The 72,089-nt window shown below is 38.4% G+C and overlaps 2 protein-coding genes across 2 annotated transcripts; both read right to left on the reverse strand.

Moving 5' to 3' along the window:
* Positions 1-22,001: 22,001 nt before the first annotated feature.
* On the reverse strand, positions 22,002-29,579 carry LOC139937349 (uncharacterized). The gene is made up of 3 exons (XM_071932453.1): positions 29,156-29,579; positions 27,342-27,490; positions 22,002-22,681 (listed from the first exon to the last, which is right to left on the reverse strand). The coding sequence occupies exons 1-3, from the start codon at positions 29,577-29,579 to the stop codon at positions 22,031-22,033; spliced, it is 1,224 nt and encodes a 407-aa protein (XP_071788554.1). The 3' UTR covers positions 22,002-22,030.
* Positions 29,580-44,420: 14,841 nt separating this feature from the next.
* On the reverse strand, positions 44,421-52,044 carry LOC139937509 (uncharacterized). The gene is made up of 2 exons (XM_071932671.1): positions 51,579-52,044; positions 44,421-46,155 (listed from the first exon to the last, which is right to left on the reverse strand). Exons 1-2 carry the CDS (start codon positions 52,033-52,035, stop codon positions 45,674-45,676), a joined length of 939 nt encoding a protein of 312 aa, XP_071788772.1. The 5' UTR covers positions 52,036-52,044; the 3' UTR covers positions 44,421-45,673.
* Between the last annotated feature and the right edge of the window lie 20,045 nt (positions 52,045-72,089).

Raw genomic sequence — 72,089 nt, forward strand, 5'->3', positions numbered from 1 at the left:
TGTTCTTTTATTCCTGCCTTGCCCACCGTGTGTATACATGTACTGTTGTCTAAGTATCTGATTTTCCAGGCAGATGGCGGGGTAAATGCCCCAGGGCACATTTGGGATGAGAGAGAAGTTACCGAAATCGTTCTGGTTTTGCCACGCCGTGTTCAACGGCTCTCAACCCGCGGGTGTTTGGCACCAGAGCGGCATCTGTATGTAGTCGGTAGTCACAGGAAACCGAGGAAGACCATCTTGCCGACTGCTTTTTCCGGGAGAGTCTTCTGAGATAGAGGGAGAGGGAGAGGGGAAGAGGAGGATAATAGAACCCTTTCCGTTCATTTCCTCCAAAAGACAATCGTCTGCAATAAGACTCATTAAACATTTACAGGTGTTTTGAGTTGTGAAATCAAATGAAGCTTTTGTTATGAAACAGGTTCATACTACTGTAATATAGAAATGTGTATAGATATTATTTCGCAAGAGAGTGCTGTTGACATGGATGCAGACTGTGCGTACGTCTATTGAAAAGTAAAGGACGGTTTGGGCTGGACAGAAAAATTGCGGCTGACTCTATCATAATCAATTAATGTCATAAAATGTGGGTAATATAATGTCTGGTAATATATTGGTATTGTTATAATTACAACAACAATTAATGTTTAAAATCATTAAATAATATCATGTTTTGTTCAGCTAAATATAAAGTGTACTGTCAGAAACGTTTTTCAGAATGTGTATCCCAATTACGAATTATTCTTCCTGCGTGGACTAAACCGCTATGGATTCTCGGCACTGGTTATTTTGGTTTTGTATCTACATTTGTAGGCATATAGGTTAGAAACAACCGAACGGTTAAAACAAAACAAAGGTAGGCATATACGTTACATTTCAAAGAAGCTACAAGAACAGCTCTATCTCAATGCATTGGTTTCCTTCAAATATTGGCGTTAGTCTTTGCACGGCCGGCGGCAAAAATGTTTAGACCCTTAGAAAAAAACAACCCCATTAACATTCGCTTTCATGCTTTATGCTACTTCTACTGCAATTGTAGCTGGTTGTGAGTCTATAACAACGTTATACCATGGAGGAAGGAAGAGAACCAACGAGAAATTCAACACTGTTCAATGCCATAGATGGTATCATCACAAAGCAATGGAGACCTGGATTCTTCATGGGGGAATTGTTGCAACCGCACGGTATGCAAAGTGCAACCAACCCTGGCCCCTAGACAATACCCCCACCACAGAATCAACTGACGGTGTGCCATGGATTTTCTTTCTTCCAGTGTTCACTGGATATTGCATAAATTGAAACTGTTTTGCCCGGGGCGAGTACCTCTAATACTTTAACATTTGGCTCAGCTGAATTACTCTTCATGTTACACTTTTTCTTAGGAGTTCAGTTTCATACCGCAGTCGACCAGGTCTGTCTTTGTCTCTGGGATTTGAATGCCTCGTGTGACCTGTTGGGGAGGGGGGGGGGGGGCATGGGGGAGACTATGGGGGCGGTCCCTGTGTGGTTATGGGGGGGGGGGCTATCCAGGCTGGCAATTTTTGTTCTGCACTTCGAAATTACTACTGTCGTAGTGCTACTCTTTTTTGTTTTCTAAATCGATTACAAAAGGAATCCTTAACCAAAAGATCAGGAACAATTTTCTGGGTGGCATTTCTAAAGCGCAGTACAAAACAATACATTTAGGCTCACAACGACTCGGGGTGTGTTGGTGCACCTTATTGGCACATACACAGACTGGTGATGGGTGTAGGTATGGGGACGTCAGGGACTTCGAACACACCATAGCTGATTGTGCTACGATTGTTTTCAAATTGAACTTTATGTTGGTTCAGGCTTTAAAAACGACCACACGGTCTTGCGTTATTGTAATCGAATAATTATTATAATAAAACGTTCTTACAAAGTGCATTTTAGGACCGAATAAGCTCTCAATGCGCTTAACGAATCAGTACAAAAACATAACCAAAAACAGTGTACAAACCATTCTGTTGTAAAATTTACTTAACAAATATTATTGTTATTCATACTATATTCTTTAGATATAATAATGGCCATTTTAAGATAGGCCAGTATAGGGGTTGGAGGCTATTCTTGGGTCTTTACGGTTTTTTTTTCACACCCAGAATATATTTTTGTCCACTTGCACTGTCCTCTGCAGCATGCCCATGTATCAGTCAAAATATAACCACACGGCATTTTTTTTTCGTTCAGCAGGAAATGCTTCAGGGTGTGGCTGATATAATATGAAACTATCAATTTAATTTTTAGAAAAACGAAACAATAAATACATCATGCAAAATAAAAATCACCATCAGGATTTATACCCGAAGCAGAGGTACAGCATTTGATTAAACTGTTAAAATAATACACCTCAGTTAAAGTAAACTAAACTATGCAAACTGCATTTATAAAGAATAAAAGTCATCGAAAGGCTTGATGGATGGACAAGATAGCGTGGAAGCCGCTTCCCGAGTCTCTACCCAAACCCTGGTCGTCCCCGATCCCAAAGGAATAACTGTAGACAAAGGGTGCATCAACGAGAAGGACAATTTCACCAGCCCGCCCCCGAGCACCATGTACCGGACGATATAGTGTTTTCACCCGTGGCGACTACCGGCTGATCGCTCGCTTCATGCCGCGGTAGGGTCAGCTGCATCTGCTGGTACAGCATCTGCTGCCGTAAAAGCTGGAGATTGTTTGGTGGGAAAAGGGTTGATTTTGTGACTCTTTACTGTTACGGTGAATTTAACCAGAAACAAAAGGAAAGAACAGACTAGGAATAAGAATATTGACATTATCCTACATACAAACAGAATAAAATTATTCTCAACGAAGGCAAAATTTGTAAAATCTAACTACGTTACTTAATAATAATAATTGAAGTCTTTTATAGCGCCGGTATCCACCAATGCAGGCGCTCATGGCGCTTGCTCAAAAAATCCACACCCTAGTCAGCTTAGCTCCAGGTGCACTGCTCGCGATATCTTATAAAAAGTTATAGTCATTACTTACTAATGAAACGTTAAAGGAACACGTTGCCTTGGATCGGTCGAGTTGGTCTTTGAAAAGCGTTCTGTAACCGTTTCTTATAAAATCGGTATGGTTAGAAAGATGTTGTAAAAGTAGAATACAATGATCTACACAAATATGCCTTGAAATTGCGTGGTTTTCGTTTTACCTCGTCGACAAACACGGTCGGCCATTTATGGGAGTCAAAAATTTGACTCCCATAAATGGCCGACCGTGTTACTTCGCGACGTAAAATAAAAGCTGTGCAATTTTGAGTGATAATTGTGTGGATCATTATATTCTACTTTTAAATCATCTTTCTAACCATATGCATTTTATAACAAACGGTTTCAAACGCTTTTCATAGACCAACTCGTCCGATCCAGGGCAACGTGTTCCTTTAAATGTATCTACAATAAAATCCTGATAAAATTGTTCGTGCACAATAAGTAAAAAAAAAAAAAAAAAAAAAAAAAACCAAACCACCCTGAACAATTTGAGTATTCTACTATGCGTAGTTCATGGTATGGACGGAAGCGTCCGTAACTATACCCTTTCTCGTCAATTCAACGAAGCAAAACGCAACACAAAAAAATCTCCCGCTGCTGGCCTCGGTCCATTCATTTGAGATAGCGCCCTCATTGTTGAGAGCTAGCCACAGGGTGAAATTAACGAGGTTGTATCAATTTCACAGTTACACTGTGTGGTTTTTGATGTCAAGGTAGAAATAATTGACACTGGTGGAGTGGATCATCAGATCTAGGGATGGGGAATGTATCCGTGACTTTCAACAGAGATAAAGTGGAAGAAAATGACACTCAGCGTGGCTCTTTGTTTTCTTGCTGAGCCTAATTTTCTCAGAAGGCCTTGGGGCCATGAAACCGATCCACGGAGTACCAGCTCTGGTGCAGGTTCTTACCCCCGTAGTAATCTGCATCACTTTGGGGGAGAGTGTTGTCCCTTGTCCGGGCGTCATACCGCCATCTGCGGACGCTTGAGGGCTCCCAGGGCGGGTGACTATAACGCCATTTAGAGAGGTATAAGCTTCGACTTATCCAAACTTAATGTGTAAACACGCGCCTGGGGGTGTGGGATCGAAGTGGTGAGGGGTTTCAAAATGGAGCAGTGAGAGGAGAGGGGGGGGGGGTGGATGGGGAAAAATCTTGATGGGTTGACAAACTTTTTGGTGCGTGGCTGTAGCTGATGCAATGATCATAAGACTGGTGATGGGTTTCACGGTGTAGTTTCCAATATGACCAGTGCAGTATCTTGCCTGCCAGAATACCCAGAGAATGCACAAGGTCACACTTATTGTAAACAAAGTTCACATGGCCTATAAGTCGACATCCAACCTAGGCTTCCGGTACAGAAGCTACAACATTATTTAGGCAATTGCTGATAAGATAAAATCACAATTCATTTAAGATTGTCACGAGTTTTACAAATATTGGGTTTTTGTTTTAAGCAGACCTTAATTCCGCTTCATTTCTGAACCGCTATAAAGCCCATGCAATAAAAGGTGATTGTCGTGATCCATGACGAACACGCTTGCTAACTCGAGCAAGCTGCTTCAATTATACAGTAGTCAACGGTACCAAAGCAGCGTTGTTTTTTCGAAATCAAGAGGTGCGACTGTTTGAAGCCTCATTCTGTATTAGCACACATTATTCGGTACTACTTACGGAGCCGTAAGCCATAGCCCACTGCTATGGCCCTGATTTCTTTAAACACAAGTGTCCAGTGTCTTCAAAGGCAGTGGACACTATAATTAATTACTCAAAATAATTATTATCATAAAACCTTTCTTGGTTATGATTAACGGGGAGAAGTTGATAGTATAAAACATTGTGAGAAACGGCTTCCTCTGAAGTAACTTTTTTTCGAGAAAGAAGTAATTTTCCACGAATTTAATTTTGGGACCTCAAGTTAACAATTTGAGGTATTGAAATCAAACATCTGAAAGCACACAACTTCCTGTGACAAGTTCTTTTTTTATTTCATTCATATCTCGCAACTTCGAAGACCAATTCGACGACGAGCTAAATTTATTACAGGTTTGTTTTTTATGCATATGCTTATAGATACACCAAGTGAGAAGACTCTGGTCTTTGAAAATTACCCAAAGTGTACACTGTCTTTATTGAAGACATTCAAATAAGACACAGATTATACATCTAATGTCAATGTTTACTCTGCAAAAGACGATACTTTTTCAAGGATTATTGGTCCTTGACATCCGCTTCATCAAAACACTTTTGTTTTTCATAAATCTTAAGAACATTTCAAGATGTCTGCTCAGGATAATACTAGTTCACACTGGCCTAGGATTGGTTTCAAGTGTTGAACAACCCGAAGACGATTGGCGCGTGTAGCGACTGAAGTGCCGCCTGGCCTGCATCACAATTCACCCATCAGAGTCTGCCGGCGCATCACGCTCAGATTAGTTCTAATGAGCTCTCCATACACGATATATGATACACTTCTTTGCCACTTTGTCATGTCTCTAGCGTACGGGGAAGAGCCAACCAACTGTGATTGTCTAAGATCAAAATAAATAAACGCTAGAGATTTGAAGAAGATGGGTTTTGTTTTAGCTTGGTGTCTACTCAACGCAATGCGTGGAATCTTCAAGGCTGATTGCAATGGCGTCACTTGCAGCGGCCATACTATTGAAACTGTTGCATCAATGGATAGTGTTGACGTAAATGTTTGTTTTACGATCATCCAACAAAATGTTTGCCTCAGCTCTTTTTCTTTTGCAACCTATTATTTGTATATCCTGGAACGTTTTTTGTGCTAATGCGTTCGAGTTTTCCTTCACTTGTTTCAAACGACTGAGTGTACTGGTATTTTCAATGTACCGAGTAAGTGGGAATGTCAGTTTCATATCAATTATATGAAATAATGTGAAACTTTTTGATACTTTTAGTGTGAACATTTTTAAATGTTCTCACTAAAAGTATAAAACGATAACTTTTAGGTTTGTGGTGATTGCGACTCAGTAAACCAGTGCCAACATCCAGAAGCATTTCTGTCAGAAACGGTTCTCAGACTTTGCATCCAATATTGCGGTTGATTCTTCATGCGTTGACAAAACCGCTCCGGGTTTTCGGTGATATCTCAACAGCGCTAAAGCATCATTTGAAATGGAATTTAACAGATTTTTGCTCTTTTCTATACAAAGAATATTCGTTTACTTATGACTAAAACAATCAAAAGATGAAAACAAACCAACGGTATACTCTCCCCATTAAATACCGTGGGTGATTGTTGATTGACTCGTGAGCCGCGCCCGACTTCGGCCGTGGCATTTGAATGTACCGGCATCGTTGATGACTATTCAACATGATCGTTATTTATGTTAGATAGCAAACAACGTATGGTCCACAAGTGACCTCAATGTTTTGCCAATTCAAAAGGTTTGACCATTGTCTTGGCACACGAGTTATTTTCAACGCACAGTGATACGAAGTATTATTGAAAGTGTAGTGAAAGGTACAGTTATGCAATAATAAAATGGGGAAGAATGTATTGACCATTTATAAGTAGGATTTGAAACTTTGCATGGTGGAGATAAGATATAGAAGAGTTTGCGGTAACACCATGTAATAACAATCTCTAAATGAGTTGGGGTGGTTCTGAAAAGAACAAGTACTTTTGAAAGCAGGTTCACTGAACACTGTTTCGTGTTTCGTAGTTTTGAACCCAACGGTTCTTTTCAGAACCACCCCAACTCATTTAGAGATTGTTATTACATGGTGTTACCGCAAACTCTTCTATATGACCATTTATACGCAATAAACCACCAGGGCGTGACCGCTGGCGGGACAGGCTCGTGTGTAGCCCTGATGGGGGTAGTCCGAATCCAGTCAGCAACGAGTAAGCATCTAACGTGCCACTTTGTACTGTTTGGTCTTTGACGGACTCCAGTCAACAACTAAGTAAACACCAATAGGCCATAAAATACAACAAACGTAGTATTATTTGCAGCAGATAATATTTAATTTTTGTTTTGTTCAGAACACAATTAAATAGCCTCTCGGCATTATTACGTTCAACATAATTAACAGCATATACTAAAACCACTGTGTCCATTGTTGATGTGAAAGTAACTAATTAATGTACTTTCCATAATTTGAAATTAAAAACGTCGTGTTTACAAAATCAGCCTACAAGTGTTAATGTAATTACCATCGTTCTAATTATTATTTTGTTGTGATTAAATAGTGGTTTAATTCCGGGGAGTTCGTAGTTTTGAATCCGTTGCGCTTGAGGGGGGGGGGGGGGGGGGGGGTGGTAATATTCAGAGCGGATAGTTCGTCTGAGCACAATCTCAGTAACAAGTCAGTACTACCACATGGAAAAGGTGTTAGCTGTAATCCCACTTGTTTTTCCCCATCATTGAGTGTAATGATAGACTAGAACTATACATAATAGCATAACATTGGACAGCCGACGGCTGATGCATGTCTGCACTCACTCGCACTTGATCTTGCGCTACTCTAGATTGGCTATAATGTCGTGGGTTTGATTCATACAAGAGTAATAATGCCGTTGCCTTTGGTTTTACAGAACTCAAGAAAGTACGCAGTATGCAGTGTTTACAAATTTGGGGTATTAAAGGGTACAAATATTATTTGATATTGCAGTTTCAGCAGTGTTGCTTCTGTGTTGTTGTGACGCAGCAAACAGCCGTTGAGCCTCTCCAGAGAGACTAGTCTGGGGTCGTTGGAGCGGTGTGTCTCCCGTATTGGGTTATATGGCCACGAAGGCGTAGAACCGTCAAATTACAGTCACGCGATCGTTTCCTTCGATAACCACAAACTGCCTTCTCATTCTAGCAGTTGTACTTTTTTTTTGAATTTGTGAGTTTTGACAACAACCCCAAAATAACCAAAAACAACAAACAAGAGAAAACGTTTGCACGCGTTAAAACATGTTTATTCCAGTCCAACTAGTCGTTTTTAATAAAAATGCTCTAGTAAACAAACACACATACACTAAAAACCCCCATAAAAAAAACACAATGATATAAACATGCAGCAAAAAAAAAAAAAAAAAAAAAAAAAAAATCCCTTGATTGACAGACGGGTCTGTGAACTCGTATCCAGGGACCGTTTTCAAGACGTAAATGGACGGGACCTAGGTGGAGACACAAAGCAGAGGAACGTATTAATTTTCGGCTGGGCGTTGATACCTTGATCAACAATCCATAATGGGATCTCTGCTCATCCACACGTAGCAGCGGTCCTCCAGAGGTTGCCTGTGACATTGCGCCGATGATCAGAGGGTGAACCCGGCGTGACCGCTTCTGATCGTCCCCCCCCCCCCCGGCTCACTCCTCCAGTCACCGCGAATCTGTCTCCCTTGTTCGCTTTGCGGCCCTCGCTTTGGGGTAGACTTTAATGCACTAGACAATGTTACTCAAAATAATTGTTATCATAACAACTTACCTGGTAACAAGCAATGAAGAGCTGTTGAGTGTATTAAAATACTAAATACCAAGCTTGAAGCCCTTTAAGTAGCAATCTGAAAGCACACACGTTGTGCAACGAGGGTGTTTTTCTTCATTATTTTCTTGCAACTTCGATGACCAATCGAGTCAAAATGTTCACAGAAAAGATGTTGGGATAAACCAAGTGAGAATACTGGTATTTGACAAAAAAAAAATCATAAATGCGTTCAGGCTCAATTGATTTCACTTTCTGGTGAAATTGAGCGCATACTTGCTGAACTAGGTTGTCAAATCGTTCTACGTACGGCCCATTACACCACCATGATACGGTTATTGACAGCCTTTGTATTCGACAAAAGCGTACCATAAGGTCTGTTTAAAAATATCTTTCAATTTTGACCCCCACCCCCTCCCCCAGTAGGAGATCTTATGTAAAATGTTAAAGTCATCTTGGTCAATTATTTCAATTTCAGGAAAGGTTATATCTCAGTGAAGTAGAACGAATATTTATAATAAAATAGTATTTTCTTTATTTGCAACCTCAATACACAAATAATGTAATAAAATGCACTCAAAAACAACAATAACAAAACTGAACATTTTTATCCGTTTACATATACCAGCAAAAAATGCTTTCTGACATAAAAAAAGAAAAAGAAAAAAAAAATACAGGTCGGTCAATGACATTTTGTTTTTAGGGCAAAAACGCATTCATTTTCGAAAATTTAATTTTAATGTCAGTTATCGTAATGATAAATTTGACATGTGGATACATCACTTTTAAAAGTTAAAAAGGGTCCTTGAAAAGCGCTTTGTATTCGTTACATTCGTGTTTTCTGATGGATTTCATTCACACGACAATTTCCATTGATTCTTTGGGAACCACAACCAAACAAACTATTTAATTTGCAGGAGGAGAGAGGGTTTTGATGGAGAAAAGTGGGGACTATTACTCTTAGATTTGAAATTGAAATGAGCGGTTTTCCCTGGGGACAACGTTTTTTTTTTTTCTTCTTTTGAAATCGGTTCGAGTCAAATATGTCCGTGATTCGGTAGAGAGTCGGCTCTTGAGTGGCTGTCAACCCTGCCGTCTGACGGACGCCAGACACAGGGCAATAAGCTCAATGGTTACGCTACGCATCGCTGCTCGCCCGTGACAATTTCATTATCCCCGATCCCCGATTTATGCATTGAAATTGTTATTTTCAAACCTGCTGTTCAGTCGGTTATTCATATTTGTGTCCCTCCCCACACTTAAATAAATCTCAAAATTCGATTTTGTGGTCAAGGAACTTGAAGTGGTGTTTTTATAATGAGGTTGTTTAAAACAAATGTTTAATGTATGGTCAATGCAGGTGACAGAGTTACACATACCCCGGTGCAAACGTTGATTGCTTGTGTGTGCAGATTTTGAAATGAAAACCCTCAGTATTGGTATTTTCATTTGTTTCTGAGGAAACTACCCATAATGACTAGAATTTTACTATATTATTTTTTTTGTAATTTTTTTTTTTGATTTTGTTCATCTCACTTAAAGGCAGTGGACACAATTGGTAATTGTCAAATACCCGTCGTCTCACCTGGTTTATCTCAACATATGCATAAAATAACAAACCTGTGAAAATGTGAGCTCAATTGATCGTCGAAGTTGCGAGATATGAATGAAACAAAAAACACCCTTGTCACACGAAGTTGTGCGCTTTCAGACGCTTGATTTCGAGACCTCAAATTCTAAATCTGAGGTCTCGAAATCAAATTCGTGGAAAATTACTTCTTTCTCGAAAACTATGTCACTTCAGAGGGAGCCGTTTCCCACAATGTTTTATACTATCAACCTCTCCCCATTACTCGTTGACAAGTAAGGTTTTATGCTAATAGTTATTGTGAGTAATTACCAATAGTGTCCACTGCCTTTAAAGTGAAACTTATTTTGTTTTCCAGCTCACACTGAGACTTTTTTAGTTTAGATTTAAACGTCAAATGATTTATGATAATAAATACCTATAATAAATGCCAAGAAAATTATAATGAGAGAATAATGAGAGACGACGACGGCGACAGCGCGGTGACAGCGACAACGATAACAACGTCGACAGCGACAATGACAAAGACAACGCAATACCAATTACCATGACAGTTGCAGCGACTATGGCAACCATACAACGACATTGATAACGACAACGAAAACGACGACGACAACGTTAATGACAGCGACAATGACAACATCAATGACTGTGACAGTTGCAGCGACAACGGCAACGAGAAAATGACAACGACAACGACAACGACAACGACAACGACAACGACAACGACAGCGACAGCGACAACGACAACGACAACGACAACGACAACGACAACGACAACGACAACGACAACGACAACGACAACGACAACGACAACGACAACGACAACGACAACGACATCGACAACGCCAACGCCAACGCCAACGCCAACGCCAACGCCAACGCCAACGCCAACGACAACGACAACGACAACGACAACGACAACGACAACGACAACGACAACGACAACGACAGCGACAAAACGACAGCGACAACGACATTGACAACGACAGCGACAACGACAACGACAACGACAGCGACAGCGACATTGCAGAGACAATGACAGCTACAATGACAATGACAACCATGGCAACATACTGGTCAAACTAAATCAATAATCATATCATGCAATGAATTATATATTCAGTATAGCATAGGACCTATTCCAACCACGCTTATTATCGTTTTTAATTTACTGTTCACCTCCTAACATAACGTCAAAATTTACATTATTTAGTTATTTACCCCCACTTTCAGAAAACGTAGCCCGCCCCTTAAATGGGCAATACCCAAGATGGGTCCATGTCTAATAATATAAGGGTATACATAACAACTTTAGTAAAATTGCACAATTTCCCCACACTTATGGGTTTTCAACAGCTGGACTTCGCAGCATATCGAGATTACTCAACATAATAAATTCTTATTATGCAACCAACCAGCCAAATTCAACACTGAAATCTGACATGTCCTCCCGTGAATAACAACTGTACTTTAATATCTAACGCCACTTGTTCAGTTCTGATGAACTTTTGAAAACCACGAAGAAGAAGATAAAGAAGACAAGGAATGATGAAAGACAGAGCTAGAAAAACGCAGTGTTGCGTGACCGCTTGGTGGCGCCAGACAACATCTGCTTTGTTCATCATCGCGCTCTCTCCAAGCACACGTCAACGAAGCAGACAATTTTGGTGTGTTGAGAAATATTTGCCCAAGGGATGCTTTGAATTCCTTCGTTATACCGAGTTACACACACGTTGAGTACAACGGTCAAATCTGCAGTGTGAATGGGTAACAAAGATATAGACGGATAGAGTATGTGTTGGGGGGGGGGGGGGGGCTGGGGAAACTGACTGGGATTGCATACTTAAAAATCCAATATATTATGAGTAATTTTATCACGAGAATAATTTATCATACCATCTGAAACTTTGCTGATGAATTTTAAACATAACTAATAATGTTACGTCTTTGTGAACAATTAATCCATGCAATGTAAAATAATTACATCTTAGGGAAATGACCCATGAGCGAATAATTATGTTAAACGTGGATACCAGTTCCGTATCTCAGTCTCAACAACGCATAGCAAAACCAGTGTTGGAAACAAGTCGTGTCTGCCCAAGTCTAGTCACAAGTCAAATTTTCGCAAGTCCAGTCAAGTCACAAGTTACATAATATCCCTAAATACGCCCACTCACATAATGCTGTGACAGACACAAATACAATCAGGTGACAAGAGCATGCACTCGAAAACATCGGGCGGCATCGTTGCCGAAGGCTCAATTTTGCCACATTTTATTTTAAACAAAATTGCATTGTCGTATTAAAATCAAACGTATAAGTCAATTGTAAATTATCAAGTCATTTTTGCGCAAGTCAAAGTCAAGTCACGAGTCGTTACCGACTCGAGTCAACAACACTGAGCACAACCAACCTATATATTTCAAGAGAAAAGCGAATAACAACTTATACTTTTGTGTCGTTAAAGGCAGTGGACACTATTGGTAATTACTCAAAATAATTATCAGCAGTAAACCTCAATTGGTAACGAGTAATGGGGATAGGTTAATGGTATAAAACATTGTGAGAAACGGCTCCCTCTGAAGTGACGTAGTTTTCGAGAAAGAAGTAATTTCCACGAATATGATTTCGAGACCTCAAGTTTATAATTTGAGGTCTCGAAACCAACCATCTAAAAGCACACAACTTCTAGTGACAATGGTGTTTTTTTATCTCGCAACTCTGACGAGCAATCGAGCTCAAATTTTCACAGGTTTGTTATGTTATGCATATGTTGATATACACCAAGTGAGAAGACTTGTTTTTGACAATTACCAATAGTGTCCACTGTCTTTAACCACCTCATTTTTCTTGTTCATGAGCTTACTTCTGCTTACCAAATTGACACACCGAATGGAGATTGAATATGAGGAGCTGTCCCGGTTGGTGGCATTATTTTGTTAGAGGAACCATTACTACATAGATTATTCTACAATACTATGATATAAATGTAATTTCAGAAAATACCCATGGTCCGCTTGACGTACATGGCCGATGCAAAACAGTGAAGACGCGTAGTTGAAGCTATTTGAACCGGGTTAAAAGGTGCATCATGCCTCCACTATACTCTTTGTGATCTCATCTGACTGTGGGGGGGGGGGGGGGGACACGATTTATGGCTGCCCATTCCACTTACGATCTGAACTTAACATCAATTTGCAGTCACTTTATAACTATTTATTATTAAACAATCGTTTAACAAAGTTTCGATACCCCTACCCTGTTTTATGTGGGCTGAAGTAATTGTTTTGTCATTTACCAAAGAAGCTTTTAGTCTTTACCACCAGATCCATCGCGTCTGTTACATTCTGATATCATCTGATATCTTCGATATTTTTTAATAATCTTATTCTGTTTCTGATACGCACAATGCACTTTTGTGTTTAATATGACAGATTTTTAATTAAATATAATAGCCAGACAAGCCAGGGAGGGTACCAAAAGTGCACTGCTCACCGGCTAGCGATCTAGCACAAGGCTCCGGTGTCCTTTGCGTGTATTTGGACGTATGAAACCTGACACAAATCCTAGAAAATACCCCTGGTCTAAACTAAACTAGTGTTCTCCTCAGCCCCTTCCTAGGCCGCATCAGCTCATAGGGAAACCTCAACCACCTGCGTCTGTTAAACTGAAGAGATAGTTCAGTAATCGCTCTGCGACATGCAGCAAGTCAGTCCGTATAGAAGCAAATCAATTAAACTAAAAAGTGCACAATGATAACAGGGATAGGTGCTGCCGGATTCAGGTTTAAATTTAAAGGGACTACAGAATTGGTTTTCGCTAACAAAACAGTTGCTGGCAGTGTAGGCACTTTATGTAATCCACCATATACATTAACTGACAAACCTGTAGAAGTTTGAGATCGATCGGCCATCTGGGTCACGAGAGAATAGTGAAAAACCGATTAAAATTTTGTAAAATAACGCTCACTGAGCGATAAACTCCAAAACGCGAAGTTATATTATTTATTCTCATCAAATATGACGTTTCAGACAGAAATATGTCAAGGGATGTTTTCAACTATCATCATCATTAGACCGTGTAAGTTTTATGTAAATCCGTGGTCTTCACGATTTTTGTTTCTTACCAATTCTGTAACGTTCCTTTAAACTTAATTTTTAGGAACATATTTTTTAGGAACATATTTTTAGGAACATAAGTCCAGCCCCATTGTCTCTCTTCCTCCCTCTTGCCCACTCGCCCCATCGTGCCCCCTTTGTCCCCTCTTGTCCCCTCTTTGTTTCCGTGTGAAATTTTTATATGCTCGTCTTAATGTTCCCTCTCCAACGTAAAATATATCATTGCCCCCTCTTGCCCCCTTTCCTCCCCTACCCCTCCTGTTCATTTTGCTCACCTTTCCCCATTGTCACCTCTATTGCCCGCGTTATTCCCTCTTGCCCCTTTTGCCGAACATGCCCAACTTGCTTCTCGTCCCCCTTGCCCTTCTTCCTCCCTCTTTCCCCAATTGCCCCTCATGCCCCTCTCCCTCCATCTTGTCCCCTCTTGCCTATTGTCGTTCTTCCACCTCTTGTTAATTTTGCCCCTCTCGCCCCTCTTGCCCCATAATTTTGTTCCCGTGTGTAATAATTTACCTGTTTGTCTGAGCGTTCCCCGTCCAACCTTAAAATCATTGCCCCATCGTGCCCCTCTTCCTCCCATTCCCCTCTGGTCCATTTTGCCGTCTTTCCTCATTATAACCTCTTCCTCCTTATTGCCCCGCTTCTTCCCTCTTGCCCCTCTTTCCCCACTTGCCCCACTTGTTCCTCTTCCTCCCTCTTGCCAAACTCAAGCTTGCCACACTTGCCTCCTCTTGCCCCATCTTGCCAAACTTGCCTGCGTACCCCTCTCCCTCCATCTAGCCTCTCTTGACACACTTGTCTCCTATTGTCGCATATTGTCAAACTTGCACTTCGTGCCCCTTCTTTATCCATCTTGCCCCCTCTTGCTCACTCATGCCCCTATTGTCAACATTGCCCCTCCCCCCCCCCCCCACACACACAAAAATAAAAACATTGGTATGATTGGTATGATTGGTATGACACATTAACAAGAACAGAACATACACCAAAACAAACAAACTAACACCTAAATAAACAAACCCCCAAACAAAGTGTCAATTTACAACACTGCCCAAAGGTGCAGTCTTGTTGCTTTAAGGTGCAGCCATTTTGGTATATCTTTTTCTTCAACCCACCTAAATGTATCAACTCATGTATCCTGATCCTTGACCCCGTCTTGATTAAGATAACCTACTTAAGAAGTGACAGACAGGCGACATTATATAAAGGTGTTTTACCAAATGTAAATATAACAATAGTGGAAAATTAAATGAAATCATCATGAACATGACTCGACTCGACCACGGACCTCTACGGTTCACTTGATATTATTTATAATCTCAATGCATATGCATGTCATTAGGGACCATTGCCTACAAGCTTTGCTTCTTAAATGGATCCCTCCGCAGTGTCAACATTGTTATGCATCTATTTCTTCAAACCTATGTTGTCTTTTGATACTGTGGAAATAAAATGAACCTTGAACCTTGAACCTTGAACATAAGTCGGAATATACATCATGATTACTTAACAAGTGAGAAAGAGCGAGATAATTGGCGGGGGTGGGGGTGGCATGCGATTTTGATTATTGTTGGTTGATGCAACCCAAATATTCTATACGCATAATATAAACCTTTTCAAAGTTTCTATCCGATGACAAACCTCTGTACATAGACATAGGGGTCCTTACTGTGTGTGCAGTTGAAAGCAACGTTTTTATGTTAAGGCACTCACCATTGTATTGAATTACATTTTAACTGCGTCACGATGAAGATGGCTTGTTTTATTTTGCTATTTTATCCCCTTCATGGTAGCCGAAGATGAAACAACAACGAGAACGATATTTGAGGTCGTATTTGACAAACCCCGCAACACGTCCGGTCCCGAGGGTGTATGGAGACACGAAAGCAAACTCAGCTTTACCTTTTGGGTTTAGATTCGACTATACCGGGAGTTAATCGGCCGTTGTATCCGTCCGAGGAGACGGGACTCCCCCATTGAACTAGAGAGAAGTTGACACACTTCAAGGTAGGGTACATTCAATGGTCATCCATCAATCTCTCTCGATCAACCGCGATTTTTGGGCCGAGGGACGGCCGGGTTTCTCCTCCAATGGTCCGTACTTGCGGAGTATCCCGGCTTTCTGGACATTCCCATGTTTTCTCCTCTTGTTTGACGAGCCCAACCTTACAAACACCGTTGACCGTTCTGTAAATCAAGTGCTATTCCTGATTTTGGATACGACCACCGGTTGAATTCTCGCGGACTTGCGTCGGAAGGAAGTGTTTCCCACTTAAAGTTGTCTGATGAACACCGACCCGTTTACAAGAGCGGGTCTGGAACCCGCGACCTCAGGATTATCTTGCCGGTGCTTTTGTAAAATGTTTCTTTCTTCAACCAAACATTTTCACAAACTTTACCAAGTAAGTTTTCATGCGATTTGTTTAAAATTACAACAAAATAAATAAAACAATGATCAGCAGGGTTGATTCACGAAATGAGATGATACTCCCCAGAAAATACCAACTCGCAGACACCCTTTTTAGACCATTTGACCTCTATTTTTAAAATGTGAAATAACAATTACGAATGTTTATTCTATGAATCTTTGGGGTTTCCTTGTTGGAATTTAAATACTTTCTGAACTTAAAAGCAAAGTATACCTTTGGTTATCGTAACCGTTCGATTGTCTTAATCCTATATAAATGTAAATGTACACTGACAGTAAATCATCTGAAAATTCAATTTCAAAAGGTTGTCTCTTTTTAAAGAGATATTACTGGAAAGCGGAGAGAATATTATGTTCACGTAGGAAGAATAATCCCTAAAAGGACAACACAATCTGTTCAGCGTCAAAAACAAATTGTGAGGCATAAAAACGGTTATCTTTTTTATAAACACATATTTAGCAGTGAAGTGTTTCTCAAAAATGCGTTATACTATCAGACGCTGATGTGGGCTTCTTAACAAAGGTTTTTATTGTCATTAACTGTTACAGTGATTACAACTTAAAACTTGTTTACAACTTAAAACTTGTTTACAACTTCAAACTTGATTACAACTTAAAACTTGGCTGAAGAAAAGAGCACGATTCTTTAGAATTATACATAATTTTGTATGTTATGGACAAGGTGGTTTGTTTTTGCGAAATACGAATCCATCACAAATTGGAAATTGAATCTAATTCACGACGAATTGAAAAACAAATAGTCTTGAAGGACATCTATATTGTTGATAAAATGTTCAACATTGCAAACAATTGACATGTTAAATAGTTATTAATTATTGTGCTTTTTCTGTAAAAGTCAAATGGTAACTACAGTTTCTTTCTTTCAAATATTATAACTACATTTTGAGCGATTGTTTTTATGAAACTTGCCACAATATTCATTTCAAAAAGTTCTACACGACTACCAAAAGACAAATTAAGAAAATTTGGCAATTAAATAGTTCTCCCTCCGCATTTTGTTTGGTCGACGTTTTATACTTCACCACATTGTCCGTATTTTTGTCCGATCGCATTCAAGAATTGCAAACTTGTTTCTTTACACATAGTCAATAAAAGTATTCAAATGCTGGATAAACGGTTGGGCGCTATACCTATTAAATTGTTCCGTTTTAGTGGAACATATATATATAGGTAAATATATTTAGCTTATGCCCTTTGTATTTTTTCCACTCCTTTTGTGGAGGACTTGTCTGAAATAGTACTAATAATTATTTCTAATCTAAGGAACGAATCAGACAGACGCATGACCCAGATTGGTGCTTCTGAGAGAGAAACAAACCCCAAAACCAGAAAAAAACTAACATACCTCGTTGTATCATGCCTCACCCTTATCTATATTAAAGAACAATTTTCTCCGCACGAATATCTTGTAGAACCATATTTTGTTGTATACAGCCCCACAAAAGACAAATAAAATGAAAACATACAGTTTTGTACAAAGTATGTGACCATAAAAAAGTCAAGATGCAAATAAACAATCAAACAATCATACAAACAACACCACAACAATTTTTTTAAACGACTTCTGTGGATTTATTACTGACTGTTAGTGAGTTTTATTAGAAAAAAAGGACTATTTAAACGTTTACTGTGATAAATACATGGAATTAATAAACAGTGAAGTGGTTATAATTTAAGTATAAAATAACATGGCTGCTGTTTACGTGAACTTTACGACCAACTGTGTAAATCGTTTATCATATGCATACAATCAAACTAGGAAACTGTAGTCAGAATTTTCTTTTTCCTGGGAAAGGGGCGGGGGCAGGGGGCAGACAAATACAACAATTCGTGTTAACAATTATTATGTAGTCTTTGAACCAAATGTATATTTGTTGTTCTTAGTCTTGTGGCGGTCTGACCATTGTCTTAAGTTTCTTGCAGATGCAGAAGTTGTCCGTTGCCTGTTCATGTCTCAGCTTGTCCTTATTGCTTATTTACAAGTCTTTCAAATGAGTTTTGGGAGTTTTATCTGACACCGTGAACACAGAAATGTCATTGTCTGTGTTTTTCGAATGTTGTTTGCCATTAAATACAGTATATGGAAGCCCGTAATATTGGTTTCAAAATATTCTTTTAAAAGTCTACCGTCAATGTTTAGTTAGTTTTTCTTGTTTCTCCTTATTGTTTTCGTTTTCATAACATAATTATGTGATTTTTTCTTTTTAGGTTTACATATTATATATATCATCACTGATAAAGGGTTGGTTTATTCAAGGGCCAGATCCGGTACAGGGATTCTCTTAAATAATGATTTGTACGTGCGGCTTTTTCGTTAACTGTTAGGAGGAATTTTTATCAGAGAACTGTCAGATAAAGCAACTCAAACAAAATATAATCAACTTTATACTTTTTTCAATTGTTTGTATTTTACATATTACATATAGTAATGTTGTAAGTGCATTTGCTTAAAATAGTAAACATCCATGGCAAAAAAGATAACAAAAAGAAGGGGTGCTGGCATTGAATGTTGGCAGAGGAGTCCATATTTCCTAAATTAAAGTTGCATGGCACATTTTTGCTGAAAGGTGTTGTCTGGGTTGTTTCTCACTTAAAGGGTTTTGGTACTCTTTGTACGACACAGAACACAATGTTCGCAGATTTACATTAAACTTACACGGTTTGAAGATAATGATGGTAGAAATCCTTCCGGATTATGTTTATATGCTGAGGTTCTGAAGTTTTTGAGGACTGAGTACAGCGATGTCACGAACTTAATTTTCTAAGGAGACGACAATTATTTTAGCACGTACTACGGATTAACGCCACTCTCCTGAAAACACTGCTCTATGATTTTCACTTGTTTCTCAAAAACTTGACGACTGATGTAAGTGCAACTTCTAAACGCAAGTACATACATTTGTAGTCACAGTGAGTATAGGCAGTCATGTCAATGGCAACACTTGTCATTGGCCAGTTATCAAAACCCTTCAAATCGAGCATTTTTTCCCCGATTCTGTTTTTCAAATTTGACAAAATGGTGCCGGAAAAAGAGAAACTTTCCAAACACTTTTACTTATGCCACGGACATTTCACACAATACATTTGTGCAGATGGGCCCAATGTGAGACAATATAGGACCCTGACAATAATTAATAAGTAGGTTTTAATGAAATATCATTTTAACAAAGGTGCATTTTTGTTTGTGCAATACATTGTGTGAAAGCTACAACGTCATCGAATTTACACAGTCACATACCTGTTTAAACTTCAACTCAAAATTGTCTGGTTTAAATCGACCACAGATATATCGTCTTTAATGCAAATCAGATGAACATCATAAAATAAATTGTATTAGTTGTTCACACTTATTTATCAACAATCACATGCATACGACAAATATTTGTGCGTAAACATTAACCAAGTGTTTATATGGTTATAAGTTATCGTATTCTATTTACATGAACTAAAACTTTGTATTATTTTGAGTTTGATTCACCAATTAAGTTTTGGAGTATTCTGGTGTGTCTTTATTTATTAAGTATTATTACCTCATTTTCATGCGTTTTGCTGATGTTGTTTGAACATCTTTATTTTTATGAATGCAGTGATCGTTATTCCCTTTGAAAAGTCTCTTCAGTAGGATTTGAAACTGCGTATGGTGGAAGTATTTCGATAGGAGGTTTGCGGTAACACCATGTTAATATATCTTTCGAGTAGTGTTGCTTCTAATAAGAACCGGTGTTTAAAAACACGTTTCGATTAGTATTGTCTTCACGGTTTGATAGTGCTATAGCAACCCTCTCTTTGACAAGTCATATACAATATTAAGAGACAGCATAGAGTTAGTTGTTGGAAACTACTGACCAACAAAATTGACCGTTTGTATAAATGCAGGACATAGTTAAGTGCCTGACGTTTCGACACAAGCAGAGTCTTTCTCAAAGAATCAGAGAAAGAATCTGCTAGGGTCCAAACTTCAGGCCCTTAACCTGTTTGTTTTGAATAACGCCATCAATTTAGGGCTTTCCTTCAAATTAGTTTAAGTATCACAAGGCACAATTAACTTTGGATGGTTTATTTACAATAACTTGACCAGAAGGTTGTTACTTGTAAACGTGTTTCAGCGTTGATGTACATATGCAGTTTATTTAAAGCAAATGTTAGATTACAATATAAAACTCATTAAGAAGCACTATTTTTTAATAGACATTATGCGGTTATTTGTAGGAATGCATTTTACAAATATTAGCCTTTATGCAAATAAAACTACAACACTTTGCAATTATTGTCCTAATAAAGTAACAAACAGTGCCAATATGGGTATTGTGGTTAGTATATTCGAACCTTATTGTTTCGGATGAACAATTTGGAGGGATTAAATATTGGTTAGAACAATAAACGAAACAAATGAAATATGAATAACAAATACTGCAAACTTTTTTACATTCATAATAATCTTTGGTTACATCAGCATTGGTGTTTATAAATGTTTGTGTAAGCTATTGAACTTAAGTTACTTTAAACATACTTTTTTAATTCATACATACAATACAATAAAAAAAAGGAATGAACAATAATTATTGTCAGAAGTAATTGAAGTTCTACTCTTGCGCGTGCTCAAAGTCAGACAGTTTATACTACTTAAACAAATCAATCAATCAATCGTAATTTTAAATTCAATAGGTATGGCCATTATTGATTTATGCAGGACTAAGCATTATATTTAATATATGGAGTACAAGCTTGGCTAAATATTGAGTTAAATCATTAAGCGTATCTTTAAGTAAAACACCCATCTATTTTTCCTCCGTTTAAAGTGACGATGAAGGGGAAGTAGCGAGGTCTCTTTATTAAAATGCAGATCGGAACTACCTCTGGGTACATACACAAATTACTAATAAGAAAATCATGTGTTGCTTTGCTTTCTTTTGATTAATTTTTAGTTAGGAACGTTCTTGGCAATAATAGTCGTCGTCGTCGTCATGAATGACCCTTTGTGACCATTTGATGGAGTTCCACTTCTGCCTATCCAATGCGGATCGATTAATGCATCATTTATTTGTTAGCCTGTGAGTTATTTAACGCCGTCTGTCCAGCTTAGTTGTTAACGGCCATAAAAATTATGGCATTGAGGCAATAGTTTATTAAAGGGGCACGTTGACTTTGGATTTGGAGCTTCGGACTATGACAAGGTTTGTTATGAAGTTAATGGTTTGAAAGTTGATTCAAAAGTTATAATATTATATTAAAATGATTTTTACAAATTGTCCTTGGTATTATTTGGGTTTTCCTTTACTTTGTCGATTAACACAGTCCGCCATTGGGTAAAACTGAAATATCATGGAACCATTATTTTGTTTTATATCAAGCGCTTTCATATCACAGAACGCCAAATCCAAAGGAATTGTGACCCTTTAACACAACAAGAAAATTAGAAGTGAGGTGGATAGACAACATTAATGTTGGTGTTAATATTTGAGTGGGATTGTTGACCTGTTCCACTGTCCTTCACATGACAAATCGTGTAGGGAGCATGCGTGGTGACCTCTCCAACCTCGGTCCCATATGCCAGTCGATAACCCTCAGTGCCACTGGAACAACCTTGGTTGCCCGTTGGTAAGGGGCCCCAAGTCGCGTTTAAGTTACCCCTGACGCACCCCTCGATAACATCTCCCGACGGGCCCGCGTAGGTCCCAAAGCTCGCGTATGACCCACTGCCAAGCATTGGACGTAAGGCACTCCTATCATAGGTCAGATTGCCTGACCTCGGATTTTGCTTTTGGGCGACGGATGTTTGCTGTATGTCATCAGTGATGGACTTGGATGCAAGCTGGTTGGAGTTGACGGCTGTTGTGTACGCGGACGATTTTGGTGATGCCATATTTCGATAGGACGATTCAAACTGCATGGTCTTTTGACAGTGATTGGAGGACGGGGGGCTACGCTCGATAAACTGAGACACGTCATTGGTCATTGAGTCTTGAGAGCGAGTGCTGCATGACGGGTAACCCTTGGCTTTTGTGACATTCTTCAGGGCAATACGTTTTTGTTTCATTCGTCGGTTCTGAAACCAAACCTTCACCTGTTCAAATAAAAATAAAGTTGAATGTTTTCATTTGTGAACGAATCATCAGCTTAGTTTTCACTTCTAGTATTTATGATAGCTTTGAAACAACATGATTCTTCCATCGCTACTGGACAGTCTTGGTGAAATGGAGGTGAGGCAAGTTGGGTTCGCCTTAGTTCGAATCCAGCCCAATAAATATGTTGGACTTTGGGGTTTGAGGATGACTCGGAAAATTTCATACAGTGTAACACACATCGGTGTACGGCTAAAATCAAATAATAATCTTTATCCCCGATGCCAGTTTATACAGCTATATTTTCTTGCTTGCATGTTTAGGGTACAACCAATTCACTAATAATTTACCCGATGCAAGTTTACTGTACATCTTTCTTTCTTGTACGTTATGATAAAACCAAATAATACTCGTTATCCCCGATGCAGGATTAGTATTTTTAAATACTAATCCTGCATCGGGGATAACGAGTAAAATACTTCTAACTTTTTTGTTACGGTAAAACCATATAATATAGTTTATCCTCGCACGTTTACTATAATTACATATTTTCTTTGTTTCTTGTATATTAAGGTGAAACCAAACTACATTATGTTTTCATCGATCCAAGTTTAATATATCTTCTTAACTTTATTGTATGTTGGGATAAACCAACTAATATTCTATATTCCCGCGATGGACGTTTACTATCTATCTTTTCATTGCTTGTCTTTTAGGGTATAACCAAATACTATTCTGTATTCCCGATGCAAGTTTAGTACATATTTCTGTTTCTTGAGAAAATAAAATTAGCTGTTGCAATCAACTTACAATCAAATGGACCGATTGTATAATGCAAAAAATAAATAATGGCCTGACGTTTCGAACCAAGCAGAGTATTTCTCTGAGCCTTCTGAAAAGTCTCTGCTAGGGTCGTTTGCCTCTCTGTTTCTTATAATGTTTGTATCCCAGAAGCAAAATTATTATATACCTTTTCTTTCTTCTATATTAGGGTGAAACCAATAAATATTATTTATCCCCGATGCAAGCTTATAATACAAATCTTTTTCTTTATTATATGTTAGGGTACAACCAAATGATATTCTTTATGATGAAGCAGGTTGTCTACATAGGGGGGCCTACGTTTTTTCGTGAATGTTTGTTTAAAACCAAATAATATTCGTTATCCCTGATGCAAATTTAACTCATTTCTTTTCTTTCTTATACACGATGCAAGTTATTTACCTTTCCGTTATTTATTGTATGTTAGGGAAAAAAAAAAACAAATAATAATTATTCTTTATCCCCGATGCAAGTTTAATACATATCTTTTCTTTATAGATGTTAGGGTAAATTCAAATAATATAAGTTATCCCCGAAGCAAGTTAGATACATATCCTTTATTTATTGTATGTTAGAGCAAACCAAATGATATTCTTTATCCCCGATGCAAGTTCAATATCTGGCTTTTCTTTCTTCAAATCTTATTTTGGTTTAGTTGCTCATACAGATGCTCTCTGTTGGTCATCGGCACTCAACAAGTTTCATCCATGTATTTTTCCTTTATGAGAGAAAGTTTTGAATTTGACTAGTCTTCTTCTTCTATTTGAATTGAATTGAATTGATCCTATGTTGAATATGGTTAACGAACTTTGTCAAAATGTTTGAAAGTATCCCCGATGCAAGTTCAATATCTGGCTTTTCTTTCTTCAAATCTTATTTTGGTTTAGTTGCTCATACAGATGCTCTCTGTTGGTCATCGGCACTCAACAAGTTTCATCCATGTATTTTTCCTTTATGAGAGAAAGTTTTGAATTTGACTAGTCTTCTTCTTCTATTTGAATTGAATTGAATTTTCTTTCTTCAAATCTTATTTTGGTTTAGTTGCTCATACAGATGCTCTCTGTTGGTCATCGGCACTCAACAAGTTTCATCCATGTATTTTTCCTTTATGAGAGAAAGTTTTGAATTTGACTAGTCTTCTTCTTCTATTTGAATTGAATTGAATTGATCCTATGTTGAATATGGTTAACGAACTTTGTCAAAATGTTTGAAAGTACAACTTCATAAAACAAATGAAAATGTGTAAAAAAAAGATTACAAACTCTTTACATGTAATGTTTGGTTACGGCATGAGAGCGTACAATTTGCGTTTGAGCTTAAAGACTCATGACACTATTAGTGCAGTGTCATACCAACTAGACCAACGAGATTGTCCGGTAGCTAGAGGCAGTTCGAATCCTATGTTTTTAGCAGCGGGTACTGCAGCGGGTCGTGGGTTCGAATCCCACCCGAGTAAAATGCCTGTGATTTTTTTCACAGGACTCGGGAAAGTACTGAGTATACAGTGCTACACACATCGGTGTATATGGTTATCCCCGATGCAAATTTAACATCTATTAAAGTTTACTATAATTACATATTTTCTTTCTTGTATATTAGGGTTACCAAACTACATTATGTTTTCATCGATCCAAGTTTAATATATCTTCTTAACTTTATTGTATGTTGGGATAAACCAACTAATATTCTATATTCCCGCGATGGACGTTTACTATCTATCTTTTCATTGCTTGTCTTTTAGGGTATAACCAAATACTATTCTGTATTCCCGATGCAAGTTTAGTACATATTTCTGTTTCTTGAGAAAATAAAATTAGCTGTTGCAATCAACTTACAATCAAATGGACCGATTGTATAATGCAAAAAATAAATAATGGCCTGACGTTTCGAACCAAGCAGAGTATTTCTCTGAGCCTTCTGAAAAGTCTCTGCTAGGGTCGTTTGCCTCTCTGTTTCTTATAATGTTTGTATCCCAGAAGCAAAATTATTATATACCTTTTCTTTCTTCTATATTAGGGTGAAACCAATAAATATTATTTATCCCCGATGCAAGCTTATAATACAAATCTTTTTCTTTATTATATGTTAGGGTACAACCAAATGATATTCTTTATGATGAAGCAGGTTGTCTACATAGGGGGGCCTACGTTTTTTTCGTGAATGTTTGTTTAAAACCAAATAATATTCGTTATCCCTGATGCAAATTTAACTCATTTCTTTTCTTTCTTATACACGATGCAAGTTATTTACCTTTCCGTTATTTTTTGTATGTTAGGGAAAAAAAACAAATAATAATTATTCTTTGTCCCCGATGCAAGTTTAATACATATCTTTTCTTTATAGATGTTAGGGTAAATTCAAATAATATAAGTTATCCCCGAAGCAAGTTAGATACATATCCTTTATTTATTGTATGTTAGAGCAAACCAAATGATATTCTTTATCCCCGATGCAAGTTCAATATCTGGCTTTTCTTTCTTCAAATCTTATTTTGGTTTAGTTGCTCATACAGATGCTCTCTGTTGGTCATCGGCACTCAACAAGTTTCATCCATGTATTTTTCCTTTATGAGAGAAAGTTTTGAATTTGACTAGTCTTCTTCTTCTATTTGAATTGAATTGAATTGATCCTATGTTGAATATGGTTAACGAACTTTGTCAAAATGTTTGAAAGTACAACTTCATAAAACAAATGAAAATGTGTAAAAAAAAAAATTACAAACTCTTTACATGTAATGTTTGGTTACGGCATGAGAGCGTACAATTTGCGTTTGAGCTTAAAGACTATGACACTATTAGTAATTGTCAAAGACTAGTCTTCACTTGTATCTCAACATATGTATACAATAACAAACCTGTGAAAATTTGAGCTCAATTGGTGGTCGAAGTTGCGAGATATTATTGAAAGAAAACACCCTTTGTAGCACCATTGTCACATGAAGTTGTACGCTTTCAGATGCTTGATTTCGAGACATCGAACTCTAAATTTGAGGTCTCAAAATCAAATTCGATGAAAATTAATTCTTTCTCTTAAGCTACATTACTTCAGAGTGAGCCGTTTCTCACAATGTTTTATACGATCAACCTCTCCCATTACTAGTTACCAAGTAAGGTTTTGTGCTAATAATTATTTTGAGTAAATACCAATAGTGTCCACTGCCTTTAAATCACGTTGAAACATTCATTTCCAACATGAATGGGAAATATTCGATAAGAAGGAATGAACTTATTACAATTGTAAGAAGTATTTGAAGTCTGAATTGTTATTGTTTTATACTCCTTTGCAAGCTCAGGAGGGCCAGTTGCTGTTATACCATCGTGGTCGCGTCGCGTCATGATAAATGTTCGAGACAGTTTTGAATCAACCTTTTTTTCCCCTGCTCGGGAATATCGTCAACTAGTCATCGTGGATTAAGTATTTAAATAATACTTAACCAATTGTACAATAGTGGTATTATTTCAATATACTTAATTAAGGTTTTCCGAAGATATTAATGGATAACTTGTTTCTATGCGTTGCGGTTTTATGTTTTGGTTGGCGTGCAGAAAACGATTTTCGAAAGCTTGAAATGGTGCGAAACCTTAGACAAAAGCCATTGCCCGAAGGGCCTGGTTAATACTTCCTGCGAATGCAAATGCGAAGTGAATTTCGACGTCCCATTGCTTTTTTTTTTCCTCAACTCAACTTTTGCAATTGTTCGTTGCAAATTTCGTGCAAAATCACACTCGCATCCGCAGGAAGTATGAACCGGGCTATACTCTCATTGAGTTTGGGCATCGGTTAAGGATAGTTATAGACTGTAATGATTTGAACTCAACAATTTGGAATAAAGTAAACTACCTGTCGCTCCGTTAGTTCCAGAAGGCAAGCTATTTCAATTCGTCTGGGTCTGCAGATGTATTTATTGAAGCGAAATTCCTTCTCCAGCTCCAGTAATTGTGTATTGGTAAACGCCGTTCGAACACGTCGCGTTGGGCCGAGCGGCTTTCCTGTAATTGACACAATAATTCAAACAGTTCATAAACAGGGAAAACCAGTACCATCACCAATGTTTCAAACTAATAAGCATATTGCTTGACAATACGGAAAGTGAAACCATCCATCATTTGCCGTTGTTTAGTGGGGGTTCTTTTGCTTGCTTTTTTGCTGGCTGATTAACTTGTATAGTTTAAGATGTTTGTATTTCTTGTTCATGCAAGTCATGTTGATCGGCCAATTGTGATCAAGTCATGTTGATCGGCCAATTGTGATTTATTGTTTATTGCGCTTTATAATTGCGGCTATTAATCAAATTTTCTTTCTTCTATATATCGTGAACATTTCAACACACTTTATAGCAAAATTGAACCAAATAAAAGATATGTATATTCAAACGTGGTGTTGTTTGTTAAAGAATTTATTGAATAATGCAATTCAATGTTAAAACAAAACAAAACAACAGTTAAACAAACAGTTAAACAAACAGTTAAACAAACAAACAAACAAACAAACAAAAAAACAGACAGACAGACAGACAGACAGACAGACAGACAGACAGACAGACAAACAAACAACGCATTCATAAGCATACATCGGATATATTGTTACCTTGTTTTAACTGCAAATTAATTACTGTACATAAGGATTTGCAAAACAGTCGTGATTGACATTACCAGCTTAAAGGCAGGGTACTTTTGGTAATTTACCACAAGTTAACTGTCATCGAACTTACTTTGGTAAAGAGCATTGGAGAGCTGTTGATATTATACAACATTAGTAGAAACGATCCCATTTAAAGTAAATTTTAATTTTATAGAAATGGGTCACAATTATTTACCCAGAGATATGAATCTAAGACAAGTTTTAGACATTAATTCTTTCTTATGCATCTTAAAGGACTTGATCCTACGGAAATAGGGTGTTTGTTAATTTATAATTTGCTTCAATTTCGAGGACCAATTAGTCACTTTTCTACAAAAGGTAGTATGCACTTGTTTGGATACATCAGGTTGGGACACGGGTCTTTGACTGCTTTTTCAGCAACGTAGTAACCCGGTCGACTGATATCTACCTGGCTATAGTTTACTCATCAGTCTGAGTCAATTCGTTTTGGTGTTTAGTCGACGTTTCATTCAACGTAAACAAAGTGTGTCCACGCCATCACTAACAACGTGCCTTTGCTGACATCTTTGTAATGTTTTATATGGATAGTTAACTACAACTTTAATAAAACAGTGTTCAGTCGGTCATGTTTTTGAGGACCAACGAGTAATCAAAATGTATTAAGGATGCACAGGATAAATTTTAACCATAAGTTTACCATTATTGAATACTTATTAATCACAAGCCGGTTGCCTGTTATAATAACCAATCCGAAAAAAAAATGCAAATTTTGTTGTCTCAAAAATCATGTTGGTTTTGAAGACTTGACGTTTGAAGTATCATTACCACATGTGGCCATAGTTTCTAATTAGCATGAAATTACCGAGAAATTCGTTCAAATTCATAAACAACAAGACATTTTATGCTGATTTTTGTTTGTCCAAATTGCATCAACTATAATGGAAAAGTCAACATGTTGGCAGTGGCTAACTGGTAGTTTCCTTATCTCAATACTTAGCGGAATGACAAACATCAACCTTATTAATCAGGATTTTCTTGCATGAAAACCTCACCTCCTTTACTAACGTCTTGGTTCTTCTCAGCTCCATGGGTCACTGGTTGGGTAGTGTCCACCCAGGGATACTCAGGTAGCTTCACGGACGGCACCGGGCATCCCTTGGAACCAACCACTTTAGTACGGACTTTAGACGGTGTCAGAGCGTGGCAGCAGGGTAGGCTACTCACGCCAACCGACGGCATTGAGCAAGGCAAGCTCTGGTCTTGTGCCTGAGGCGGTGTTGCTGAGTGATTCGCAGTAATCGATTGGACATCGGATTGATGGGCAGAAATGGCTGGATAGTTCACACTCGTCCGCACAGCGCTGCTTGATGAAAGCATAGTTGTAGAAAGGTTACTGGCCACACCATGTTGGAAACTGTGTGTGGTGTGGTTGTTGTTAGCTACCGCAAACTGCTCATTACTGCGTGTTTCAGCCATGTCTGAAGATGAGTAACGGCGAGTCTGTGCAATGTACATTAGAGTTATATACAAATACCGTGGGTTTCTCTGCAGGCTGGGATGGACCACATAGATACTGGCTGCTCTGTAACTGCCACCTTGCGTATAACTCACCGGCTTTTTATACCAATATTTCCTAATGACGTGACCTAGTAAAAAAAAAAAAAAAAAAAAAACCTCTTTTACTGTGGAGCTTGTAAGGGGTGTCCTAAGTTTTGTTTTTCTATAGTGTCTTAGCCTTGCCACGTGATAGAAGAACACGTTACTGTTTCGACATTGCTATACACGCAAAACACATTCACGTGGTCAGTGTACATTTTCATTTACCGCGAGACGTCGCAGCTTGTGGGTTTATTCTTGTTGGGATTGGCGACAAGATGAAGGCCGGCCACACACGGGTGTTGGTGAGAGGATGAGGAGGGGGGGGGGGGGGGGGGTGGTTGACTGTAGACCGTTTAGTAGTACGGTGGTGACACATTGGCATGAAGCTCTACTGACAATGACACAATACTGATACAGTGTTGTCTTACTTGCTTTTGTTTTGGAAGGGGGACGCTGTATTCGTATTACATTTTGTGGCCGATAAAGCAATCCCGATGGCGATTGTAAACTACAATTGTTGTTATTTATACAAACATTAATTTTCCTCTTTTTATTCTGGGAGCGCTATTGCCGTTTTCTGTTGTCATGGTGGTGGTGGTGGGGAGGGTGCACTGGAATTTGCTTGTGGATGGAGGTTTGCGATGACACCTCGTGACAATCTCGTTGTGTGTGTTGGTAGCTTTGGGAAAAACCGGCTTGTACTAGTAGGAGCAGATCCAGTTTGTACCGGCAGTTAAGCAGAACGAAGCGGTTCTTCTCTGGCTGGCTGAGAAGCCAGCTGGCTGAGAAGCCAGCCAGAGAAAAACTCACTCTCTCTGGCTGGCTGGCTGGCTGGCTGGCTGGCTGGCTGGCTGGCTGGCTGGCTGGCTGGCTGGCTGGCTGGCTGGCTGGCTGGCTGGCTGGCTGGCTGGCTGGCTGGCTGGCTGGCTGGCTGGCTGGCTGGCTGGCTGGCTGGCTGGCTGGCTGGCTGGCTGGCTGGCTGGCTGGCTGGCTGGCTGGCTGGCTGGCTGGCTGGCTGGCTGGCTGGCTGGCTGGCTGGCTGGCTGGCTGGCTGGCTGGCTGGCTGGCTGGCTGGCTGGCTGGCTGGCTGGCTGGCTGGCTGGCTGGCTGGCTGGCTGGCTGGCTGGCTGGCTGGCTGGCTGGCTGGCTGGCTGGCTGGCTGGCTGGCTGGCTGGCTGGCTGGCTGGCTGGCTGGCTGGCTGGCTGGCTGGCTGGCTGGCTGGCTGGCTGGCTGGCTGGCTGGCTGGCTGGCTGGCTGGCTGGCTGGCTGGCTGGCTGGCTGGCTGGCTGGCTGGCTGGCTGGCTGGCTGGCTGGCTGGCTGGCTGGCTGGCTGGCTGGCTTGTTTGTTTGTTTGTTTGTTTGTTTGTTTGTTTGTTTAAACCACTAAAAATAATTGTTAGTATAACAACGTACTTGGTATTACGAGTAGTTGAGAGATGTTAGTAGTTTAAAACATTGTGAGAAACGGCTTCCTCTGAAGTAACGTAGTTTTTGAGGAAAAGGGCATCACCCAAATAAACCAAATGCAAACAGTAAGAAAAACCGAAAACCAAGATACGGACAATATTCGACGGCGAGATAAAATGGTTGAAATTTTTGTTAGATATGTCGGTGCGGGTGGAGTCATTGACGACTTGTCAAAAATAAACTTTATCAACACGTGTAGGACTCGTAATCAGTTAGCTTGAAGTTGATAACTCGGTTTGACTTGCATGTGATCCCAAAAGGCGTGGAGCCCATGATGCTGTTACCGTTACTGTCAAATGGTAGCATGGAGGGGGGGGGGGGGTGGGTCTAGATGGAAGGTGCCCCCTACTCTTGTTTGTGATTGTCTATACCAAACAGTGTTGTATGTTTCGAGACTTAAACAATTGAAGTACATGCACTGTCGAATGGATATGGAATTGATCGCACATAGAGCCATATAACTTTAAACGTACACCTCACCTATATATACCAGTTAAAGGGACACGTTGACTTCGGTCGGCCATTTTATGGAGTCAATATTTTGACTAACCAATAGTGCCTTTTTAAACATAGCCCAGCACATTTGGCGTCACACCTCGGATCAAGTTCTACACGATCATGAGCCAATTTGACGTATCTACTTAAAGATGCTATGTCAGATTTTAGGCCGATCTGACCCCAAAATTTTGATTTAAAATTCAATAGGTATTTTGATGGGGGTCGAGAAAGTTACTAACTTTCATTTGAGCCATTGCTCGAAAAAGTCCGCCAATTATTAGTAGCAGTGAAATAAAGTGCTCAAAATTAGTTTTTGACAGTCTATCACGTGACCAATTATTATGTGTTTTATAAGAAACGTTTTAAACTTTGATCATGGTTCCTGACCATTAAAAGTAAAAGTTAAACTTGTTTTCATTAGAGCGGGTGAAATACCATTCACTAAAAAAAAAAAGAAAAATTTACCTGGTAGCTAGGGTGCCATGTAAAGTGCCGTAAATTTCACGGTGGAAGTTTTGCAAACTGCCCCTTCAAGGTACAATCTTTACACAACTTCCACCGTGAAATTTTCCCCACTTTACCTCTGGCACTATATAGCTGCCAGGTAAAGTAATCAACATTGACCAACTTTGAAATGAGGGGAGGGCACATTTTGGAAAGACAATTGTATGCATTGTATCAACTATGCCATATACTCAGAGGGCAAAATATCAGGAAAACAAATTTCCATAAATCAAGGGGCTTCTCGTTGTTTTTATCATTTTTTTTTTGAGATAACTAGTAAAATAATGAGAGAAAACAAGTGTCAAGTAAATGTTATGTATATGTTTTTACTTTTAAAAAAACTTATCAACCACATCCATTAAATAACAAACGCTTTTTTCTTAATCCTCTTCTAAAATCACATTTGACCTCGCATCCGTTTCACATGGAGATTCACAGTCAAATCCTACATACATTTCTTCATATGAAACAACAATGCATGCCATATACATGTCAGTATATATATTTAAACACTGCATGCAGACGACGGATCGAAAGTGCAGCTGACAAACGTCAGCTCGGACCAATCAAAACACAGATATGGAAAGCTTACGTCACTTCACGTTTTATTCAAATGAAATCTTTGCATCCAATGAAATCACTGTGTATGCATAAACCAGTGACTGTCTTCGTCACTGCGGATATAGACTTAAGGACCAGTCTACTTTAGTGGGAGGGTAAACATTACCCCAGTCTAACACACCACCACAGGTTTGTTAATGGTGTAAGCTGAAAACAAATTGTTATCCCATTATTGGACTTATATTATTTAGCGACGTCCCCATTGGTTTGGAGTACACAATAGAAATTTAAGGACCACCCCTGTCATTTTCCATGAACTATTAATTTGTACATGTATGCGTAGACACCCATGCACACAAGCAAACTTGTATACGCCTCACAACCGTGGACGTCATATTGTCCCTCTTTTGTTTATACTTGCTTTTTGTGCAACAGCTCCCAATGGATTTGTACACGTTTTCCAACTGTGGACCTTTCCCGAACCCGAACCGTTGACTCAGTTTAAAATGTGACACAGTCATCATCGACCCTTGGATCCGATTTGTGGGGTCCTGCCAGGGGTCCTTAAGCATTCCCTTGTTGGGTCCACGTCGAACAATGAAGTCCCTTATGGGGTATTTTGGTACATTGTGTAAAATACCCCTCAATGACATCCACGTAAGCTCCCGCACACCTGTTGCTCCTGTATTTTAGTTCATTTTTGCTAATTGCTGTCCTTATTTGTGGACTTTTGCCCTCAGTGACGTCACCATTTATTTTGCACACGAAAGTGAAGCGAGAACGCCAATGCCCTCTCAGAACATAGATCTATATCTCGTTTGTTAAAACCTCGTCCTTGCACTGTACTGTAAGAACTTTGACCTATCTCGTTTGATAAAACACCCAACTATGCAGAGTAGACGCACCATCATTGCGCATGAGCAGAAAACATAACCCATCTTCACGTGTGATTAACCCCACCCACTTATTAAACCAAAGCTGTTCACCCCATAGCCTTTTTTCAAGGCGCACGCGGCACACACCGGATAGCACGCACAGCCCCGAAAATTTAACGCACGAAAAAAGACTATCACCGCGAGCGGCGAAACCGAGAAGCGCCTTTACCAACTCGTTTTGGGGGCCTTATGTTTTTTTTTTTTTACATTTGCCAACGATTTTGGTGGGAGAAAATGTAATGCATAACGCATTAGCGTGGTGAGTTGCTGGCCAGTAAGAAGCCACAATTACTTGCATGACGTCACAAGAACGTTCGATGCAAATTCGTTACATTTTTCTCCCACCAAATTTGGTAAACTACTTTACTTTACTTCAGAGGGAGCCGTTTCTCACACTGTGACAACAGACAACGTCACATGTGAAAGTTTCACCTCAATACAGCATATAGCTAGTTGAGAAAAACAGTTTGGGTCTGACCATTTTCGGGTCCTGGTATCCCTTTTCCGGCCCAGTCTGACCCAAAATGGGTCAGGCCACGTGACCTGGTATCAGCGTCAATTTTGAACGGGTGTGTTTTCAGAATTATAATACTAATCAACGATAAATGCGACCCAGTACACTCGCTAAGTGCATGTACAATGACCGACTTTTCGGGACGCTAGGTGGCAGCATACACAACCGGCCAATCCACTTGTGCGCATGCTCGGAGCTCAGTTTGCGATAGAAAATGATTTCCTTCTACTTCCCAATTACAGCCATGGGGAACGAGGCTGTTTTGTAAGTGTTTTTGTTTTGCTTGTTGGGGGTTCTTGTATACAGTTTTTGTTGTTGGGGTGCGCGTATGTATAGAGATTCAAACTGTTTGCTTTGATCATAAAGGAAATCCCCTGCATTGCCAAACTTACTCAATTCTACTCACATGGTGTCTCGTCTGTTTTACCCGTTCAATGTGTTATGATTGGATTGCTTTTTAGCGTCCAACAATCGTTGTGAAGTTCCATGTATCTACACACAAGCCTTGTCATACTTTAAAGACACTGGACATTATTGGGAATTGTCAACGACTATAGCCTTCGCAGTTGGTGCGTCTCAACATATGCATAAAATGACAAACCTGTGAAAATTTGAGCTCAATCGGTCGTCGAAGTTGCGAGATAATAATGAAAAAACAAAGCACCCTTGCCACACGATGTTGTGTGCTTGATTTCGATACCTCAGATTCTAAATCTGAGGTCTCGAAATCAAGTTCTTGGAAAATAACTTCTCTCTTGAAAACTACATTACTTCAGAGGGAGCCGTTTTTCAGAACGTTTTATACTTTCAACATCTCCCCATTACTCGTTACCAAATAAGGTTTTATGCTAATAACTATTTTGAGTAATTACCAATAGTGTCCACTGCCTTTAAAACAAGCCCTTGCAGACGGTCGCACCTATTAAACCCCGAGATCAAACTCACAGTTTAAGACACTCGGTTCGAGTTCGAATTGGCGGTTAGGGTTAGGTCTACAGCTAGGGCTGGGGCTGGATTGCCACGTCATTGGTGTTCACAACCCCTTAGCACCACTCGTTGCCGCAGCTTAATCCGCATCATTTATTCGGATACGCTTATAGAGGATGAAGTAATTTTTCCACCACTTGTTGGATTGGATTAGTTTTCTACATGTACGCTGTTCAGACACCACTGTATTCCGATCCCTGTTATTTGAAACCATGCTATTCCGAAATATGCTATTTGACAGATAAGTTAACCATATCGCGCGCTGAAGGTCAACATGCAGAGGTGTGTTTCATAATACAAGTATTAAAGGAACACGTTGCCTTGGATCGGTCGAGTTGGTCTTTGAAAAGCGTGTGTAACCGTTTGTTATGAAATGCACATGGGTAAAAAGATGTTGTAAAAGTAGAATACAATGATCCACACAAACATGCCTCGAAATTGCACGGTTTTCCTTTTACCTCGTCGACTAACACGGTCGGCCATTTTTGGGAGTCTTCGCACAGTAAAAGGCAAACCTCGCAATTTCGTGGCAAACTTGTGTGGATCATTGTATCTACTTTTAGAACATCTTGCTCACCATATGCATTTTATAAAAAAAATGGTAACAAACGCTTTTTATAGACCAACTCGTCCGATCCAAGGCAACGTGTTCCTTTAAAACGAAAAACTAGAGAAATAAAAGATAAAAAAAGGGAAAGAGAGACATATTAAAGGAACACGTTGCCTTGGATCGGACCAACACGGTCGGCCATTTATGGGAGTCAAAATGTTGACTCCCATAAATGGCAGACCGTGTTTCTTCGCGACGTATAAGGAAAACCGTCCAATTTCGAGGCATGTTTGTGTGGATCATTATATTCTACTTTTAAATTATCTATCTAACCATTTGCAATTCTTAACAAACGGTTTCAAACGCTTTTCAAAGACCAACTCGACCGATCCAATGCAACGTGTTCCTTTAAAAGGTTTGGCCTCTGATGAACAGAGGGCAGGTTTTGATATCAATTGAATGACATTTTGATGGATTCGAAGAACAAAAAAAAAGAGTAGAGTGATTGTCACTTGATCATGACATACAATATGTGAGGGAACACGTTATAGAGCATCAATTTTTTCCATGGAAACATGTTCTTGTTATGTGTTTAAAACAAAGCAACTTCATGTAGAAAACTATAACATAAACGTCAACGGGGCCACTCACCGAATCAAGTATACGAAAGAGTAGCTTATAAGACACACGTTCACGTAATTGGCTACATACATACTAAGGAACATTTACATGCTAGTACATGTAGGCCCAACTGTGTGCACTTAAAGCCATTGGACACTTTGGGTACATTATGTATATTTTTTCACAAATAACTTACAGGGTTTACAGAAGTTATTGGTAAAAAACTTGTCTTGAAATACTATTTCATGAAATGCTTCACTTTTTGAGAAAACATTAAAACAATATCAATTCTCGATATCGAGAATTACGAATTTATTTTAAACACATGTCATGACACGGCGAAACGTGCGAAAACATGGGTGGGTTTTCCCGTTATTTTCTCCCGACTCCGATGACCGATTGAGCCTAAATTTTTACAGGTTTGTTATTTTATATATAAGTTGATACACAATGGCTTTAATACAAATACAAAACAACATGCAGACGACCGAAAGTAAGCTTTCCATACCTGTGTTTTGATTGGTCCGAGGTTATGTTTGTCAGCTGCACCTACATCACCTCGACCTATCAAAACGCAGAGATGTGGAAAGAAAGCTTACGTCACTGCACGTGTAGCCAATGAAATCACTGCATCAAATGAAATCACTGGTTCTGAATAACAAGTACATGTACATGTCTTTATTCTATCGGATAACCAGGGTGAGTTTAGTCCCCAGCCTCGTACTGAGCAGTAGGCAATTGTAACAATGTTTCAGTGGATGAAATATTTATGGAATTTTAAGCATATCGAGACTTACACTAATGACGTCATCACGACGTCACTATGGAAAATAAAGAAAGGTCAAAATAGAAACTATTTCAATGTTTTAAAACTAGACAATCCGGGAATGTTGTCAAGTTTAAAATATAATTTGTAGGCCTATATGTGAAGGAAAATAATAATTTGAAAGTTTCATCTTAGTTACGAAATGGCAATAATAAAAAAGAATGTCTTTATTTTTTTGCTTTATAATTGTATGTATAGATTGTTCTTATTAACTATGGTCGCCCAATGAAATTTTGTAGGAATGTGTATGAATTTCGGGTCACTCGGCATAATATTAAACGGCAAAATCTTGTTTTTGTTAAAAACGTCATACAAAACAAAAGAGAAGAAGAAGACAAAAAACTTCATCGGCTGATGCCCGACCGCCTAGCCTATCAAAAAAGAAAGACAAAGTTGGTGTAGGGTTTTCAATAAAATAAAGGCCTAAACAAAACATAGTGTTTCCCCATAGAGGGCGCTGTGTATTTACTGCCATTCATTGAATGATTGCTAGACCATTAATTTCGAAATCACGGCTTCGGCTTTGGAATCGGCTTCAGGCTCCACATGAAGCTCTGAGCACGTATACGTAAAGCACGCACAACTAGCTGTCAAAACAAACGCGCGGCCAAAATAGCCTGGAGTGGAATCTGGAGCCGAAGCCGTGCTTTTGAAAAGGGTTATCCATTAATTTAGACTGTCACTGTCAAAGTGCTCAATTTGCGCCCTCTGCCAACGGATCAAAGACACAAAATGAATGTGATAATACAAACCCCGATCTCTCTAACTCGGACTACGTTGCCATGGGCAACACGTCCCTGTGTGTGCTCTTCATTTCAGCCATTATCGAAAGTGCAGGATTCAGTGGAGGCGGTAGGGTCTGATTTGCTGGGTCTTTGCTAGATAGTATACAATATTGTGAGACACGACTCCCTCTGAAGTAACGTAGATTTCGAGAAAGAGGTAAATTATCACTCAAATACTTTATAAAATACTTCAGGCCTGAATCTGTATTTAGGCATCTAAAAGCACACCAATTTGTGCAACAATTTTTTTTTTTCATTTTTTTTTTTTTTCATTTTTCTCTTGCAACTTTGATGACAAATTCACTCTAAACTGTCAAAGTTAATCTAATTTGGACGATACATATATTTGGGGACACCAAGTTATAATACGGGTTTTTGGCAACTACCGAAGGTGTCCAGTGCCTTCAACAAGGCACTTAAAGCAACTTCCATGGGATGAGAAGTGGCGTAATTAATGTAAAACTATTTTACACATACTTGCTATGGGGTATTTATAACAAACAAGCGACATTTTACTGACATGCGTTTGTTCGTCTATAATGTAGGACTACTGGTGAGTTTACATGCCATATAAACAACATAAGTATTTCCTTTTGTTAATCGAGTAAAAAAGAAAATGTATATATATATATATAGCAAGCATAACAATAGTTAATTCTGCTTGAGGGCGCTCTGTACAGGTTCGATGGTTCGATGGTTCGAAGCAGAGCCATCAGCTCTGGTAAGATGCAATATTGCTAACTTCAAGGTGTATTTGAAAATGAAAAAAATAGCGGATGTTATAATGCTATGCAGAATAAGTTTGTGAACGAAAACTCATGATAGAGACTGTAGACCTTAATTATGCTGCCGCCATCTTGATCATGTTCCCCGTATCGAATAACAATAGTGCATGCTAAGAATAATTTTGCAATTAGGAACCAGACTAGTTTGTTCTCATACAAAATTATAGCCTCGGTTTGGTAACATTGATATCAATGGGAGAAATTAAAGATGGCTGCACCGTGAAATTTATGGCACTCTACCTGGCAGCTCAGGTGCAAGGTAAAGCACCTTGAAATTTCACAGATTGTTTTTTTTTTTTTATACAGTGTATACGCCTCTTCTTATATTCATGCATGACGTCATAATCTTACCTGAAATTAGGCTATAGGCGCACGTCCACCACCACTTGCAGTGGCTGCGCCTACGGCCTCGTTTTGGGTAAGAATTGTGACGTACCCATGACCATTTAATATTAAGAGAGGCGTATATCTGAACGGTCAACTTGACCAGGTTAACATTGTAGCAATTATAAACATATAATCTCTTAGGCATTAGTTATGTATCAATGGAGACTTCTCCCCCAAAAGAAGAAACCCAAAACATTGTTACCGTTCTGTCTTACAACTAGTCTCTGGCAGGCAGGCAGGAAGGGGGGGGGGGGGGGGGGGTATAACAAAGTAGAGTACTACGATTTTTTTTTCTACCAATTTGATTCCAGCTATAAAGGTAAAACATGTTTATTTTTCAAACTGTTTATAAGTTGACAGAAGGAAATATTTATGGTTTTCAGAAGAAAACAAAAAACATATTAAGATCATGCTGATATGATAATTTGTAAAACTGGCTTGCACCAGCTCGCCAACAAATAAAGCACAGGCATGTTTTGTTCTACCAAAGGGGCTCAATACTTTTCTACTTTCTCATTTGCTTTCTGATATTATTTGTCATTTTGAGAAATCCTTCAAATGCCTGTGCGAATAAACTCGAGAACAATAAGAATACACATTTTTGTTTTATACAATTTTAAAAACCTGTATGTCTTTACAAATATTTCAAACACCTCATCACCCCCCCCCCCCCCCCAAACCGAAACTAACAATAATCACAGACCATGCTTTTTGTGTATAAAGTATTGCCTTTTCACAAGAAATTAGCCTAAGTTGTGCGACTGTTAAAAAGTAGCCCTATTCGAAACAAACTTTGTTGAGGTATGGCGGACGTGATAGGAGTGTACTGTTTGGTTTGGGTGTATATACACAAATTTACCCAAACCTTATAGTGTTGTAGCATTGTGTCCGCCATATCTCAAAAAAGCTTATGAATGATTGACCACAATTGTGGACGTTCAAATACTCATTAAATACTGCCCTCATTTGTCAAAGTCGGCCAGTCAGTTCTTTGACTGACCAAAATGCATTAGTGAGGTGGATTAAGAACAAAAAACACGAAGATCGTGACACGGCGGACAAAAGCACCAAATTTTCACCAAAGTATCAGTTTGACCCGTAGATTTCAAAAAAGTCATGCTCCAAAAAATCTGAGCATGGGATGACCTTGAATTACGTCATAATGACGTCATTACGTCTTTTAATGTAATAAAGCAAACGCAATCACCATGGTTGGTTTTCTACATGCCAAAATTATGTTTCTGGAGGCCAAGGAATTTAACGAGGGTGGTATTAGTTTGTAACAAATTAATATCCTTTGTGATGACCTTGACCTTATTATGACGTAATATATTCAAAATGGCAGTCATTTCCTTAAAACAGCATAACTTTAGTTGTGTAATGCTGATGCAAGTGATTTTAGTTTCGAATTATATGTATCAGAGGCCAAGGAATCGAATGGCAACGTTCTTGTTTCGCTGAAACAAACAGTTTAATGATTGTTGTATTAAATTTGTATTTCTTTAGCATATAATGGTATAAAATACGTCATCATCACTGAGGACAAATCAGTGGTTTGTATGAAAATATGTTAATATGTTTCATGTTCAGCTCATGGTTTTGATGGCTAGCAAACCAGCGTTAGTTACAATTGAAATCAAACTTGATTTTGGATTACAATGGTTTTGTTTCAGTTTTAGACAATGCAATTGCCATATACAATTTTATAAACTGTTTTTGGGGGGCAACTGGTGTCAAAAATGTCCTACGATGACCAAACCACTGGTAGTTTTGGAGATCAAAAAACACAAGTATAAACACCTTGCATCTGGATTGCGTCTGGTGGTGCCAATAATGTATTGACTGCTATTGTTAGATTAAATGAATGGTATCCAGAGTTGTATCACTCACTGATTTTTGTTTGAAACCGGAGCATGTTCTAGCTAACTGGTCGGAAGCTAAGGACAAATTGTACAACAATCTAAGCTCCATTATCAGAGAAGTCCCAGAGCAAGATCCAATCTTCCTCCTCGGGGATCTCAACGCCAGAGTTGGTGCCGATCAAAAATCCTGGTCTTCCTGTATGGGACAGTTTGGCATCGGAAAGTTATAAATGAAAACGGTCAGCGTCTTCTTGAGGTCTGCTGCACAACAATCTCTGCATCACCAACACTTTCTTCAACACAACGCCCCAACACAAGGTATCCTTGAGACACCCTAGATCAAAGCATGGCACCAACTTGACCTCGAGCTCACGAGACGTAGAGACCTGGGCAGCGTCAAGATAACCCGCAGCTACCAAAGTGCAGACTGTGCACGATACAGACCACTCCCTTGTGTGCAGCAAAAAAAGCTTCAACTACGGAGAGTTCACAGATCCAAGAAGGCAGGGCAGCCTCGCATTGACACGAACAAGACTTACAACCCAGAGATGGTGGAAGCGTTTGTCCAGGTCCAAAAATTGTCTTGTCAAGAGTACCCAATTCTGATGTCAGCGGAAGATGGGAACACCTCAGGGATGCTGTCTACAATGCCACTAGTTCGGCAAGAGGCTAATCAAGTCACCCGATTAGTTCGAGGCTCATGCTGAGGAGATTTCAACTCTCATAGAATATAAGAGACACGCTCTCTCAGCATACAAACACTCACCTTCTGTGAGAAACTTGCAGTCACCACGGACCACGTGAAACCGAGTCCAGCAAACCGCAAGGCGATGCGCCATTGACTACTGGGCCCAACTCTGCTCTCAGATCCAGACCTCTGCTGCCAACAGTAATGTAAGAGGTATGTACGAGGGAATAAAGCAGGCAACCTGAAGATAACCGCTCCTCCGAAGTCAGTTACCGGTAAGGTTCTAAAGGACCCTGTGAAGCAGATGGATCGATTGGTGGAGCACTACTCAGAGCTGTACTCCAGAGAGAACGTTGTCAACACAGAAGTTCTAAACAACAAAGATTGCCTGTGTATCATGGACGAACTGGACAGTGAACCAAAACTAGAAGAACTTGGCAAAGCGCTAGATACACTCTTCCCGGGAAAAGCTTCAGGAAAAGATGGCATCCCCGAAGTCCTTAAGTGCGTAACAGGGATCCTCATCAAGGATCTGCATGAGATATTTTGCCAGTGCTGCAGAGAAGGTACAGTGCCACAAGACATGAGAGACGCCAACATTGTCACTCTCTACAAAAACAAAGGTGACATGAGTGATTGCAACAAGTATTGCACCATCTCTCTTCTTAGCATTGTGGGGAATTCTTTGCTTGAGTTGTCCTAAAGAGACTTTAAATTCTTGGTGAAAGAGTCTACCCAGAGTGTCAGTGTGGTTTCAAGCCAAACTGTCGACCATTGACATGATATTCTCAATCAGACATGTGCAACAAAAGTGAAGGGAGTAGGGAAAGCCACTCGATCTACATCGCCTTATCGACCTCACCAAGGACTTTGACCTCGTGAGCAGAGACAGCCTTATTTAGATCCTGGCCAAGATTGGTTGCCCTCCTGCTCTGCTTCGCATCGTTAGTCCTTTCAAGAGAACTTTAAGGGGTCCATAGTTTCAGTGGCTCAACATCTGAACCCTTCGATCTCTGCAACAGTGTAAAGCAGGGTTGTGTCTGGCTCCAACCCTTTATGGCATTTTATTCTCTGTTCTACCCAAGCATGCTCTTGGGTCAGCCACAGAAGGCATCTACCTTCGTACGAGGTCGGATGGAATCCTCTTCGACCTCTCAAGACTCGGAGCCAAGACCAGAGTCCAAACGAGATGCCTTAGAGATTTCCTGTTTGCAGACGACACAGCCATCACTACACACACACACCAGATGATCTGCAGCAGCTCATGGATCGATGTTCTGCAGCTTGCAAAGACTTTGGACTTCAGTCTAACAAAAACGCAGGTAAGGGGCTAGGATGTTGATGAACCACTGTCTACCAGCATCGCCAACCATGAGCTTGAGGCTGTCTATGAGTTTGTGTATCATGTCTCAACCATCTCCGACAATCTCTCGCTTGAAGTAGAACCCAACAGGCGTATAGGAAAGGCTGCCACAACACTCTCCACGCTTACAAAGAGAGTATGATGCAACAAAAAGCTTTCAGAGCATACCAAAGTCGAGGCCTACAAGGCTTGTTTGGTGAGAACCGTACCCTAGGCTCCCCTCATGAGCATAGACTCGACGCCTTCCACATAAAGATGCCTGATGCGCATCCTCTGCATCTCCTGGAGAGACCACATACCAATAACACAGTGCTTGATAGAGCGGCAAGTCTCCTTGTTTACCACCCTCAAGTAGAGACGCATGCCTTGGCTGGGACATGTCACCAAGTGGAGGACGGACGTTTCCCAAAAGACCTCCTGTATGGAGAGCTGGCATCAGGGAAGAGGCCGTTCGGAAGACCCAAGCTGCGCTACAAAGACACTTCCAAGTGTGACGTCCAAGTCACTTGCCATCAATACAACCACCTGGGAAGCAGCCACTGCAGACCGATGAGCCCGGAAGCAGGAGGTGCAGAGAGGTATTTCCAAGTTCGAGGAAGACCTGTCGTAACGGGCAGATGAGGGATGACTCCCGAGGAAGGCCCAGCCTCAAGCAGTTAGAACAGCTTCATCTTTCACCTGCAGTTACTGCGGTAGAGACTGCAATACCGGCATTGGATTCTACAGCCACACCACACGCTATTCCCTAGCCGACATCTAACGAACAACTCCGCTGTTCTCAAGGATTGACTGATGCCTACTTCTATTAATACAAAAAGTTTCATTTTTGACCCTATGTGAGACTTTTTTGCAACCTTTCCTGTGAAGTTCCCCATATTCGCTATTCCACATAATTAATCTACCCTATAACCTATATCCGATAAGAATCATTGTGTTTCATTGTGTTTAGTGTTTTCGTGGATAGTATTGTTTATGATATCATGACGAATCCACGGTATCTTATAGATCAGTGCCGCGGTAATTATACCATATTAACACAAAAAGATTAGCATTTTGGCGAAACCACACGACATTAACTTCGTGTGATTTGTGTAGTATTGATGATGATGACGTCATAATTACATCATTATACTCACCATAAAGGATATTTTTTTTTACAAACTAAAACCACCCTAATTGAATTCCTTGACCTTTACAAACATAATTTTGGCATGTAGAAATCCCACCGCATGGCATTTCCTATGCTTTATTACATACAAAGAAGTTATGACGTCATAATGACGTAATTCAAGGTGATGCCATTCTCAGATTTTTTGGAGCATGCCTTTTTTGAAATCTGTGGGTCAAACTGATACTTTGGTGAAAAAATGGTGCTTTTGTCCGCCGTGTCACGATCTTTTCCTTAATCCACCTCACTACATTCCCAAACTTCACGAACAACTTGAGCAGTTACAAAGAAAGAAAATCATGTAACAATAATTATTCACTCTCTTGGAAATGACCCACGTGGTTTATTGTGGACAAATGCAAGATTAGAGTGATTTTAGCCAATATTCGAGGTTCGTTTAAAAACATTCAACACATTAATGATGGATTGAGTCACAACATCATGTGGGACAATAACATAAATCACTTCAGTACTTAATTCCTTGAATTGATACAAAACAATTTTAAGTATGTTGTCAAATGATTACAACATAATGAATAATGAATCAAGTTCACGCAAGTTACCATTGGTTAAAATAGAGGTTGATTAGTGATGCACATTTGGCATGCGCACTGAAGTTAAAGTGCGAAATACCCAAGCCATGTCAAGTCAATGCAATCATAACAGTGGTCAGTTTGTTTATGTTTTGGACGAGTTTATGAAATCTACATCGAACACACACGGACTATATTTTGTTCATGTTTAGCTTTAAAGTTAGTAATATGTAGTTTTATATCAGAATTGTCCACTCAGTCCACTCGAGGCCAAATCAAAGATGTAACTATCTAAAATTGCATGTTTTGGTATAATGTATACAATATATTTGCCAAGTTTCATGTTTTTACCACAAAGTGCACTTATCTGTGTGCCTCGGCGATTATTAACGAACAGTACCCCGAATTCTTTTATGGCTAGCTTTTTATTTCAATGATTCTTGTTGTTGCAAAAGTTGGTAAAAAAAGTCTAAGTGAATAAAGTCGAATCAACATTATAACTGGTACTCTCTGCACTGTGCTGTAATAATGCATTTTGATAACCAATGATGAGACCAATCCAAGTATAGGTAGGCTGGTTCCAAAAAGTCGACTAGTTTAGAGTCCAACCACCGTCGACTAAACAGAGCTGACTAAGGTCGAACTTGGCCATACAAAATACTTACGAAAAAGTTTGTAACTTATTTGAAATAAATAAATAACGCGGTTTTTTTTCTTCTGTCGATTGTTCATGCGTATGTCAAAAGACCAGTGATATAGTTTACGACGCTGTCCACATAAGGTAGATTGGTCTTAACGTTATCATTGCAATTGCCATACGCACACGAAATAGACGACAAAAGTGTTCTTATTTGCATAGAAACGTAACTTGTAAGCCATCATTCTTGTAAAAGCTATCATGTCCATGAATGACCTTTTGGGGTTGCTTCCGTTTTGTCACAAATTTGTGAGTCTAGGTGATGCATTCATTGTTTGTTCCTGCGGGTAGGGAAAACGGTTATATAGTCCTCCCCCTCCATGGTGAAAGTTCCTCCCATCCATGCACTGCGAGGCAGCACCTGCACCGGGGGCGACCACGCCGTTTCCCGGCGGGTAGTTCAGCATCATAGAGGCACCGCTCGCGGCTATGAACCGTGGGCTCCTCTCTGACTGGCGAGCCAGTACCGAGTCTGAGACTTTAATCCCTCTCTCTGCTCGCTCGCTCTCCTTAGCATCTCGTTTGTACTTCATCCGTCTGTTCTGGAACCAGATCTTGATCTGACGTTCCGTCAGGCTGAGGGATCCAGCCATCTCGATTCGACGGGGGCGGCAGAGGTAGCGGTTGAAGTGGAATTCTTTTTCTAATTCGACGAGCTGGGCGCTGGTGAATGCGGTCCGGTTGCGCTTACTGGCTGCTAACTCAAGCTGTTTCTTTTTCTCTGAAAGGAAAATAAATAATTGATTGATTACATCTGACTGATTATCAGTCTAAACTTGTGATATACAGTATCACATTCAGATTTATTTAAATAATACAATCTAAATTCAGTGGACACTTATGTAATAACTCAAAATAATTAATATTATAAATCATTACTTGGTAACGAGTAATGGGGAGCTGTTGATAGTATTAAACATTGTGAGAAACGGCTCCATCTGAAGTAACGTAGTTTTCGAGAAAGAAGTAATTTTCTGCGAATTTGATTTCGAGACCTCAGATTTAAAATTTGAGGTCTCGAAATCAAGCATCTGGAAGCACACAACTTCGCGTGACAAAGTGTTTTTCTTTCATTATTGTCTGGCAACTTCGACGACCAATTGAGCTCAAATTTTCACAGGTTTGTTATTTTATTTATGCATTATGTTGAGATACAGCAAGTGGGAAGACTGGTCTTTGACAATGGCCAATAGTGTCCAGGGTCTTTAAGGAGAGTGTCAACAGTGCCCTGTTGCGTACCAGTTCCAAACATCAGGCCGTTCCACAACTGTCGCTATTTTACAACAAAATAAACGGGTATCCTTTTAAAATTTATTTCACTGTAAACTTTCACGTAAACATTATAACCAATCCAAACCGTTTTTAATTAGTTCAACTCTACTGCTGAAACCTTAAAACACGAAAAATATACCCACACTATTGAATGAAGGTAAATAAAAAGCACAATGTGTAATGCTTAGATAAACGAATTCATCGAAACTGTGATACAAAATGTCAGCGATTATTTCAGTTTATCCGGCTTCGCCATAAAACTTCTAAACTCAATCTAAAAAAAAAAGGATCCGAAAAGTTAATAAAACATTAGTGATTGTTAAATACGAGAGTTTTTGTTTACACTTGTAGTTAATTATTTATTTATTGTTTATTTGAAACCATACATTTCCCCTAAACGATTCTGGGCAGATGATGTTGTTTTCGAAACGAAGAAATTTCGAAAACTTTGACATAATGTCACATACAATGCACAACAAAACATGCTAAATGCAGAACTATTGTTAAGGCGACTGCTGAAGTATACCTTCAAGTTTCCAGGTTTTTAATTAACTACCTCCAACTATTGTAACCTTAACGAAATCTTACAACTTTCTCGAATCAATAAAAACAACTTTTAAATTGAAAGCTAAATTTCAATGTGAAATTGGCAAAAAGTCCGACCAAAAAGTGCACCATGTATCACGCTTGTGAAAGTAAAGGTTGTTGTCAGTCTTTGATGTTAAAGGCAACGTATACCCTATACTTTTGGTTTTTGGGACGATTCTATTGATGTAAATCTGTTGTAAATGTATAGCTGTATACAAACTAACTAGGACTACTTATATGAACATTGTCGCGTTGTTGAGATAAAGCCGAATAACCGGAGCAACTGTTCACGCAGAAATAATAATCCATATAGAAACACACAATCTCAGAAACATTACTGCAGTAACACTTCTCAGATTCAAATTTTGGGGCATTGGGGAGCTAAGTGCTTTCTTATATACCGGCCAGGCTTCAGATTGATGATACCCAAACCTACATCCGTATGGACTGTAAAAGGGGTAACCCTGTTTCAGCCCTTGGGAGTAAGTGGCAACGGCCGGCCTCTAGAAAAAAAATCGTAGCCCACACCTTGTGAAGTGGCATTCAGGCCTTTTGTTTCTGGCGACGAATTGCATAAAAAAAAAATACAACATAAAAAAAAGAAAACAAAGAAGAAGATATTATTTCCCATAACAACATTACCTCGAAGTGAAATCTTTCTAAAAATCCTATTTACATTGAAAGTTGCTGTATTTCTCAGATTTTAACCATTGATTTTTGTTTTACGTTATTTAAAACTAAGAGTGATTACCACACGTAAGCATTTCCTTCAAGGACACTGTTCGCGTTGTCTCCATTGGCTTTTGTTCGAATTAACTCACAAACTATTATTAATCAAGGGATCCCCCTTATTCTTCCATAGGAAAACCAAAAACAAAAAACGATGCAGGCCCTATCGAATTATTTCATGAAACCGACCAACGTATTTTTGACAGGGCCACATACAAGACAAACTTTACTTTGGCAATGAAGTTCACATTTCACGTATCCTAGTTGGATGTTGCCAATTTAGTTTTTTGCGTCAGCGTATCTATTGTTTGCTTGTTTTCAATCTCTATAAAGTAATTACACGAAACAGGTTTTGTTTTGCTTTGTTTTATTTATGAAGGTCCGTTTCCCGATGAACATCTCATGTTGAAAAGGGAACACGAGCTAGGGCAATGACTCATGATCTAATTAGTTTGTGTTTTTAAGTTTTCAAGATTTTTTTTTTTTTTTTAAATTCATTTTAATGACAAGTTTTATAATAAACATATTAATACATTATTTAATTTGCAGCGATACGCCGCGTTTTAATAATATCACTCGCCTTTTATGCCTAAACAAAACAAAAACAAATGACCCCGTTACATACGTTAATGAAAATTAAATGATCAAAAAATAAACTAAGTAAGTAAATAAATCAATATATTATTAGTTCTGCACCTTAATCATTCGATTAACATGGTCCAAAGACGGTTTGATCACTCTTCAAATATTTATTGCGACTACACATAACATTGCAAATAATATTGATCAAAATCTGGTAAAACTGACCAATATTGTTTCCCTCGAAGCTGGCGTGTCACTACCAGTATCAGCAGATGACATTTTTATTTTATTTTTTATTTTATTTTTATTATATATAATATAAAGTATTTATCGAAATCAAGTTCTCCACAGATGTACATTTCCAGTAAATTTAGCCAGTTGAAATCAATACGATAATCAATATTAATTTATTTTACAAAAATTACAATTCAAAAACAAAACAAAAACGTTATTCTCATTCATTTCGATTATTGTGACCAGTTTTGAATATAACTAATGTGTATGTTCCCTCCTGCTTTGTTTTTGAAACTACACTGACCGGACTTGAAGTAATGTAATACTTTTGCATTTATGCAAATGTTCAATTTTATGAGTTTGTGTGTGCTGGGCATGCCACGGAATTTGAACTTTGTTATCATACACGAACCCCTTTGATAACGACACATCAACACTCGAGTGAAATTTGACTTAAAAAGTGCTGACAAAAATTACACAAAGAACTCATGCAAACTCTTGCAATTACGCAGGCAAGATATGCTAGCTAAAACCCGACTCAGTAACTTGCCGTTTTAGTTTTATTGTAAGCACTAGACTTTATTCAAACACATTTTGTCTGTGAAGCAACGTGTGCTTACCAGACAGACATTGTGGGTGGGTTTTAGGTAGGAACTGTCAGTAACTTGTAGAGTGTTTTGCCATTATAGGATGCCCACAAAGTTTTCAAATACAACATAAATTGGGTCATTTATAACGACACATGGGGGAAGCCAACGTTTCATCTATACTCATTATTGGTGGTTTCAGTTCCGTGTAATGTTATAACATCCAATAAGTATATGTATTAATTTTAATGATAAATGTTTATATAAACTTTAATTTTAAATGCTATATAACACGACGGATCTTTAACTTCATTCAACTGTTCGTTAAAAAATTATTTCTCTGGCTGAGTTTTGAGCAATCTCTTTAAGAATGGTAATAATGTTGTCTGGCGATCAGATATTCACAAGAATGTGCGGGTATCAAGAAATGTTTAGCGGTTGGGAAGTGTACTGAAGTTACTCTAAGATGTGGCCACAACCAAGGATAATATTCCCTCTTCAGTACTCCATTTGCTATGTTCGTGAAAAGCTGAATTGTATGTTTATAAATGTCATTGTCGAACATGATAACTCTAACACCTCAGTTATTTAGTCGACACGACAAGTTAGGAATACATATCGAATATCCTACGTTCCATGGAGGATATGTACCTTCGGCATTTACTCAACAAATTAATGACCGTAAAGATCACTCGTTAAAGGCAGTGGACACTATTGGTAATTACCCAAAATAATTATTAGCATAAAACCTTTCTTGGTAATGAGTAATGGGGAGAGTTTGATGGTATAAAACATCGTGAGAAACGGCTCCCTCTGAAGTGACAAGTATTTTTCCACGAATTTGATTTCGAGACCTCAAGTTTAGAATCTGAGGTCTCGAAATCAACCATGTAAAAGCACACAACTTCGTGTGACAAGGGTGTTTTTTTCTTTCATTATTATCCCGCAACTTCGACGACCGATTGAGCTCAAATTTTCATGGGTTTGTTATTTTATGTATATGTTGAACAGAGTGAGAAAACTGGTCTTTGACAATTACCAATAGTGTCTACTGTCTTTAAAGAGCACTGATGAGTTGATAAAAGAAACACATTCCTGCGAAATATTGTTGCTTTAGAGAAAGATGAATTGTTTCACCCACAACTTAAATACGAGAAGGACTTCATGTTTGAAGCCTTTCCCAGGCATCCTGAGGCACACAGTTCTACACAACAAGGGCATTTTTCTTTTAATTATTTTGTTGCAAAGGTCCACAGGTTCCGTTATTATGTTACACGAAGGGATATATACTGGTCTTTGAAAATTACCAAGAGTGTTCCTGCCTTTAAATCTTAGGAAAGGTATTTGCTGACAGTTTTTAGCAGTTTAAAGCTTTCAAATCTTGAAACAAATCTTTAAAAAAAAAAGTTAACACAAGTACACGAAACAAATTGCGAATAGTAACACAAGGAATACCAATTTCAGGCAACACAAGAGAGGACTGGTTACCGATTACAATCATTTTAATACGTTTATTTTTCTTTCTCAAAACTAATGTTGAAATAATTTTGCTGTTTCTGTACGAAATTCATTCAAACGATTTCAAGCTTCACACAATGCACAGATACATAATAAATGCACAACTATTTTTACATAACTTATTCTGTGACATTGAAACTAACTTATTTGGATTTTAGTTTAGTGTACTAATAACTACTAGTGGTCTAGTGTGTTTCATGCCCTATTTAATGAAAGCGTAGGTTGGCTTAGTTTGAATACACAGTTGTAAGATTGTTTACGAGTTGCAATTCTCTAGTTTTCATGGCCCGATTTCAGCTGGAAGAATTTAGTTTTTATGACGCTTTTGTCTCAGAACGAAATTTAACATAATTTTGGTCAAAATCATTCAAACAATGCACAGTAAATAATAATTAATGCAAAATTATTTTTACACAATTTATGAACGTGCGATTTATTTTGTGATACTGACAATAACTTATTTGGATTTTAGTTTAGTACTAATTACTACTGGCGGTGATGTGTGTTTCATGCCATATTTAATGAAAGCTTAGCTCTCTCTAACATTCTCGAATCTCAAAAAGAAGAATATGCTATTTCATATTTAGATCACTCTTTTTGATCTTGAAATGTATTTGTTGTATTGCTTTCTTACCGCTTGCAGAAATGATCTTATGCTTGCTGTTCTGTCGCGATTCAGTCATCCATGGGTAGATCTTCTTCGACGTCGTTCCCCCAGCCGTCCGTAACCTTTCCCCGGTGTTCAACCCATCCTCGTCCCCCTCCTCGTCGGCCGAGTCAGAGCTGCCGTTAGACGGGGGTCTATTTCCCGTAGCTGCCGCTTCGCAAAGGATGTTCCCGTAACAACCTTGCTCCCCGACCGGTGCGGTGAGGCACTGGACAGACACGGGGTCGGTCTCGATGGGATGGTAGGCCCCACCACCTCCTCCTCCCGGTGCGGTGTTATAATACATGTTGTAGTATCGTGGGCTGTGGGCATAGCCGTATCCATTGCCGCCCGAAGAAGAGCCGCGGCAGGCCGCGGACTCCGAGACTGTGCTATGGTAGAACTCGCCCGTGCTGTCAAAATAAGGGCTGTGCATCGCGCTCATCGCCCTGGAGAAAATTTATGTCCCTCCGACAGACTCCTGACATAATTATTGAGCAGACTGTCTTCGCCGATAGGGGTCACGTGATATAGGTCTGTCACCAATGAAGTGGAGGGCAGTTTGACAGCAGGCATTTAGTCGGGGATTCTTTTCGGCACTGATGTTGCAACATGAGTTTTGCTGAGGAGGTCCAGATTTCGTCCAAACAAAGATTCTCTTTATTATGCCACACGGAGGCTGGACTACCCCCCCCTTCCCTTCTGCAAAATTAAGTGTTGTAGAAAGTCATGGCTATGTTTGGATTTATGTGATCTTCACGGTTTGTAGATGAGTGAAATTGTTTGGGTTAAGTAATAAAAAATGTTGATTCCCTCTTAAGGTCATACTACCCCGTGAGGTCAAGTGCGACAGGTCGGTGGTAGGGAGCTACACGGTTAGTACTGAACTGTGTTTAGCAGTCAGGTGTTTACAACCCCTCAAAAACAAAAAATCTACGAACTCATTGTTCGGATTAAACTATAAGTAGTAATAAACTTACAGGTCGAACCATCGTATAATTCTCTTTTGAGCGAGTTTTGGCTCTGACAAAGCCGGTTTGGTCTCAACGTTTTGAATAACAACATAGGGAATTCTTGTTCCTTGTCGATGTGTCTTGGTTCTTCTTAAGTTACACTGGCTGTAAAGTCAAGAGCTCATTATTGTTCGACCGGTCGATCAAGGTCTGTGTGACTGCAGAGCTTTAACCAATAAGCGCAACTCTGGAGGATTGGAACCACATCCCCTCAAGTGTCCATCATAACAATGATATATTTGGTTGTTCTTATATAAGGAAGAAGATGGTAATGGAGGTGCGGAAATGCGTGTTGGAAGCAAACCAATGCCAAGACAATCCAATTGCAGGTCAATGAAACAAAAGAAAGACCACAGTGTTAACATTAACAAAACAAATTACTGACGCTAATGCCAAGTATACAAATATACCGTTGATTGTCCGGGTTTTTCCATAAAGAGGAGGATGAGGGACTTTTTAATTTTTACTTTTTTATTTGTTTCAAAGGTATCCGCCAAGCATTTTTGTTTTAAACTGGCTACAAATTCTTTACTTTAAGGTCACCACCTACTTTTTGTAGTTACAAGTTCTTAAAAGAGTAGTAAGTTTTCTGAGAAATACACAGACAATTTATCAAATAATGTATATAAAAAATAAAAAAAATAAAAAAAAGGACGGCCTTCAAAAAGGATGAAGGAGGGGACGATCGACTTTGATATTTTTTTTTTGCCTAACTATCTAGTTTAAAAACAACTTACCCTCGGTAATAGTTTACATCTTTAATTAATTTGGATAAGACTGTATAAGAGCACGTAACGGGAGGACTTGCGTAAAAAAAAACAGGTATCATATTTCAGAATGAGGAGACAAATAGTTAGCAAATGGTTGACCCATTAAAGACACTGGACACTATTGGTAATTGTCAAAGACCAGTCTTCTCAGTTGGTGTATCTCAACATATGCATAAAATAACAACCCTGTGAAAATTTGAGCTCAATCGGTCTTCGAAGTTGCGAGATATTAATGAAGTTGTGTGCTTTCAGATGCTTGATTTCGAGACCTCAAATTCTAAATCTGAGGTCTCGAAATCAAATTCGTGGAAAATTACTTCTTTCTCTAAAACTACGTCACTTCAGAGGGAGCTGTTTCTCACAATGTTTTATACCATCAACCTCTCCCCATTACTCGTAACCAAGAAAGGTTTTATGCTTACAAGTATGTTGAGTAATTACCAATAGTGTCCACTGCCTTTAAAACAAAATCCTAACCTACCGGGATTGTCATATTTTTCTGTTTAATACATGGATGTTTCAAATAGACTCAACGTTGATAAGCATTAAGGCAATGTCTGCCGACTAGAACCCCCCCCCCAAAAAAAAAAAAAAAAAAAAAAAAAAAAAAATCTACCTTTCCCAGCCAACAGTTTCCCCAAATACTTAAAGGTAAAGGAAATGTGCCTAACCAAATATCGTGGCGTATACATTTTTAGTTTACTGATTAATCCGACACCCGTCAAGAGTGTCAGGAAGCGACTAATTTGAAATATAAACTTAGAATATATGAACGAGTCAGCACTAACAAGTATAATTGATCGGTTTTTGGTTCACGGCGGAAGTTCAAGTTTTCAATTTGCTGGTTTTTAAAATAACATTGGCTTTCTTCTAATGTAAAACGGGGAAACTATTACGAAAGACGTCGTAATTGACGTTGGAAGTTTTGTGTTTAAATTTGAATTTTGTTAATGTTTTTTATTATTCTTTTTAGGAGCTGTGTTTTTGTTGAATATCCAATAGTAGGCCTATGCACATTTTAAAAGGTTGCTTAATCCGCTTCACAAAAAAAAGAGAGATTGTATATGAATAAATATTTTGTATGCAAAAGGTGTCAATTATGTGGTTGAACACAGACGATATGTATCGAGCTAGATATGAGCCACAGACCTCTGGTATAACGTACCGGCGCATTACCAACTGAGCTATGACGTCAGCGAAACGGTGTCTACTTCGATCTTCAAGCGGTCTCTCAAAACGTTTTGGTTTCCCCAATGAGAGCCTCTAGTATTTTTCTTTTGTTTTGTTTTTTTTACTTGTTTTTTACTCGTTTTTCTTGTGAGGCGTTTTGTAATTGTAGAGCGCCATAGAAATGTTTATTATTATTGTTATTATTATTATTAGTAGTAGTAGCAGTAGTAGTATCTAGCCCTATGTTGGTGGTCTCCCTATTATTTTGTCAATATTCGTTGGGGATGCCAGTCAAAAGCAATAACTGCCGTTTATAGCCAGGGATCGCACCCAAGTTCATGAAACAATCTGAGAAGTGGCAGCAAGGAATCACCTTTTGTAGGGGGATGAAAATATACTTCAAACTCTTTCAATAATTATTTAAATTCCAATTTGTTTTGTAATATTCAGAAAGTTGTATCAATATCTCTTGGGAAAAAGATAGCGATCATAATTTATTAATTAATTATTTGTTCGTCCGGAATGTTGTAGACCAATTTTTATTTTAGTGTTATTATTGAATCAAACAATTCAGTGGTGAAACACGATCTGGAAAAAGTAAGGCTATATTTATTTGTTATTAATATTTACGAGTTACATGCTGTCTAATAAAGTTATTATTGCTTAATATAATTTTTGACAAACAAACTGAACCAACTTAATTTCTGCTGCTAAATATTACACTCAGAAATATTCGACTTGCACTGATAATTTATTGACAATAATTTTCTCCCTGGAAAAGTTTAGAGCAGGACCGGCAAGACGTATTTACAGTGGTCAACAAAATAACAAAACGAAACTCGTTATCTCTAAATGTATCATGACCATAATTGGAAAAGGACTTGCCTCAGATGCTTAACCAAACAATGTTTTTATAAATTGCATCAACACACAGTAATTCTTTCAGTTAGATTTCACATTTAATATGTCCCAAGTCCTTTGACAACAATCTGGCAGTTGCAGGCCATTTTCCATCTCCTAATCCATTCGTTCGGAACATCAAAAAAACAGTCCTGACTCCACGGAGAATAGACAAATTCGACTCCGAGGTCCCTGGCGAGTCGGGTTTGTCAGCGGTGAACTGCGGGTACATCCGTCAGTGCCAACCCGCGTCTGGAGTCGATCTTGCGCGGCTCGCATCTTAAAACCTGATCAGGAATTCGGTCTCAGTTTCTTGACACTCGTATCATTGTAATTTATGCTTCATGTCTGGGGATCCCCTAAACCGTCTTATACCGAAACATCTATGGACACATAATAAAAGCTAGAGATAAGCGATCTCAGACTTTTGCCACAACTTTCTATAGTTTTTTTAATGACAACTTGTTGCAGTGTTTTTAAAATGAGAAACTTGCCATTGAATTAGGCGGCAAATAGTTGTTCAATATAGAACAGCATCCGATACATGGAACAAACCTTATCAGTAAAGGTTCGAATCATAATATGCAAGGCAATGATTGTTGACCGATTTCACCATCACAATTTTAAATCACAAATAGATACTTGTACAAATTGATAATCGATAAAGTTACAAGCTTTGAACGAATGCTGACCTTTGACCGAATGAAATATTTCGTAAATTTAACCTCGACGGTTTGTTTTCCATAACCACATAACTTCGAAATAAAACGATTCTCTAAATGCTTTTTACGATCGAAAGCTGCATGTCTAAACAAAATCATCATCCAGTAACATTTCATCATCAGTAACATTTATTTCAGTGCTGTACAAAAATGCACAAATAAGTTTGTATTGTCATAAATTTGAAGAGTGATTATCAAATGTATACCCAACATTTCACTTCTTTCTTGTTTCAAGTTCATCGAAGATAATTCTGACCTCCTTCCAGTCTGTACAAGCCTATAACCCGAACAAGTGACCCCAGTCCATACCCATTAGTTTCATAACCCCCACGGCAATGTTAGCGATTCACCCAATGACGTACACATAATGGATCGGTGTATTCATTAACCAAAGTTACCTAAGAATTTCCGGGGTCCCTTTTCAACGGACGTCCGCAATTTAACAGACCAATAACGCGCACTTATACTATCACATAACGCTTAATAAAATGATTACAGGTAAAATTGGTTCTCTTTATCCCAGAGGGCTTTGTTCGAATCCCACCGGGGTGATAAACCAATACACAACCATGTTTGCTCCTCCCTAAGCTAATCTGAACCGTATTTCTTAGAACTGATGGTTGTTATTTTAAAGTCCCCTCTTCCACATTGATTTACCTTCGATGCTCTCCTCGACCTGAAAATATTTGTCATGTAAGGTTCTTTTCATGTAAAGTCCCCTGTTTTTTTGTTGGTTCTTTTTAAGATCAACTTTCCTCTCTATTATTAGACTCAGCAGCACCATCACTTTTACATTAAATCTTTGCCCTGAAAAATAATCATTTATTCTGCAGTAAAAACAAAAATGAGATCATTTTGTTTCAAAAGGTTGTTGTAATTTGTTAATGTTTAAGTAGTTGTTCTTTAAATTGATTACTAGTGCTGCTAAAAAGTTATAAATAACTTATAACATATACCACTCCAGACTTAAAATGAATGGCAATACAAACTTTTGGTTAGAAGTCTACATCAGCAATCGATAGACATAGAGCAGTTTTAAACTTTGAAGTTATGCAAACAGAAACGGTATCATTTATGCACCAACCTTTGAATATGAGAAGCGCTACTGTCGGTAACGCTTCTCAGATTTTATTCCTACGTGGACATACTCGCTCCGGAATGTTCGCCATATCTCCCCCCCCCAAAAAAAAACGTGACCACGGAAATGACATTTTCACAGGTTAGTTTGATTGTATCATTTACATTAATATAGGAAAACACATGAACGGTTGTCAAGTCCTGTCACACTATGTATTTCTTCGTACATGACTGACAGAAGAAACTTATCTTTGACCAGTCAACTTGCACCCCCCTAACCCTGCCCCGCCCCATCCATTACAATGTAACAAAATATTCGCTAACAGATAAATAATAGTCTGGGGCCTCTTGCAATAATAACATCATGGTGTTGTACGTCTGGGTACAATGGACCAAGCAAAGATAACCACAACACGAAAACAAGTTCACTGAAAGTCCCGTGATCGAATTGGTTATTATTGCGGATTTTTTTTTTTTTTTCATTTTCATTTGAACAACTCCCCAATAAATCAAGACTCAACTATGTCCGAACCGTCTCCACAGTCCCCAGACACGACTTGTTCTCTCAAATTTGTGCCAGGAACACTATAACTAACCTCAAATAACCCATTTCTATGGTAACCATGTAACTGCTCCCTTATGCATGACCCTTAAAAACCTCTATAAAAAAACGGTTGAATCAATTTCGTTTAGAAATGCTACGTTCCTGTTATGTCCAATATACAATATGTTTCGAATAGCATAAAAGTACCGAGCATCAAGTTATAATTCAAAATGACATATATGACATCACTTTGATCAGCTTAAAGGGGCCTGCGTAACTGCAATGTCGTAAATCTATGCTTAGCAGGAAGTGGGTAAACTTAACCCAATATTAAAACTAGCGCGGATTATTCTTTACTAGTGTCTTATAAATAGATTCAACAGGATCTGCCCGCATGAGTTAAAAACCTTGGAGGAGGTTTGAGCTCATTGCAAAATATTATTGAAAGTGGTAAATGCCACATTGAAAACAAGTAGCAGTTTCAAAATAAAGTTGGTTTAATGTAATTGCAATAGGTCTTGATTTACTGATTTGTTTTTCTTCTGAAATAATTATAAACAACGGTAGGGTGAAACAATTAACACTGCGTACTCTTTGGAGCTGTGTGCTGGAAAATGTTGTTCGCCCCCCAAAAAACCAACAACAACAACAACAAAAACAACAGATTAACAGAGAATAAACAAAATTTACTACAAAAATTAACAGATCAACTGCTCACAGCAGAACAAACCAAATATGGGCATAACAAAATCTTAAAACATTTTCAACCTCAGAACTCAGCAGATTTACAAAATTCACATCTTCCGAAACTTCATCAAATTTTGCGGTTAGCATTCAATAACATCAGGTTAATCTCACCTTTATTTATCCTACATCACTTTTCATGGGGGGGGGGGGGGGGTTAGCGCCAACCAGCCGCAGTTTCCATCAGGTATCACGTCCTTTTCTCACAAAGCAGCCACTCTCCCCCGACCTCACGTAGCCTCATCATACACACTTGACGTTTCTCCCTGTTTTAAGAACACAACGGGAAATTCAAGAGGACAACATTATTGTAAATCACTCGGACGACTTCCCGTTCGGCTCGGGCCAGCTGAGGCAACATCGAACACAAGAAATTCTTACAAGATGTGACCAGCACGAAAGAAGGAAACAACGTCTCAAAGAGTCTTCAAAAGCGTCTTGCCCTGTCTCTCTTTTTGTTTTCTCCCAGCCTCAATTTGTAGGGACTTTATAAAGCTGTCAACTAACCCCTTGACCCACTTTTTAGAGTTGGCTGAGCATTGAAAATGTTCGTGTTTCGAAGACGAAGCTTGATAATTAAATTACCTATTGTTTTTTAGTGGCAATTAAACTGTCCGTAAACGACTGTGTTTGTTTTAGCGCTGAGCAGTGTGGACCTGCAAAACAAAGTAAGTCCACATAATGTAGATACTTGAAACACTATGTGGACTACATGCGTTCGCACATTTTTCTCGTTCCTTTTCCCCCAAAAACTTAAAGTAAATGAACACGTTTGGTATTATTGTCAAAGACCAGTATTCTCACTTGGTGTATCCAAACATAATGTACAAGTTAACAAATCAGTGAAAAAATGTGGCTCAACTGGTCATCAAAGTTGCAAGAAAATAATCTAAAGAACAAATCACCATTGACAGGATAAAATGGCGACAAGAACTTACATCAAAACACTAATAGTTAAAACACAAGTTACACTCTGGACCTGACCCCCCCCCCCTTTATTTCAGATAAAGTGTCGAGTTCCTTTAAAGGCAGTGGACACTGTTGGTAGTTACTCAAAATAATGATGAGCATAAAACCTTACTTGATAACGAGTAATGGGGAGAGGTTGATAGTATAAAACATTGTGAGAAACGGCTCCCTCTGAAGTGACATAGTTTTCGAGAAAGAAGTAATTTTCCACGAATTTGATTTCAAGACCTCAGATTTAGAACTTGAGGTCTCGAAATCAACCATCTAAACGCACACAACTTCGTGTGACAAGGGTGTTTTTTTCTTAATAATAATAATATTAATAATAATAATAATAATAATAATAATAATAATAATAATAATAATAATAATAATAATAATAATAATAATAATAATAATAATAATAATAATAATAATAATAATAATAATAATAATAATAATAATAATAATAATAATAATAATAATAATAATAATAATAATAATAATAATAATAATAATAATAATAATAATAATAATAATAATAATAATAATAATAATAATAATAATAATAATAATAATAATAATACTAATAATAATAATAATAATAATAATAATAATAATAATAATAATAATTACCAATAGTGTCGAGTTCTCTTAATAGTTTCCCGTGGACATTGTACATAAATACTTCCCGTAAGGAGACCCTTTTGGCGAGAAAGAAATTAATACATATGACTTATTACACATAATTATGACTTATTACAAGTCAAAGTTATTACGTGTACACAAAATCATGAGGAATAATGAGACAATTGGCACAAGTGAAGACTAATACTTGTTCGTAATGATGAGTTTTGGCTTTTTCGAGGCACTGAAAAAAACATATTTGAAAAAAAAAAAAAACACTAAAATTACCTGCTGATAATGTACGAATTCAATACTTACTTTATAAACCTTAACATTGGAACTAATAAAACACCATACTAAATAAGATTACTAACATAAATATCAGGTATTCTTGGTATACAAAATTGGTGTGAGACTGGTTTCCCTCATAGCCTCATTTCGGTTATGGTGATAACGAACAAACCACAAACAAAATGGTCCGCCTACATCATGGCTAAAATACCCCAAAACCCATACAAATACTCTTTCGCCAAACAATGGTCAACCGTACGTGAAACAAAGTTCCACTGCCAATTTTGCATTATTTATTATTAGTAGAGAAGTGGTGCAAAATACAGCAATTTGTTTCGACCTAGCGTGGTGAACTTGGACCTTTGCTGTCAGTGTGTCTCAAAAAGAAAAAAGAAAAAAAAAAAGACTGGGCTATAAAATCAAAATACAAAGCTATAACGAGTTCTTTGTAGGTGGGTCTATAAAGTTAATTCATTGTAATTCGAGGTAACACAAAATGAAAAGCAATAAACTGCTCTCGTTTGTCGATTATTCCACATGAAGGATAGAACGCCTGGAGCTGCTAGCCCCACATGCTATTTCATTTCAAGATCTCTTGGGCTCCATCTTAATCCAGTGTTTCTTAATGCCAACTTAACCCCTTGACTGAGTCTATTCAAGAGACTCAAACGGTTTAGCAGACGCGCGTAGGACCATGACCGGATTGTTGTGAGTCTACCCCTACCGTTCAATTCGTCAAATCGCCCCGGGATGTCAGCGAGTAGCGACGGGGTCGGGCCCCCGGTGGGTCCGGTTGCGAAGTCTCATCGGGGTTATGGACTGCGATACCGAGACAACAACCTCAATGCTGTGTGTTCCGAGTCCATGTCCAGTGGTTTAGCTTAAAAATAAGTCCCAAAGGTAGATGTTGACAATTACACAAGATGGTTAGAAAACAACGAATTTTATCCGATGTGAGTTGAAAGGAATTTCTTGTTGTTTGATTTACTGATTGCTAATTGGGTGTGGGGTAAGTAGGTCTCTGACTTCGTGGGTTCAAGACATACTGGTTTACGAAGGCAGTAACAATCTATAAACGTACTTCTAACATAGACATTGGAACATGTAAATTGTAGATAATTTCGATTGTGGTAAACTATGACAAGAAATTGGACTTCAACTTGAATTTTGATTCATTTTGTATTTAGAAAAAGAAAGTCTGACAAGAACCATTTCGTTATGCGCTATAACCGTCTTTCCCAACTGATAGGTTTTGAGTCATTGGAAGGAACTGAAGTTCAAATTGTATAAACAGACAAGTTTGTTCATTCCTTTAACATCTGTTATTTGTTTTTACCAACAACCGTGTGGATTGTTCACAAGAGAACATTTTAAATTTAGGACAACTATTGTAACACAGGTATGTTCGGTAATGTTTGTATTGATACAGCGCCTGTTCATTGTTTATGAATGTTGTAATAGTCTAACATAATATTTTCCTGTGAATGTTTGCAATCATTGGCTAACAAAAAGTACCCATTCTACTTAAATTCCTTCATTGCGACCTATGACCGTCACATCGTCGTCCCAACACCAACCCCGAACTTCAGTATTTGACTTCATGCAAAATAAAACATCGCAGTGTTATCCTCGGCTATGACATGACACTCCTTTATGGTGTGCTTTTTGGACACACTCGAACATTCCATACAGGCCATCCCCCAACTCGTACCACCCAAAATTACGTAAATGTTGAGAAAATCAAGCACAGGGATAAGCTGCATTGCCATGAAAACGGGATGGAAGTGTAAAAAGAGGGCGAAAAGGGACATGATTTATTCACATCCATACATGCCTCTGAAACTTTGAAAAAAAAAAAAAAAAAAAAAAAAAATCCTGAAATTCACCCATACATTTTCTTGTTTTTCCGAGTATGGATATGTTTTCATTAAAGGGCCACGCTGCACCCCACCAATCCACCACCCACACAGCAGTCCCTTCCTTCATATCCCCTGGAAAGGCCGTGAAAAACACTGAAGTACAAATAGTTGTCCTCAGCAGATGACATCACCGGTTCATTGAGGGTATAGTTTAGTTGATATAGGCATAGCTTTATTGCTAAATACAAATTAGTGTGTTTATATGGTTACAGACAGTGGACACTATGGGTAATTGTCAAAGACCAGTCTTCTCACTTAGTGTATCTCAACATTATACATGTAGGCCTACATAAAATAACAGACCTGTGAAAATTTGAGCTAAATTGGTCGTCGAAGCTGCGAGATAACAATAAAAGACAAAACACCGTTGTCACACGAAGTTGTGTGCTTTCAGATGCTTGATTTCGAGACCTCAAATTCTAAATCTGAGGTCTCGAAATCAAATTCGTAGAAAATTATTTTACTTCAGAGGGAGCCATTTCTCACAGTGTTTTATACTATCAACGGTTCCCCAATACTCGTTACCGAATAAAGTTTTATGCTCATAATTATTTTAGACACCCTTTCCTCTGCCTGTGGCACGTGGATCTTTATCAGACCGTGTATGCTAAACTTTGATGTACTTTTTTGCACAGGTCTGATGCACAATTCCATACCTGTATTTTATAACTATACACCACTCGGAGCTTGAGCACAGACGTTGATGAACACTCAGTCGTTATTATTATTTTGAGATACAGGTTTGTCTGTGTACAAACCACCAAAACTACTCTTCTGCCAGGAATTGCACACGTATAATTGTTGATAATTTACTACAGTTTTTAAAACAGTATATTTATGTTTCTGGTATAAATGACTAACCGTTTGTGTGTACAAGCGCATAACTTATCCTTTGTTATAAAGCATACATACATACATACATGCATACATGCATACATGTGAACTTACTTGAAGTCGTACTCAGACAACCAGCGGAGATCCTGGTGTATTTCGCTACACACACCCAACAAAGCAGACTGTGTCTACGCCGTGATGGTGCATGCATCGGCATCTCCCGCAATTTGCCTTCCAGCCACGGAGGAAGGGCATTTCCTTCATCCAAGTGACAACCAAGGGGCTTTGGATGCCATGCTTCCATCTTTGACATAGTCGTGGTAACAAAATTAACACTTCGGAGATGAAGAATAAGACAAAGACAAACTACTTGAAGGTCTATTTCCACCCACAACATAACCACATATTTCTCATGGTTCTCAAACTGTTGACCATTATTCGACGAAAAATCTTTGACATGGTCGTGGTAACAAAATGAACACTTCGGAGATGAAGAATTAAATACAACGACATACTACGTGTAAATTGTATTTCCCTCCACAACCTAAAGACGTTTCTCGGGCCTTAGGGGTTGTGAGTGAACCATACACGCAGAAAAAAAGACTGAAAACAAAACAAGGATATTAACTTTATCAGCGTGTTTTCTGTATGATTAATGGGGCACGACTGAGCCTCCGTGCCTTTTTATGGCGAATGTGATCTGTATCCTTGGAAGGAGGATTTATTCAAGTTAAAACTAAAGACCACGAACTGAACACTCTGTCATCTTGGACTGTTAAGACTAATGACCGGTAGAGTGAGATAAACCGCGAGTATAGGACTCGTGCCTCGTGTGTCGTGAAGAGAGACATAGTGTGTGCTAAATGGTGCACAATTCATATCAATAAAATAACTACCTTAACATTAAATACACTGGACACTGTTGGTAACTGTCAAAGACCAATCTTCTCATTTGGTTTATCTCAACATATGCATACAGTAAAATAACTGTGAAAACTTGAGCTGATTTGGTCGTCGAAATTGCAAGATAATAATGTAAGAACAAAACACCCTTGTCACACGAAGTTATGCTTTCAGATGCTTTCAGATGCTTGATTTTGAGACCTCAAAAATTCTAAATCTGAGGTCAAGAAATCAAGTTTTTGGAAAATTACTTCTTTCTTGAAAACTATGTTACTTCGGAGGGAGCTGTTTTCCACAATGTTTTATACTATCAACCTCTCCAAACTCGTAATCAAGAAAGGTTTTATGCTAATCATTATTTTGAGTAATTACCAATAGTGTCCAGTGCATTTAACGTACTAAATACTGGCTTCTAGTCAAGAAAATACTATTACAAGGAACCCACTGTTTATTTCAATCCGTAATAGTTTTAGATATACTAAGAAACTAACCTGTGAATATTTCATTTCATTTTTTTTTTTTTTTTTTTTTTGATATCTCCGACAATCCGTTATATTCTGCAATTTGATTACACAATATGAGAAACGTTACTGTCATTAACGCTTCTCGTATTCACATTGTTGCGAACAAGAAACATGATTTATGTTTCCAAAGACGCAGTATTTCGAAGTGAAATGTGTCTCAAAATGCGTTGTATTATCCAGAGCTGTTAAGTATGCCTCTTATAACAAAGTAAAGTTTGTAATGGCATTAATATTGCGATTACCAAACGTTTATAGCCCACTTAAAGGCAGTGGACACTATTGGTAATTGCTCAAAATAATTATCATCATATAACCTTTCTTGATTACCAGTAATGGGGAGAGGTTGATAGTATAAAACAATGTGAGAAACAGCTCCCTCTGAAGTGGTGTAGTTTTCGAGAAAGAAGTAATTTTCCACAAAATTGATTTCGAGACCTCAAGTTTATAATTTGAGGTCTCGAAATCAACCATCAGAAAGCACACAACTTCGTATGACGAGGGTGTTTTTTTCTTTCATTATTATCTCGCAACTTCGATGACCGATTGGGCTAAAATTTCCACAGGTTTGTTATTTTATGCATATGTTGAGGTACACCAATTGAGAAGACTATGTCTTTGACAATTACCAACAGTGTCCACTGTCTTTAAAGTAACAATTGATAGTTTAAAGATAATACAATTTTTTTGTAATAATATTTGGTCAGATAATGTGCCAACATTGTAACAAGGAAACAACCAATATTTGGACCCGTTCTCATTGTTTAAATAGAGGCGACACACTGAATGAAAACCATCTTAGATTACGTTTACATTTCATCTCAACCTTACTGAGATAGTGGTAGGGGATGAACGATTTCTTTTTTTGCACTCTTTTCCACACAACTATACCACATTTTTATATTTTAGTTGTAATGTGTTTTTTCCACGTTTATCAAACAAAATAATGTTTCAGTGCTGGGTACCGTTTTATGTAGAACTTCATCCTATCCTATAAATGTTAATGGCAGTGGACACTATTGGTAACTACTCAAAATAACTATTAGCATGGAACCTTACTTGGTACCGAGTAATGGGGAGAGGTTGGTAGTATACAATATTGTGAGAAACGGCTCCCTCTGAAGTAACGTAGTTTTCGAGAAGGAAGTAATGTTACACGAATTTGATTTCGAGACCTCAGGTTTATAATTATTTTAGGTCTCGAAATCAAGAATCTGAAAGCACACAGCTTCGTATGATAAGGGTGCTTTATCTTTCATTATTATCTTGCAACTTTGACGAACAAATGAGCTCAAAATTTCACAGGTTTGTTATTTTATGCATATGTTGAGATACACCAAGTGAGAAGATCGGTCTTTGACAATTATCAGAGGTGTCCATTGTCTTTAAAGGATTCTTGTAAATACTGAATTGTTTGAGATTCCCTCACGCCACCTTGAAGAGTTTAAAAGTACTACTCTCTTATTATACACTCCAGATGAAAGTCGTTGATTAATGCAAGTGCCAACCCATCGTCGCCTCGTTCATCACTTTCAGAAAACGTTCCCACCTTGGTGCCGAGGCGTTTCATATGTCGTGGAATTCTTTCCTCTCTGGTCTTCGTCAAAGACTAAGAGCCCACAGTCTGCTCTCGCTCGTCTCTCCCTGGAGTGCGGGGGAGGGTAGAGTTTCTGATAGGGTCTCCAGCTTGCTTTGCACACCTCTGTCTCTCTCTCTGAGACTGCCTGGTCTTGTGGGGGACTTTCGTCACTTCATGATTAGGATTTAGTTTGAACAACAATCGGGACTTTGGGGCTGTTTAGATCGGCTGTGTTATAGACAGGGTCCAATAAGCACACACTATTGCTAACAAATTATGAGCAGGGCCCATTTTCATATGGCTGTTAAGCCGAAAATAATGTTCATCAATTTTGCTAAGCGAAAAAATGAAAGGGGTACCGGTTGCAACTTTGTAAACTTCTTGGAATTTTACCGGGTATAGTCAGTTTCTGCTGAGCAAGATTTGTCTGTGCTTAGCAAATGGAACGCTTATATGCTATATGAAATTGGGCCCAGGACAACAGCCACGATTGCACTTGTGGCATGTTAGTTTGGCTGGTAACCGTATTCTCGTAAGCATACTTTTCTTGTGCTTATCTACCTTTTGTGCTTCCTCTAGAAATTTGGGACCTGGTTGGTGCTGTGTTGAGTTGCTCTATATTGATGTAATTACTAAACGACATCAATGGGGAACGGGAACCGAGGAAAGGTGGTGGGAGCGAAGAGGCGTGGTTTTCGGAAAGGGTTGTGGTGGACAACTCGTGTGTTTTAAGTATGGAGTATTTAGGTGGATCTAATGTCAAGGAAACTAGGGATTCAGAAAGATCTCGTTTTAGGAACTTCAAGAAAAAAACAGACAGCAAACGCCTTACTCGACATAATTATGCATACAAAAAAATGCATGGATTGTTTTCCCATATCCCAATCTTGTCATTTAGTAATTACATTAAATTAATAACAGAGCACCAACCAGATCCCAAATTGCTATAGCTAGCACAACAAGTAGCTAAGCACAACAACATTATGCTTACCAGAATACTGTTATCAGCCAAACTACCATGTCTCGATTCCAACCCAGCCTTGTTTACTTCGACTCAAGTTAAAATAAGGGGTTAGTACAATAATGTGATAATTAAAGAGGATCATGGTTCTCGAACATTCATTTAAAAGTATTCCAGTAATATCAATGCAACAGATCACTCAATCGAATCGTGAGGAAATTTAACTGCAATAATATAAGGCAAGCATAGTTCTCCGTTTGTTATTTGTTTGTAAAAAATAATATGCCCAACAATATATTATCAAAAACATTATTGCCATAATAAACAAACTATTATTTGTTCACACTTGTACGTGAAATTAAATAACTAAGCCTGTTATTTCGCCGATTCCTCAGTTTCCGAATTGAAGTTTAACTCGTCAGTCTTTCGCATAATGTGTGGAAACAAAACATCAATACATTAATGTGTGTTCGATTAATCTTGTACTTATTAAAACAAATAGATATTCGATAATTCAAAGGTTTTGCGTATCGGAAAGTAAATCCACAACATCTTAACCCAGGTCACTCAACGTGTTTTGTGAAAACCTCACTCCATCGCCTGATAGTTTTAATCCCACTGTTAATGTATACACAACTAACTTTCTTCCATCAACCGCGGAGCACCGAGAAGAAGCCTGACACAAAACAGAGCTGGGCCAAAGAGTTGCTCAACGAAATTCTTCCAAAGATAACACTTTGCTGGTCCACAATACTGTTCTTGCGCCGAACCCATTTTGCCTTTTTTGTATTATGTTTTCATTAAAGGCAGTGGACACTATTGGTAATTGTCAAAGACTAGCCTTCACAGTTGGTGCATCTCAACATATGCATAAAATAACCAACCTGTGAAAATTTGAGCTCAATCGGTCATCGAAGTTGCGAGATAATAATGAAAGAAAAATAACCATTGTCACACGAAGTTGTGTGCGTTTAGATGGTTGATTTCGAGACCTCAAGTTCTAAATCTGAGGTCACGAAATCAAATTCGTGGAAAATTACTTCTTTCTCGAAAACTATGTCACTTCAGAGGGAGCCGTTTCTCACAATGTTTTATACCATCAACCTCTTCCCATTACTCGTCACCAAGAAAAGTTGTATGCCAATAATTATTTTGAGTAATTACCAATAGTGTCCACTGCCTTTAATAGACCCTTTTAAATGGACCAAGGTTTTCGAACATAATAAGAGGAGGAGTTGGTTGCCAAACAAACAGCTCAAACTGAAGTCAGCTGAGTTTTGTTTTAATCATAAACAATAATCGGACCGTATACATTATACAGTATTAGAAAAAAAAACACATAATATATAATCACTAAACGGATGATACGAAATGATGATGGTCGATAAGGTATTCAAATACGCCTTGAAAGAAATATCAGCACTTCTACAATCCTTCAATTTCCTTGAAACTAGACGAGTTGGATGCAATGATTCCCTTAAAACTAACGGTAATCGATTATTTATTTGTTTTATGTTATTTTAATTATTCGGACATAGAAAACAATAAAACAAGCACAGGCCGTCCAGGGAAGGGCATAAATACAAATAAAATGTCATCAGAAAAGTGTGCCCTCCCAGACCTAGCTCATAAAAAAATAAACATTTATATACTATACATTAAACATTCTAAAATTGCAGTAAAAATGTAAACAAAAGATGGCAAGTAAAAAGCAAAAACACAAACGATATTCCTTCACAGACACTGAACACGTTTGATAGTATCATTGTCAAAAAAATTAATCTCAATTGGAGTACCCCGACCATGCATAAATTAACAAATCTGTTACAATTTTGGTTCAATTGGTCATCGAAGTTGCAAGAAATAACGCAATTAAAAACACCCTCGTCTGCATTTAGATATCTCAGATTCAAATATTTTAGTGGGAAATTAAATCTCTCCCGAAAACTACGTTACTTCAGAGGGAGCCGTTTCCCACAATATTTAAATAAACATCTCTCGTTTCTCGCTACCAAGTAAGTTTGTACATTTATGCTATAGTTACAAACTACAAACGTGACCAGTGCCTTTAGTTGGTTCGTCATCTTGATATATTTTTTTCTCAAGACTCCGAGGTTCTAGTGCGATCCAGATGTGCTTTCTCCCTCCCTCTTTCTTAGTGAAGGTGTTACCCGGGATATCATCTGTCATCAAGGGGTTCTTGGTGAGGATTGGACGCCGTCTTGCAACCAGAAACCCCGGCTCCTTTGAGGCCAAGACCTCTATCGGATAGTTCCTGTAACTTTATACAGTGAGTCAAGTAAACAAAGACGAAGTTTAAAAAAAAAATCTTAAAATCATCAGGTGAAAGGTTTTTCCCAACTTATTATGTTGTTATTAAACAGAATAATCGTTTTAGAAATGGGTAAGGCACTAGCATACGTTCTTTTATAAATCGAGCAACAATCATCCAAAGAACGGCTGGTTAACTTAAAGATCTGCATAAATACAATTGTGTTTGCTTGAACGAATGCACACCATAATGTTAATGATGTGTACACAGACAAGTCTATGTTAGTTTATAAACAATTGAAAAAGTTAAGAATGCAATGTTTACGAAAGTTTCCATGTCTTTCATTATTTTAAGACAAACAATTTTGGTTATAGTTTGACAACCTCTCACTTCACGTATCCACCGACACCGCGCGCTTGTGTATAATGTCACGATTTCAGCAACAGAAACCCATCGGCTGTACAGATCTAGGGTGCATCACGATATGTGCACACAAACCCTTGCGCCAAACTGATTATCATATAAGGTGTAATAGGCCCTCACAAACTAATGAATAATGACGTATTGTTTGGGGGTCATGCAATTAATATAATTTTGAAAATAAAATAATATTTGCTTTTTTTTGGAGGATATAAGATACAATGCTTTAAGGTTTGTACGATTTGGCTTGGGAAAAACACAAAAGCACATCTGGGGTAATCTGTAAATTTCTAAACGGCTGATATGCCAAACAAAAAAAAAGCAAAGAAATCTTAAAGGAACACGTTGCCTTGGATCGGTCGAGTTGGTCTTTGAACAGCGTATGTAACCGTTTGTTATAAAATGCATATGATTAGAAAGATATTTTAAAAGTAAAATATAATGATCCATACAAGTATTACTCGAATTTGCGTGGTTTTCCTTTTACCTCGTCGACTAACATGGTTGGCCATTTATGGGAGTCAAATTTTTGACTCCCATAAATGGCCGACCGTGTTAGTTCGCAAAGTAAAAGGAAAGCAACGCAATTTCGAGGCAAATGTGTGTGGATCATTGTATTCTACTTTTTAAACATCTTTCTAACCATATGCATTTTATAACAAACGGTTACATACGCTTTTCAAAGACCAACTCGACCGATCCTTTAAGTTTACTTTTCTGACAATTGGATTGTTTTTCAAGAGGCTAAATTGTTTTCTAATATGTGTAGTGACCACTATGTTATTCTCAAGTCTCCTCCCCATGCCCACAGTGCCTTTATTCATACGTTCACCTGGATTAGGGCATCAAGGCATGCGGGTAGCCTTTTGTTAAGTTCGTACATGATTAGGCAGGGCACTGAGGCTTGAAATATAGTTGGGCGTGCCAACACAAACTCTCCTTCTCTACAAAAGTCTACCAGAGTGGATACATGTGCTTGAGTGTTATAAGTCATGTAATAATTTTGTAATCATTCAGATTGGTAAAGGTATTGCAGTTAAGGTTAGTTAGACACACATCACTGTATGTATATTCACCGTAAGTTATAGCTTATTACGGTGATAATACATACAGTGATGTGTGTCTAACTAATTAATTAATAATACATTCAGCTAGTGTATTCGCAAAGGCGTCGGTTGTACACAGCCACCCTAACATTACAAGGCGAGCACATTTCTAAAGACTCGACTCCGACCCAGCAACACAGTGAGGAGGACTGTAGAGCAAGATCAAGATACGGTAAGTTTGTAACTTATAACATAGAAGCCTAGAGAAAGGAACTAAGCCGAGAGGGAAAAGTTTCCGTATGGCGCCACCACTTTTTCATTCGAAATAAAATAATATAGTATCTAATTTTCCTGATTGATATATCCCTTTTTGTAAAAATGAGTGAAAAAGTGGTGGCGCCATACGGAAAGTTATCCAAAGAAACCTTCACAGAATATTATTCAGGATTTAACATTGTTTTGTACGCATTGGTTGGTATGTGAGTTTATTGTGATGCACCCACAGCAGAGTTGTCGCAACTCTCCCAATATACGGCTCTGACCCACAGTCTAAAACAGCGACACCAACGTTGTATTTGCTACCTTACTAAACTTGAAAGACAGAGGGGGCTATTTCAAGTTTGGGTTGTGGGATGACACCACTGACTGTTTGACATGTGCAATATACTCAAACATAAGTCTGTCAACCTCCTGATTTCGGTGTGGTGATGGGTTGGTGGGTTTTTCTGGGCCTTCTGTTCTATCTGAAACAATCCAAGTTGGAAGTCAGCAAACCACATGACAGAATATTGCAATTGTTTTGTAGTATTTTGGCTTTATTGATAACATCGAGTCGTTCTCACATTGTTTTGGTGACTTTCTTTCGTCAATAGGCTATTATAGTTTACAAACATGACTAAGTCACTAATTTTAGTGGGGTCTATCCTATTATGTGCCAATCTCAACATGGCTTAAAAGGCGAACCGGGAGTAATGCCGACATTTTGACGATTGTTAAACTAACAGTAAACATTTCCTTTCATGTATTGTGATCAAATGACATTCCATTCTAATTTGCAAAACCAAGTTAATGGTCGGACGTTTCGACCCTACTCTCGTTAGCCTTCGAGAAAAAACTCAGGTCGAAATGTCGTCAGGCCACGCACTAGTTGTTTGCATTCGACTAACAGCTAATTTTAGTTTACATTTTAATTTGGTAAAGTTTCATGTTGAAACACAGCGCTGTATTAAAATGGTGTA

This window comes from Asterias amurensis, chromosome 5, assembly GCF_032118995.1.
Source record: "Asterias amurensis chromosome 5, ASM3211899v1".
In the NCBI taxonomy this organism is placed as follows: domain Eukaryota; kingdom Metazoa; phylum Echinodermata; class Asteroidea; order Forcipulatida; family Asteriidae; genus Asterias; species Asterias amurensis.

Excerpts from the sequence above, each read along its gene's own strand:
- LOC139937349 (XM_071932453.1), bottom strand. The coding sequence starts at position 29,579 with ATGGCTGAAACACGCAGTAATGAGCAGTTTGCGGTAGCTAACAACAAC. Across the intron at positions 27,491-29,155 it reads CCAAGACGTTAGTAAAGGAG|GAAAGCCGCTCGGCCCAACG; the intron begins GTGAGGTTTTCA and ends TGTCAATTACAG. Across the intron at positions 22,682-27,341 it reads TGGAACTAACGGAGCGACAG|GTGAAGGTTTGGTTTCAGAA; the intron begins GTAGTTTACTTT and ends TTATTTGAACAG.
- LOC139937509 (XM_071932671.1), bottom strand. The coding sequence starts at position 52,035 with ATGAGCGCGATGCACAGCCCTTATTTTGACAGCACGGGCGAGTTCTAC. Across the intron at positions 46,156-51,578 it reads TAAGATCATTTCTGCAAGCG|AGAAAAAGAAACAGCTTGAG; the intron begins GTAAGAAAGCAA and ends TTTTCCTTTCAG.